This window comes from Thamnophis elegans, chromosome 8 (assembly GCF_009769535.1).
Source record: "Thamnophis elegans isolate rThaEle1 chromosome 8, rThaEle1.pri, whole genome shotgun sequence".
NCBI classification, from domain to species: Eukaryota; Metazoa; Chordata; class Lepidosauria; order Squamata; family Colubridae; genus Thamnophis; species Thamnophis elegans.
The window spans coordinates 68,319,455-68,391,543 of record NC_045548.1 but is presented as its reverse complement, the minus strand read 5'-3'; the positions used below and the strand labels follow the sequence as shown (position 1 = coordinate 68,391,543).

Below are 72,089 nucleotides of genomic sequence, written 5' to 3'. Positions count from 1 at the left end.
AACCTACATGGGAATCAGTGCATTGCAGAGACGTGGTTTATTTCTCTAAGTATCATCTGAGAAAGCAGAGGGATTATGGCCTTAATTGATCATTGTCTTTTACATCTGAAAATGAGGATCCCTGATCCAGAGAAATGGACTTTGCTGGCCTCTACTTGAGATTTCTTCTTCGTATTTTCTGACCACATTGTTCTGACTGAGGCTTCCCGAGAGCATGGAGCAAACTCCTCGGTCCCGACAAAAAACCTCTTTTATTAATTTACTGTGAATTCTGCTCATTCACATCCGCAAAATCTTTCCAGGGAGGATTTACAGTCACAGAGCCTTTTCTGGCTTGGAGAGCTGCCAGGCCGATATCTGCAAAACTTGGCAAGGAGTCTCGGAGAGTCACGATCCAATTAAGCGAACTAATAGTCTCCTGCAAACTCCACTCCCCTTCGTCCTCTTTTATTTCCTCTGGAGGGGCCATTCAGTCATCCACCTGTGGCCTTACTCCCAAGTTGACCCCTGGTCTTTAGCTGTTCCCTTTCGTCTGGCAACTCTGTACATGCCACACTGGGAACAGGCTCCAGCTGTTCGTCTGCCTCACTGATGTCTGACTCTGAAGGCAGCTGATAGCTGGCATACAGGTCTGGCCCCCTCTCTGCCTCGACACAGAGCCCTCATCAGAGCCTTCCCCAGACTCCAGGACTGGCTCATGTTCCTTCCCAACTCTCCTCACTGTCCAAATCCGCTGCCAGCTCCTGCAGGCAGGCCACAACACGCATATTACAGATACAGGTAGTCCTTGACTTATAACAGTTCATTTAGTGACCGTTCAAAGTTACAACAGCCCTGAAAAAACGTGGATTTACGGCCACTTTAGGACCATTGCAGCATCCCCATGGTCACTGTGACCACAGTCAAATACTTGGCAACTAATTCGCGTTTATGACAGTTGCACTGTCCCCACGGTCATGTGATCATGTAAATAAGGACCCGGATTGTTGGGGGCAAGATGCTGACTCTGTAAAACTGTTTAGAGAGAGCTGGAAAGCACTTCGGAACAGTATATAGTCTAAGCGCTATTGCTAGAGTTATATTTCTCAGGTTGTCCCAGTTGGGTATCATCTGGGGCAGCTGTTCTAGGGTTTCTTCCCTCTGTACTCCTTTTGGCAAGGCAGTCAGTTGTACACCACACACTACTTTCTTCAGTGACAATTTCTTCAGAGCCGAGGTGGCGCAGTGGTTAGGGTGCAGTACTGCAGGCCACTGTAGCTGACTGTTATTTGCAGTTCAGCAGTTCTAATCTCATCGGCTCAAGGTTGACTCAGCCTTCCATCCTTCCGAGGTGGGTGAAATGAGGACCCAGACTGTGGGGGCGATATGCTGACTCTGTAAACCGCTTAGAGAGGGCTGAAAGCCCTATGAAGCGGTATATAAGTCTAACTGCTATTGCTATTGCTATTGCTAATTTCCTTAGCCCTCTGCTCTGCAGCCTGCTCAGTTGGCAGCAGTCTTTGGGATCAACAGCTTATCTGGTGAACCAACAGTGGAAGACAAAGAAGCCCTAGGCCCGTGATGGCGAACCCATGGCACAAGGGCCAGAGATGGCATGCAGAGCCCCCTCTGTGGGCATGTGCACTGTCGCCAGCTGCTCTTCCAGGTTCTGCTGCGCGTATGTGCACCAGCCAGCTGCCCTCTTCCAGGTTCCAGCACATGTATGCTGTCCAGAGCATGCATGCCAGACCGGCTGTCCAGCACACATGTGCGCAATGGAACCTGGAAGATCACTTGGCGACGGCGTGCCCTCAGTGCCAAAAAGGTTAGCCATCACTGCCCCTAGGCACACCTGGAGCACCAACTCTGTCAGGATCCTGGGCTTCCATTGGTAGAAGCTGACTGTATATCATTTCTTGTTACTCTTTCAACCAATAGCACATTAGAATTAGGAAAGGAGGTCAGGCCTCCGTCCCTCTATCCTGCACTAGAGTAACTGTTCAGAAACTTGGACAGAATGGGGACAAGTTTGATGGGGAAGCAGAAGCCCATCAAATAAAAAATTGAGTTCAAAAGTGGGCTGGATCTGGTTCACAGAGGCAAAGATTCCAAAGGAAAATTTCCCAATGACTCATAATGTCTATGGAGATTCTCAGTCATCTAAGTCATGGTTGTCCCAAAGGTATTTTTCAATTCAACTGGACTTCTTTTTTTTTCCTGAAGACATTTCACTTCCCTTTAAGCTTTATATATTTTCCAGGTCATAGGCGCCTTTAAGAGGAAGGAATGTAATAAATTTCTTGTCAACACTGAGCTGCAGTCATTCTGAACTCAATGTCTTCATACTTTAATATACTTTCTCTTCTTTCTCTTGTTTTGGTCACTCTTTTCTTATTATTATTATTTTTAATTGATCCTGAAACCCCTTGCATTAGGGTGGAGTCGGGATGACTGAATGGAGTTGAGCATTTACTGGCTGGATACCCTTCTTGATGCCTATACTGAGTTTCAACAGTAGATATGTTCTCGTTGCACCAGTGGTGGATTCAAAAAGTGTTCGAACCTACTCTGTGGGTGTGGCCTCCTTTGTGGGAGTGGCTTGCTGCCCATGTGACCAGATGGGAGTGGCTTGCTGCCCATGGACCGATAGGAAGATGCTGACGAGACTTGTCAGAACCCCTTAAATTACCACACACACAGCACTGGCATGCATAAGAATATGATTGAAAACTTGTTTTTAAAAGGGCATCTTTGGTTTGCGTTAAAACATTTCAACACACGCAATGTGCTGATTGTACCAACAAACGCAGTAGTCATCCTTACCTTTCACAGAGGCACTTGAGTTTTATAAATATGAGCATGATAGTTTAGAATAATCATATCCAAGACCAGTGGTGGGTGTCAAAAAAAGTTTGGAACCTTGTTTGTAGGTGTGGCCTGGCGTTCCGGGTCCACTGGTGGAAACTCTTCTAAACCGGTTCGGTAGATTTGACGAACCGGTTCTACCGAATAGGTGCGAACTGTGTAGGAACCCACCTCTGCTTTGGCACCAGAAAAAAAATCTGGCCATTACGTAGGATCAAACTCACAGCCTCACACCTAGCCATCAAGAAGCGGGAAAAAACAGAGCTCATAGTTCTACCTCCAGACCACCCGGCTATTCTCGTCACCTTCCTCTTCATTATCTCAGAAGGCTTCCATTCATTTAAAACCAACTTTTACTCTAGCCTGTTATATCTAATTAATGCTAGCATTATCTTGAATGTCTGCTGGTGGAAAAGCTATTTAGGAAAATATTTAAAATTACATGCTTCACTTCTAAAATGAGAGTGTGAGAGAGGGGGGGTGAGCTCCTTCCAAGAATGTCAACTAAAAGATGCTACTCTGAAAAGTGAAATTTCTCTTGGAGAAAGAAGAATTTAAAAAAAAGCAGAATTCTAAATGCCTCTCTCATAAGCAAAGATATGTGCAACCTGGCCACCATCTGTAATATTTTGGAAAGGGTGAAGTAATGATTATTTTAAGTTGAAATGGCAAGAAATTTGAAGGCAATTTAACTGACAGATCTGTATCATGAATATTGACACAACCTTTAGTTTAAGGATACAATGGAATATTCGTAGCTCCGGCTTGAACTTGAAGGGGTTACTGCTTTCTAAGCTTGGTTGTTTTCTTGCAGAAGTTTCTGTTGTGGCCCACCAGTGGCCAGCAGAGCTGGCAGCAAATTCAGACAGTGAGGTTGCTGGGGAGGAACATGAGCCAGTTCTGGAGTCTGGGGAAGGCTCTGATCAGGCTCTGTGTCAGACGCAGAGAAGGTGCCAGAGCCATATGCCAGTTATCAGTTGTCTTCAGAGTCAGACATCAGTGAGGCAGATGAACAGCTGTAGCCTGTTCCCAGTGTGCGCATGTACAGAGTTGCCAGACGAAGGGAACAGACGAGGGGAACTTGATGAGTTCCCTCCCCTCTCGACTTGTATGGCCGTATGACTCTTGTGTATTTTAATTATATGTATTGTGTTTGTATCCCCTTTCCCCTTTTGAGTTGTTCGCCGCCCTGAGTCCCTCCCGGAGAAGGGCAGCATACAAATAAATTAAATCTGAATCTGAATCTGAATCTAAAGAACAGGGGTCGACTTGGGGGTAAGGCCACAGGTGGACGATGAATGGCCCTTCCCAGAAGAAATAAAAGAGGAGCGAAAGGGGAGTGGAGTTTGCAGGAGACAATTAGTTCTCTTAATTGGTTTGTGACTCTCCGAGACTTCTTGCCTAGCTTTGCAGATATCGGCCTGGCAGCTCTCCAAGCCAGATAAGGTCTGTGACTGTAAATCCTCCCTTGAAAGACTTTGCTGCATGTGAATGAGCAGAATTGACAGCAAATTAATAAAGGGTTTTTTGTTAGGACAAGGAGTTTGCTTCATGCTCTTGGGAAGCCTTGGTCAAAACAGTTTCATTACCCAAATGAGTAATATCATCAGTAATCGAAGGGAGTGGAGTTTGCTCTCTGTTTATATACAAGTGGCTTGCTCTCTGAGTGTTAGTGTGAGTGTCGTTGATGATTGTTGAACAACCAAGCTCAGAAAGTTTGTTTAAATGTTTAAATGTTTATTAACATTTGTAGGCCGCCCTTTTCCCTGAGGGGACTCAGGGCGGCTCACATAAAATCAGGAAGGGGAATACAGACAATGACGTAGACACTATAGTAAAATTAATAAGCAACATTCATTCATCATTCGGGAGGGGCGGCTATCTTTGTCCCCAGGCCTGACGGGCTAGCCAGTTCTTAAGGGCTGTGCAGAAGGCCTGGATGGTGGTGAGGGTACGAATCTCCACGGGGAGCTCGTTCCAAAGGGTCGGGGCTACTACTGAGAAGGCCCTCCTCCTTCTCAGCACCAAGAAAGCACCAAGAACTCAGTGTAAGATTTCAATTACACAGAAATCAAATATCCCCTTACTTATTCTTCCTAGGGAACAAGGGAGGGTTTCTTATGAGTTCCTTTTCACATCCCTTTTCCTTCTCTGAGCAGAGATAACTTTAGATAACTTTAGCATAAGTTTTACCTTCTGCCTCCCAAGATCCATTATCATGCCATTACAGAGCACATTCTTCCTGATGCCCTTTTTGGAATAAGGTTATAATACCTTGACAGAATTACTAAGAAAATTCTGGTTTCTAAAGACACATAATTGCACTGAATTATATCCTCACTACTTGGAATTTAACATGTTCGGAACAAAGACGCTTCTTTCATGCACTTCTAATAGCAAAAAGAATAATCCTTCAGAGATGGAAAAATACCATAATTCCAGATATAAAGGATTAGATTTCAGAGACGCGTGAGCCGGCAATTTTTGAGAAAATTATGTTTGATTAATCAGAAAGTGGCACATTATCTTTCCCCTTGGATAAAATATCTTGGACGGATTTGATCAACACTGAAAACTTAGATGTCTTTTTGTAAGATGCACAAAATAAGATGAATGTGGGATACTGTTATAATTCGATTTGGAGAGGGAGTTATTTGTTTGTTTTTTCTTTTTATATTGTTGGGTTTTTCTTTCCTTTCTGTTTGTGTATGCTAAAATGTTTTCTTTTATATTGTGTTTGAAAATTAATAACGAGTATCTGCTTAAAAAGGGGACATTTGAGGGCAAGGATGAGTTTAAAAAACTCAAGATGGCAGCCATGCTCTCAGGGCTGAAATCCCGCCCTTTTTGACATTCACCAACAACATAAAAGGGGTGGGGCTTTTGCCCAAAGGTCAGGGACTTTCAGGTAGTCCTCTATAAACGCAATTGAGCCCAAAATTTCTGTTGCTAAGCAAGATTAGTTCAGTGAGTTTTGCTGCATCTCCTGCCACAGTAAAACACTGTAGTTGTTAAGTTAGTGACATAGTTGTTAAGTGAATCTGGATTCCCCATTGATTTTGCTTGTCAGAGCTTCACAAAAGATGATCACATGACCATGGGCCAGTGCAACTGTCTTAAATATGAATTGATTGCCAAGTATCTGAATTTTGATCACATAACCATGGGGATGCTGCAATGGTCATGTGAAAAATGATCATAAATGACTTTTTTTTAGTGCTTGTGTAACTTTGATCATTAAATGAAAGGTTGTAAGTAAGGACTACCTGTATTCTTATCTCCCTCTTTTTGAATTCCTCTTCCTCGGTTCCTCCTGCTAACATCCACTTGTGGAAAACTGGTCCATATTGCAAAATATTGCAAAATAGGGACCAGTTTTCCACAAGTGGATGTTAGCAGGAGGAACCGAGGAAGAGGCAAATACCATTCACTCATCACGAAATCTCCAGAAACGTAAAGCCTACAAACTTGAAATTTGGCACGTATGTTCCTCTTGGCTTCTAGGTGCTCACTAAGAAAGGATTTTTCGAAATGACCATGAGATCATTAGTATTTCTTAGACGGTAATTAACATGCTCTGATGCTAAGGAGATAGACGTTCTACTCCTCCTCCCCACCTGAAAAACTCTGTTCCAACTGCCAGTTGCCTCACATTCCGTTACCTCAGTTCAAACTGACAGACATTCCACTCCTTCACTTAGGAGCGGTCTGGAGCTCCTTACAGTACTAAACGTCGGTACCTCACCAAAATGTCTATGCCTTCCACCTATGGAACTGCTTCCGGACTCAAGGCAGCAGGAGCGATATTCCCTCATGTATTTCAATCACTGGCCACCACTGACCCAATTTCTCCTGCATAGCCCAATCACATGGTTTGTCACGAAGCACAGGATCTAGCAAGTACTAGATATAATTGCATCTCTATGGCCCAACAGTTCATTTTCCTGGAAAAAGAAAGAGGAGATATGAATGTGCATTTAAAAAAAGAATATAGACTGAAGTTTTATCAGGAGTACTTTGTCAACGGGTGATCGTTGCATTCAAGGTATTGGATCAAGAAGTTGTCAGGCTGGTTTTCCTAGAAGACAACCTCTATAAAAGAGAATATTCACATATTTGCAACCTCTATCCTTGACCCCAGATATCTACATACCAGCAGGAAGGGTAGCAGGGCTGGATATGATGCAGATTTGAAATCAAACAAGAAGGGCGTGCCAAGAACCAGGTCAGTGTGTAGAAACACAGTAGCAATGTGCACCAACCATAAAATGTGGTTCAGGCTGATTTGACGATTTGAGAAATTGCTCAGAAGAGTTGGATCAAATCAAAGGCGGCCTAATTTGATTTGTATCTAAAGCAAGGTGCAGCAAGGGAACCTGCCCTGCCCTGATAGAGACTGTGTTCGCTCATCACACCAATGTTTCTTAAACTTATCGAGACTACAGAATACCAGCATTGTCACTGTATTGCTTAGGAATGCTTATTGCTGTACTATTTCCATTTCTTGCATTTGAAGTTATACCTCTCTTAATGGGATGTACAGTATGATGCTATTTTATCAGTGTCTGGAGTTAGATTTGTTCAAAAGAGCTTTTTAAGAGTCAGTCTACTTAATATTTGGACTTGGGGCAAATCCTGAATATTTTCTTTCTTTTCTCTCTCTCTTTTTCTCTCTCATTCTCTCACTTTCTTTCTCTTTCTTTTTCTCTTTTTCTCTTTCTCTTTTTCCTTTCTTCCTTTCTCTCTCTTCTTTCTCCTTCCCCCTCTTTCTCTCTTTTTCTCTCTCTCTCTCTTTCTTTCTCTCTCTCTCTCTCTCTCTCTCTCTCTTTCATTCTTTCTCTCTGCCTCTCTCTCTCTCTTTCTTTTTTCCTTCCTTCTTTTTTTCGCAAATGCAAATTGCAGGACAAAATAATAGAACTTTCAATGCCTGTTTACTTCAAAAGTAATAGTTCTCTGAACTTCCATCCACATTTTCTTTGTCAGTTGGTTTTTCAGAAATTTCAGTGTGACATCTGAAGAAGGATCTCGCTTTTCATTCAATGTTTGTTTGACCCATGGAGATAAGTGGATCCTTCAAATTACTCTTATCTTGGATTTTAGAAAACCTCAAAGTTGTTTGAGGAATATTGGCATTTGGCTTAACATTATTTAAGAAACACTTAACTCTCTTTCATGGAATATAGCAGAATGAGTTAGCTCATACAATACATTAAGCTATAAACCATGACTTAGAAATTGCAATGGTAGGTTTCATACAGCAGTCACCAACTGGTGGTCCATAGACCGCTGGTGGCCCATGAGAAAATTTTGGTGGTCCGCAGAAAAATAATTTGCATTTTTTATATTGCATGAAATCAGGGATCCTCAGACTATGGTCCCTGGGCAGGATACATGCAATGAACGCTTGTGTTGCCGTAGAGAGTCTCCCCCTTAGGGGTCTTTTGTGTGGGTTGGAGGGGAGCAGAAATTCCGACTTGGGGTCTGCTTCAGCCTCCTGGTGTGGGGCTTTGGGCAAAGGCTTGAGGGAAGTGCCATTGGTGGCAAAGAGTCCAGTGGGACTGCATCATGGCCTGGAACTGATTTCCCATCTCAGCCCAATGAGCCTCCAGATGTTGGCATCTGGCCATACTCCTGCAGGTCTTCTCTCTGCTTGGAAAGCCTATGCTCCTAGCCCTCAGTGAGATAGCCTCCTACTTGGTCAGATCCAATTTGAACTGAGCCAGGTGTTTGCCAACTCTTTCTCATGGTGGCTGCTTAGTTCCACCAACTGCTTCCTGTTGGGGCCCTAAGGAGCCCGGGCAGGCAGGCAAGGAGTGGCTGGGAGGGGAGGGGCGAGTAGAGGCCAGCGAGATGCCCCTCGACATGAGTGACATCAAGTTGGCCACGCCCACCCATTCACATTACCATCTAACCACGCCCACCTAGCTGGTCATTAGGCAAATGATATTAGGAGTCCGTAAATTTAAAATTATGAATTTAGGGGTCCTGAAGTTCAAAAAGTTGGTGACCCCTGGCCTAGAACCCACTTAGTAAGCTTTGTGTTCAAGTGGCATGTAGAAAACCCCCAGTAATGAAATAATAGATAGATAGATAGATAGATAGATGATGGATGGATGGATGGATGGATGGATGGATGGATGGATATATAGATATAGATAAATAATAGATAGATAGATAGATAGATAGATAGATAGATGATAGATAGATAGATAGATAGATATAGATAGATAGATAGATAGATAGATAGATATAGATAGATAGATGATAGATTGATGATAGATAGATAGATGGATGATGGATAGATAGATAGACAGACAGACAGAGACAGATAGATAGAGAATGAGTGAGTGAGTAGACAGATGGATGGATGGATGGATGGATGGATGGATGGATGGATAGATAGATGATAGATATATAGATAGATGATAGATAGATAGATAGATGATAGATAGATAGATAGATAGATAGATAGATAGATAGATAGATAGATGGATGGATGGATGGATGGATAGATAGACAGACAGACAGACAGATAGATAGAGAATGAGTGAGTGAGTAGACAGATGGATGGATGGATGGATGGATGGATGGATAGATAGATGATAGATATATAGATAGTTGATAGATAGATATAGTAGATATATATAGATAGATAGATAGATAGATAGATAGATAGTAGATAGATAGATAGATAGATAGATAGATAGATAGATAGATAGATAGATAGACAGACAGACAGACAGACAGACAGATGGATGGATGGATGGATGGATGGATGGATGGATGATAGATAGATAGATAGATAGATGATAGATTATAGATAGATGATAGATAGATAGATAGATAGATAGATAGATAGATAGATGATGATAGATAGATAGATAGATAGATAGATAGATAGATAGATAGATGATAGATAGATAGATAGACAGACAGACAGACAGACAGACAGACAGATAGATAGATAGATAGAGAGTGAGTGAGTGAGTAGACAGATGGATGGATGGATGGATGGATGGATAGATAGATAGATAGATAGATGATAGATATATAGATAGATGATAGATAGATAGATAGATAGACAGACAGACAGACAGATAGATAGAGAGTGAGTGAGTGAGTAGACAGATGGATGGATGGATGGATGGATGATAGATAGATAGATGATAGATATATATAGATAGATGATAGATAGATAGATAGATAGATAGATAGACAGACAGACAGACAGACAGATAGAGTGAGTGAGTGAGTAGACAGATGGATGGATGGATGGATGAGGATGGATGGATGGATGATAGATAGATATATAGATTATAGATAGATGATAGATAGATAGATGAGAGATAGAGATATAGATAGATATAGATAGATAGATGATAGATGATAGATAGATAGATAGATAGATAGATAGACAGACAGACAGACAGACAGACAGACAGAGAGTGAGTGAGTGAGTAGACAGATGGATGGATGGATGGATGGATGGATGGATGGATGGATGGATGGATGATAGATAGATAGATAGATAGATGATAGATAGATAGATAGATAGATAGATAGATAGATAGATAGATGATAGATAGATAGATAGATAGATAGATAGATAGATAGATAGATAGATAGATAGAAGACAGACAGACAGACAGAGATAGAGAGTGAGTGAGTGAGTAGACAGATGGATGGATGGATGGATGAATGAATGAATGAATAAATAATAAATAAATAAAATGAATGAATGAATGAATGAATGCATGCATGAATGAATGAATGAATGAATGAGCAAGCAAGCATCAAGAGGTCATTTGCAGGAAGCTGTCTTTGACCGCATGTTGCAGCAGTCACCTTGATTTTTTTTTGACACACACACACACACCCCTACAGACACACAGAGTCCCTGCAGTTGAGAAACCTGCTGTAACAGCGTTGATAGCCTTAATAATCTCCAGCTACGAGCCTTTCAAGTGAAAAAAATTAGTGACTCCTTGAAACAGAAATGTTTCTTCCCGAAATATCAATTGTCTTTAGCCATGTTACATTATGTATTTCACTGCAGTTCTACCCGATGACCAGCTGTGGCTTATTTTGTACAGCCACCTCCAAGAGGTTGCACACCGGTTGTGGATATCAAGGAGCAGACATTCAATGGATTTGTACATTACATTTATCCTTTGGTTTATATAACAGCTATGAGTCAAGAAGGAAGTTCATTGTCTTTTTAAATTGGCTGGAACCAATGGTGGGAGTGGGAGTTCACCACCTTCATGGCAACAGCCCTGGAAATTAATGCTATGCTACAGAATTATCCAGCATGATTTCGCTTTCATTCAACTTGGCAAATGAAAATTTGAAGCTGGTGTTCTTGTGCAGCTAGTCTTCGACGTACGACCATAAATTGAGCCCAAAATTTCTGCTCCTAAGCAAGACAGTGGTCAGGTGAGTTTGCCCCATTTCACAACCATTCTTGACACAGTTGTAAAATGAATTGCTGCAGTTGTTAAGTTAGCAACGGTTGTTAAGTGAACCTGGCTTCCCCATCGACTTTGTCTGTCAGAAGTTTGCAAAAAGTGGTCACCTGACTCTGGGACACAGCAACTGTCGTAAATATGAGCCAGTTGCCAAGAGGACTCTTCTCGTGAAATATCTCTGGACTCATTTGATTGCATTTCTGTCTGATCTAATATCAGTGGTGGGTTTCAAAAATTGTTCGAACCTACTCTGTGGGTGTGGCCTTCTTTGTGGGAGTGGCTTGCCACCCATTTGACCGGATGGGAGTGGCTTGCCGCCCATGTGACCAGATATGAAGATGCCAACGACACTTGTCAGAAGCACCTTAAATTACCTCACACACAGCACTGGCAGTAGACTTGTTTTTTAAAAGGCATCTTTGGTTTGCGTTAAAACAACTTCAACACGCAATGTTCTGATTGCACCACAAACGCAGTAGTCATCCTTACCTTCACAGAGGCACTGAGTTTTATAAATATGAGCATGATAGTGTAGAATAATCATATCCAAGGACCAGTGGTGGGTTTCAAAAGATTTCGGAACCTCTTCTGTAGGTGTGGCCTGCTTTCCGGGTCCACTGGTGGAACCTCTTCTAACCGGTTCGGTAGATTTGATGAACTGGTTCTACCGAATAGGTGCGAACTGGTAGAAACCCACTCTGGTTTGATCACATAGGACTATAGAGATGCTGCAACGGTCGTAAGTGTGAAAAATAGTCAGAAGTCACTTTTTTCAGTGCTGTTGTAAGGACTACCTGAAATGTATATCTGGGTTTGCTAAATAGTCTCTTTCAAGTTGAAGCCAACTTCTAATAACCACTTGGACAAATCCACATCCAATAACTTCCTTGGCAAAAGAAAATGATGAAGTAAAATTGTTTGAATAAATTGGAGAAGATGAACAGGCTGATCCGGAGGGAGGGGTCAAACACATCATAGGTCATGAGTCCCTCCAGGCCCGCAAGAGATCTTACTCCAGCCCACCTTGAATGTCTGTCTTATCTCCTGCTCATTTCCCTTGACTGTTAGTTGGCCAGATTTTGGTAGAAGGTTCAAACCTGCAATAAACCTTTTTACTCATTTGAACTGCCTAAATCTCCTGATTTCCCAGGCGCTTGTCATAAATTCATATTTTTGGATTATAAGATGCACTAAAATTTTGAAGAGGCAAATTTTAAAAAAAAGTTTTCGCAGTCTACAGACCTCCCCAAAACAACCCATTTTTCATGAAAATGGGCCCATGTTATTATCAAAAAAGGACATAGCTTTTAGGAAGCTTATAGACTGCTCCAGGAGGCGTGGGGAGGGAAAACGAGCAAAAAACAGCCCATTTTCCACTCATTTTGCCCTCCCCAGCCCCAGGAGCACTCTAGAAGCCTCCTAAAGGCTATGCATGGCCATTTTGGTGAAGGCGGGGTTTCAGGAAGCCAAAATGCTGCATTCAGTGTATAAGATGCACCCAGATTTTCACCCTCTTTTTTGAGGGAAAAAGGTGTGTCTTATACTCCGAAAAATATGGTACATAAAATAAACTAAGAAGGACTGAGTATTTTGGGATCCTGGTGTAGTGGGAACTCAGCCTGTGACAGAATCAGACACTGAGTTTGATGTGCTCTTTGAACCAAGAGAATGAGCTGCAACATGGCCAAGGGATGTGAGCCTGCGCCCTTCCGTTGCTCAATCACCGCTTCAACAGCGGCCCTCCTCTCTGACTTCCAAACTCTTGAGGGCATTTCACAGCTTTTTCAGAGAACTGACGGCAGACAGGAAGACATCCAAGCTGCAGATAGCAGTATCTTCCCCAGCCTTCAGCAGTGAACCTCAAATCACCAACACTGACCCAAGAAATCTGAAAGCAACTCTAAATTATCTTTAGAGACAAAAGCTGCTTTGGCAGGGAAAGAAAACTTCAAAGAAACTGAAAGGTAGAATGTCTGTGGAGATTCTCAGTCATCCAGATCCTAAATGTGCTTTTTCGAAAGGCCACTGGACTTTCTGGGGTTTTTTTTTGAAGGCGTTTTGCTTCTCGTACAAGAAACTGCTTCAGTTCAAGATCTTGAACTTTCAACTGGGTGGGGAAAACCGGGAAGCCTTCAGATTTGGGTTTTCCCAGATGTGCCAACATGGCTCTCTTAATAAATTGGAACTTTGAAGAATCCTTTGCCTTGGACTCTGATTTAATTTTGGATGCTATTTTGAACCCTGGCAATGTCCTTGATTCCCTGAGACAGGAATGTTATTTTGACTATATCTACCCACTCCATATCATTCCCCAAGTTCCCAGTTTCCCAGAGCAATAAATGGGATAGGCTTGAAGGCCCAATGCAAAGATGGCTTCCAGGCGTGACATCAGCTTCCGACAAGCACAGTCAATGGAGAAGCCAGGTTTGCTTAACGATGGTACAATCCCCTTAACCAATGCACTGATTCCCTTAACAACCACGGAGGAAAAAAGTTGCAAAATCAGGCACGACTCACTTAACTGCTTTGCTTAGCAACGGAAATTCTGGCCCCAATTGTGGTCATAAGTTGAGGGCTACCTATACAGCAAAGCAGAAAACCTCACCCGGTTGCGCAAGAGTTTTGTTTTTGTTTTTGTATTTCTTTTTCAATATGCACAATGTGCACCAGACAAAAAGACATCCCACCAGCCAGCAGTTCTGAAAGGCAGACGTTTCCAATAGCTGTCTATAATCCTGCAGTCTATTTATTCTGTGACCCCATCGTTCTGTGAAAGCTTCCGTGTTCTTTGCCTTGCTTTTGATCTATTTTCGTACCTGCTTCTCTCCTTTGTAAGGCTTTTAGGCGTATTCCATCGTGTCTCTATGATGGAACAATGTAGGTAAGTCAACAGCTGATCAACTGCAAAGTGGGTGACGCCATAATTTGTCTGTCTGTTATCTATGTCTGTCTGTCTTCTATCATCATTCATCTATCTGTCTGTCTGTCTGTCTGTCTGTCTGTCTTTCTTTCTTTCTTTCTTTCTTTCTTTCTTTCTTTCTTATCTCTATCTACGTAAATCAATAATCTACTATCTATCTATCATCTACCTATCTGTCATCTTTTATCTATCTATCTATCTATCTATCTATCTATCTATCTATCTATCTATCTCTATCTATCTATCTATCTATCTGATCTATCTATCATCTACTATATCTATCTCTATCTATCTATCTATCTATCTATCTATCTATCTATCTATCTATCTATCTATCTATCATTTATCTATGTAAATTGATCTACTATCTATCTATCATTTACATATCTATCATCTTCTATCATCTATCTATCTATCTATCTATCTATCTATCTATCTATCTATCTATCTATCTATCATCTAAATCTATCTATCATCTATTATCTATCATCTTCTTTCTATCTATCTATCTATCTATCTATCTATCTGTCTGTCTGTCTGTCTGTCTGTCTGTCTGTCTTTCTTTCTTTCTTTCTTTCTATCATCTTATCTACGTAAATCAATAATCTACTATCTATCTATCATCTACCTATCTGTCATCTTTTATCTATCTATCTATCTATCTATCTATCTATCTATCTATCTATCTATCTATCTATCTCTATCTATCTATCTATCTGATCTATCTATCATCTACTATATCTATATCTATCTATCTATCTATCTATCTATCTATCTATCTATCATTTTATCTATGTAAATTGATCTACTATCTATCTATCATTACCTATCTATCATCTCTATCATCTATCTATCTATCTATCTATCTATCTATCTATCTATCTATCTATCTATCTATCTATCATCTAAATCTATCTATCATCTATTATCTATCATCTTCTATCTATCTATCTATCTATCTATCTATCTATCTATCTATCTATCTATCTATCTATCTATCTATCTATCTGTCATCTATCTATCTGTTCTGACCCCCTCCTCTGTTCAGTAACGAAAGCCGAGACAAGCATAAAATGGAATGTCCTTTAATAACAAGACCAGACTCTCGGTATCTGGAAGCCAAATAAACAAACAGATAAGGACCTTGGCAGCAAGTCCGACAAACCTTGGCAACAATGCAAACAACTCTGGCCGCAATCCAGCCTGCCAAGTTCGCTTCTCTTTAGTCCAAGCGTTGAATTCTGCAAGAAGGGTGTGGCACAAGCAGTCTCATTTATAGTCTGGAGAGGAGCTTAATGACCATCAGCTGAGCGTAATTACCTCCTGTAATTACATAGTTGTTCTTGACGCTGAGTAGCCCTTCGATGGCGTGCATCCTGGAACAACTCACTGTTGATTTCTGAATCACTCTCCTTGTCTCCTCCCCACTGATCCAAGGGTCAGGCGCCACCTGATGGCCAACCAGTCTCTCTGCGCTCTGCTCGGAGTCGGAACCCTGTCCAGGGTCCTCCACATCCTCCAGGGCTGAGTCATAGGGCCCCTCGCTGTTGGAGTCTGGTGGCAGCTCCAACGGCTCCTGCCGGGCCACAACATCTGTCTGTCTGTCTGTCTGTCTGCCTGTCTGTCTGTCTGTCTGTCTGTCTGTCTGTCTGTCTGTCATCTATCTATTTTTCCCTGCAACATGGAATTTCTGGAAAATTTCAATTTTTTAAAAAAAAGTACCGGTAGTCCTTGACAAACTTTTGTTTAGTGACCATTCAAAGTTACCACAGCACTGAAAAATGATGCTTGACCATTTTTCATGCTTACAACCGCTGCAGCATCTCCATGATCAAAATTCAGATGCTTATATTTATGACGGCCTCAGTATCTCGGGATCATTTCATTGCCTTTTGTGTTTTTCTGACAGGCGAAAATCAATGAGGAAGTCAGATTCACTTTACAACCATGTGACTAATTTAACAACTGTGGTGATTCACTAAACAACTGCAGAAAGAAATGTGATCACATGGTGCAAAATTCACTTAACAACGGTGTCGCTTAGCAACAGAAACATGGGTCTCAATAACGCTCATAAATCAAGGCCTCCCTGTATTCAGCTTAAGACTTAGAAGAATTATTTTTATTTTGGGGGGAGGGGGGTCTGCCTTTCACTTCATAAAAGTAGGAAGTTACACCACTAATTTTTCACCTACTGTGTTTTCCCCAAAATAAGACAGGGTGTTATTTTCTTTTGACCCCCGAAATAAGTGCTTTATTTTCTGGGAGGTCTTATTATTTTTGAGGTGTAGGAGGCAGTGAGCGTGGTCACCGCAGGGCTGCTGCTATATGGCAATATTTTGGGGAAGGGCTTATTTTAACGCATGCACTCAAAAACCCGAATGGGCTTATTATCCAGGGAGATCTTATTTTCAGAGAAACAGGTTACCATATCTGGAAAGAATTCAAAATCTTATTTCAAGACTGCAAATAAAATACAGCCGCTCATCGGAATATATCTAAGCACACACACACACACACACACACACACCACACACAAGATGAATTATCATAATAACAATTTATTAAAATGAATCTGACAGCAATCAAGATATAATTATCTGCGAGTAACACCCCTGAAGTCAATGGCACTTATTTCTGACTGAGTAGGTTCAGACAGTTAAAAACACTGGCTGTCTTCCCACTTCACTCAGCCGGGGCTCACTTGAAAAAGAAGATTCAGCTAAATCAGTCACGTTCCTAGAGATGCAATGAGAAACTTTTTCAAGGAATGGATTCAGAGGTGGGTTCCTACCGGTTCAGCCTGGTTCAGCCGTGTAGGTAGTAACTCAGCCACCCACACAACCGAACCGGTTCTATTGTCGGCAGCGCTATCTTTATCTTCTATTTTAATCTCTATAACAGAAATGTAACCCCCCCTTCTAACATTCTGCACATGAGCAGACCTTTTTATATGTAAATGCGCATGTGTGCGAGTGAAACCAGTGCGTGCGCACAACTTTTTGTGCACTGAACCAGCACTAATGCCAGTAACAACCCACCCCTACTTATGACCGCTGCAGCGGTCATAAGTATGAATCAATTGTCAAACCTCTGAATGATCATGGGAATGCTACAAAGTTTTTCACACTTGTAAGGTTTTATTTAGTTCCCTTGTATGATTTATGTTGATAGCTTATTTAGCAATCTTATATAGTGAAGAGCCGAGGTGGCGCAGTGGTTAGAGTGCAGTACTGCAGGCTGCTTCAGCTGACTGCTAGCTGCAGTTCGGCAGTTCAAATCTCACCGGTCCAAGGTTGACTCAGCCTCCCATCTTTCTGAAGTGGGTAAAATGAGGACCTAGATTGTTGGGGGCAAGAGGCTGACCCTGTAAACCGCTTAGAGGGGGCTGAAAAAGCCTAAGTGCTATTGCTATGACTATCACTAAATCTTTCATCTTACGATTCATGATGAATGTATTTTGTGAGGACTATCATCACGATTTATCAATTATATCTTTTATGTACACTGAGAGCTTATGCACTGCAGACAAATTCCTTGTGTGTGCAATCATACTTGGCCAATAAAGAAAATTGAATCTCTCCTTCAAAGGCTGGGAAATTACCCTGCAAGATAAACTTTAGTACTGCCCAGCTAAGGAATACGCTTGAATGATTGGATTCAAAGGAGGCTGAACTGGTCACCCAATTGCAGGTAGTCCTCGACTTACAACTGCAACTGAGCAAAACATTTCTCTTGATAAGCCAGACAGTTATGTGAGTTTTGGCCCCCATTGTATGATCTTTCTTGCCCTCACTTCTTAAGTGATCACTGAGGTTGTTAAGTCAGTAACATGGTTGTTAAGTGAATCTGGCTTTCCCCATTGACCTTGCTTGTCAGAAGGTCGCAAAAGGCGACTGCATGACCCCCCCTGGACACTGCGATCGCCATAAATATGATTCAGTTGCTAAGCACCCTGAATTTTGATGTGGTGACCAAGAGGATGCTGCAACGGCCGTCAGTGTGAAAAACGGTCATAAGCCACTTTTTTCCAGTGCAATGTTGACGGCCTCTAAAACGAATTGTTTGTAATTGAGTACTATCTGTAATTACATACAATACAATATACAATACAATAGCAGAGTTGGAAAGGGCCTTGGAGGTCTCCTAGTCCAACCCCTCTGCCTAGGCAGGAAACCCTATACCATTTCAGACAAATGGCTATCCAACATCTTCTTAAAGACTTGCAGTATTGGGGCATTCACAACTTCTGGAGGCAAGTTGTTCCACTGATTAATTGGTCTAACTGTCAGGCAATTTCTCCTCAGTTCTAAGTTGCTTCTCTCCTTGATTAGTTTCCATGCATTGCTTCTTGTCCTCAGGTGCTTTGGAGAACAGCTTGACTCCCTCTCTTTGTGGCAGCCCCTGAGATATCAGAACACTGCTATCATGTCTCCCCTAGTCCTTCTTTTCACTAAACTAGACATAACCAGCTCCTGCAACCGTTCTTCATATGTTTAGGTCTCCAGTCCCCTAATCATCTTTGTTGCTCTTCTCTGCACTCTTTCTAGAGTCCTCCACATCTTTTCTACATCTTGGCAAGACCAGAACTGAATGCAGCCAAGTGTGGCCTTACCGAGGCATTATAAAGTGGTATTAACACTTCACGGGATCGTAATTCATGTTCTAACTCAGGGGTGTCAAACGCAGGCCCACAGGCTGGATCTTGCCTGCGGGGTCATCCTGGAAAATGTAAGGGTCTGGCCTGCGTCGCTTCGCTTCGGCCCGTCTACCCAATGCGAAGAGGAAACATGTCAGCATTTTTTGCGGAGTGGCGTCAAGCTGGCCACGTCCACCCAGATGGCCATGGCCACCCAGTTGGCCAGGCCAAGTGACTGGCATCAAGCTGGCCACGCTCCTCAGTCAGCCAGCTCCCCTGCCCCCCCCCCCCCAGTCAACCACAACCCTGATGCGGCCCTCAATTAAATTAAGTTGGACACCCCTGTTCTAGGTTTTCCTAAAGATGCTTTTTCAGGAGGCAATTGGACTTCCCTGTTTTTTTTTTTTCCCCTTTGAAAACGTTTCACTTCTCATCCAAGAAGCTTCTTCAGTTCTGACTGGATGGTGGTGAAATGAAGGATTTATATTCCTTGCAGACAGCTGGTTATTTGCATCCTTTCTAGACAGTCATTGAGGCCACTTGGAGGCTTATCTGTGTCCTCAAGGGTCGCCTGAGTGGTGCCAGTAGCCCTGAAAATTGTTCTTTCTTTCTGGAAATCTGTTCGTACTCCCACCCCTTATACCCATAAGGCTTGTGTAGCAGTCGTACCATAAAGCAATCAAACATGGAATTACCATGGAAGACATAGTAATTAAAAAAACACCAGCCCAATCCAGCTCTGTATATTGTCGAAATGCAGCTACACAGTCTTTACTGATCTAGTCAAGCATGCTATGTGCAAATGCAGCCAACATCATGTATGATTACTCCTGTTCCTACTATTATTATACTACACTGAGCTGGCAATTAGCCTGCATGGATACAAATGAAGGAAGCCAATGTTTAAGAACTGCAATTCTACAACTGCACTTTCACAAGCTTTATTTATCCATGTACTGTATGTGCCTGTGGCAGGAGTGAGGGGGATTGACGGGGGCTCAGGAGAACTAGAGCTGGGGGAATCTGAAATCTTATTGTAAATTCATTTTAAATTTACATTAAGGCGAAAGCAGTGGTGGGATTCAGCCAGTTCGCGCCTATCCGGGAGAACCAGTTGTTAACTTTCTAAGCAGTTCGGAGAACCGGTTGTTGGAAGAAATCTCCTTTTGATTTTTTTTTTCACTTTACAGGGCTAATCTTGTAAGGAAGACAGGAAGGAAACATTCTGGTGTTGTTTCTAAGCCTAATCTTTATTGCCCTGATGTTGAGTTGGATACGCCCATCCAGTCACACGACCACCGAGCCCTACCTACCTAGGTGGTCATTAGGGCGGAGAACCGGTTGTTAAATTATTTGAATCCCACCACTGGGCGAAAGGGACATTAAACAAGATTTTTCACTAACGCATCCGGGCCGATGGCTTATTGTGGCCCACCAGCGGCCAGCAGAGCTGGCAGCAGATTCAAACAGTGAGGAGGTTGGGGGAGGAACATGGAGTAGTCCTGGAGTCTGGGGAAGGCTCAGACAAGGGCTCTGCCTCGAAGGCAGAGAGGGGACCAAGGCCATCTGGTAGTTTCTTTGCTGCCTCCGGAGCCTCCGGAGTCTGACATCAGCGAGGCAGAAGAACAGTGGGAGCCTGTTCCCAGTGTGCGCATGGGCAGAGCTGCCAGAAGGCAACAACAAGTAAGAAAACAGGGGTCGACTTGGGAGTAAGGCTTGGAGATGATTGCTCCTCCCATAAGACATAAAAGAGGAGCCTGCAGGAGGTGAGCTTTTACAGGAAGTAATTAGTTCAATCTTGGTTGGTTCAAGCTTTGAAAAGTTCTGTTTGACTCTGTGCTAAGTTTGGCCTTGCTCTGCATATGGCAATTAGGTTTCTGGCAGCGTTCCCAGAGAGATAAGGTGGGTGTTTATCAGTGGTGGGTTTCAAAAATTTTGGAACCTACTCTGTGGGTGTGGCCTCCTTTGTGGGAGTGGCTTGCCGCCCATGTGACCGGATATGAAATTATGAATTAGTACTTAGGACGGTCCCCAGTAGCTATTCAAAACTCTGGCATTGAAGCATGCAAGTCTTAAAAGCTATCAAGTTACAAGATCCTTGCCAATGGTGGGTTTCAAAAAAGTTTGGAACCTCTTCTGTAGGTGTGGCCTGCTTTCCAGGTCCACTGGTGGAACCTCTTCTAACCGGTTCAGTAGATTTGACGAACCGGTTCTACCGAATAGTGCGAACTGGTAGGAACCCACCTCTAGTGTTATCAACATTCCCTTGAAAGACTGTGGCAACTCGAGCAGACATCTGTCGGAACCTTCACAGACTATTTGTGAAGCCTTGCAGGCTGTGAATGACCATAATTTACAGCCGTAGAAATAACAGAAGGTTTTTGGGACTAAGATTGTGATTTATGCTTTCTCGGGAAGCCTAAGTCAGAACATTGCCAAAGGCAAAGAACTTTGGAATTCAAATTAAAATGAATACAGGTAAGACCTTGAGTTATGACCGGAAGGGAACCTGCCCATCACAGTTGTAACTCATGACAGTTGTAAGAGCAGGTCATATGACCGATTTGATTTTACGACCTTTTTGTGGCGGTTGTTATTCGTATGTCAAGATCACAAAGCAGCGGCCAGCTGTTTAAGCAAATGCTGCGGTCGTTAAATGAACCCCGTGGTTCACTATGGGCCAGTTTTGCTGAAACCAGGAGTAAAAACTGGCAGTTTTGGCAAAACCATCATAAATCATGATCACATGACCGTAGGGCACTTGCACGTAGTTGTAAAGGCAACCTGGTTGCCAAGCACCAGAGACAAGATGGTGTGTGGGTGTCTGTGTGTGCATCTGTGTGAGTCTGTTTGTGACTGACCAATGGAACTATGAATCTGGGTGTTAAGTACCCCCCAAGGAAGATCCATTGGAACTTCAAAGGGTTGCTAAGCAACCGGTCATATGTCAAGGACTAACCACATTTTTTGAGAAAGCAGAACAAGCAAGAGTATAGGTAGGCAGAAATCCGGCCAGAGGTTTCCATGAAGTAGGACGTTGCAACCCTTAACTACAAGGCCTAGCACCCTTTCTCTTACAGGCAGGCGCTCTTGGGAATTATACTTCAGAACTATAAAGCAAAAAAGGATATCATTTTCCCCCCAGACCTACTTGCAAGATGAATTCAAGCCAGATTTGCTGGTCAATGAGTAGAAAGAAGGATGGATAAGTACCTAATGGAGAAGGTACGCTGCGGACTCCCGTTGGTGAATGAATTCTGGCTGGTGGGATCTAGGAGAAGAATCTTCTCTGCCATGGATCCTGCCCTTTGGAATGTCTTGCAGCCCAGTGTAAGGTCTGCTCCCACCCTCTTGAACTTCTGTAAAGAGCTAAAGATTAGCTCTGCCAGCTGGCTTGGGGCACCAAGAAGAGAGTCCCACACTGGAGGTGATTGATGGAAGAACAGAAAATCACACCTCCCCCTGCTCCATCTCTCTTCCCACCTTTAATTATAATTTGTCCGTTTTATTGTTATTAGAAATATTTACTTTTTGGGACTTCCTGGGAGGAGCCTACTGGTGGAGGCAGCAAAAAATCAGCTGCCTCCGAATTCCTGGCTACGTACCTGTTTAGAGGATCTTCCATCTGACGTCTTATCAGGTTTTCTTATCCTTCAGGCAAGAAGGAAAGAAGAAACTGTTTTGCTGGCAAATGCTCTTCGATTTTTGCAGCTTTTGTGCTTGCAGGAAAGGGGGGGCTAGCCCAAGGCAGAACGGCTATCCGTGCTGGAACTTCAAACTGCCTTGTGCAGGACAAAGTAGGTCTCTCCCACTCTGCTCTAAGCTTTGTTTGATTTATTCTTATCACGAGCTGGATCCGTTTACTGTGGACAATAATTGCTTATCAACATTTTAGCTTCTTTTCTTTTTCTCCTCCGAAAAATTATTTACTCAGAGGCTTCTAAAATGGCGCCGAGCAGGCTGGCTTCTCCGGTAATAACGAACACTTTTTGCTAACTCTCACAAAAATTCAAAACAAAAGAGATTGCTTATCATTTGTTTTGGTTTCACAATAGAAGAATTTTACTCCTTCATTAACCTTGCTTATTTGGAAGTAAATGGTGATGAATCTGCTGAATGGTCTTGTTACAATGTTTACTCACTGAAAGTTTTGCCAAGCCTTAAACTTCAAAATAAAAGCCTCTTTACTTAAAGCTGCCAATTCAGGCAATAGAGTTTTATTAACTACAGGCAGATAAATTTTGAAATGGCTTCAAAACCAAATATTAACTTGAAGTCGTCACCCTCTACTTCCAGGGGCACATTCTCAGTGCCTGCCACAAAGCTGCAGCCTCCGCTTCCTACACCCCTGCTGGGGATGTGTTAACGAAAGAATTTTTCCTGAGTAATCTAAGCGAGGCTCTCAATGCACAGACAATTAAAATGGAAGATAAATTTAGAGATAATAGAGAGGAGAGAAAAGAGGAAATGAAAGAAATGAAAGAAGAAATTAAAAGTGAAATAAATGGACTTAAACAGGAGCTGTATGAGAAATTTGATTGCTAAGATTGATAAAATTAGAGACGACATGCTGAGTCTTGTAACTTTATTAACAGAACATATTTCTGGAGTGGAAGATACTCTAGAGGTTCTTAATGATGCCAATGCTAACTTGACATTGAAAACAGAGGTGGTGGAACAAAAAGTGGAAAAAGCTGAAAAAGAAATTATTATGATACAGTACCGACAAATGGAGTTCGCATTAAGAGTAAGGGGGCTGCGTGAGGAGAAACAGGAGAACCTGAAACAGATCCTATCGGAAGCTTTTGACCGCCTGATGGGAAGACCAGGGATCAATCAAGACTGGCGAATTGACAAAGCTTACCGCGTTAACTCCTGGCTGGCAAAGCAGAAGCAGCTTCCTCGAGACATCGTTATATATTTTACTACAAGAGAGTTTAGAAATATGGTACTGCAAGCATCTTATAATACTAAGCTTCAAATTGGCGGTCAAGACCTGGCTGTTTTTGAAAGAGATACCACCTCAAATGTTAAGAGCCAGGAGGGACTACACTTTTTTGGTCGAAGAACTCAGAAATCGTCAGATACAGTATAGATGGGATGCACCATTTGGCATCATATTTACATTTGATAAGCAAAGATACCGCCTCAACTCTGTATGGAAAGCCCGAGATTTTTATTATAATATATTGAAGGCCGGACATCCTGCACCATCTGGACCTAGAGAAAGACCACAAGAAGGACAGGATAGACAGCAAACTACACAACCACCAGACAAGATGGAGCATTTCTCTTCTCTAGAAGTGCAAGGTGCTATGGAACCAAGACCTAGCCGCATGACTACTAGACGTATGGAGAAACAAGCTAAAAAGCAACAGCATCAACAATCATTGGCCATCGATCAAGGATCTACAACAACAAATCTGGAAGCAATGGGAGGAGCTAGACCTAAGGTTAAACAGGCCGTGCAGGAAGCTCTAAAAATGCTTCAACCAACCAAAGATGACAACTAAGATTTTAACATGGAATGTCAACGGACTGAACTCTCCACAGAAAAGGAAGAAAATATTTCATTATCTCAAACAGTTTAAGAACGATGTAATTTGTTTGCAAGAAACTCATATCAAATCAACTGATCAAAAATATTTGATCAACTCAAAACTTGGTCAACATTTTGTAGCTTCTGCTATGGAAAAGAAGAATGGTATAGTTGTATACTTAAGAAAAGACATGAAAGCTGAATTAATAGAAGCAGATCCCTTCGGAAGATATATTGCTTTAGACTTAATCTTAGAAGGGAAAAAGACATTACTTTTGGGAATTTATGCTCCCAATCAACAGCAAGATAGATTCTATAGAAATCTTCATGCTAAATTAGTACAATGGGACTATAGTTCCTGTATACTATTGGGTGACTGGAATGGAGTGATAGACACTAAGAAAGATAAGAAGATTTCCCGCCTAAATACCAAGATGCGAGCAAAGTTACCCAAATCTTTCTTTGACATTATGGATGATTTTGAATTGAGAGATATTTGGCGAGAAAGAAATGCAGAGGAATGTGACTTCACTTTCTTCTCGGACAGGCATCAATCCCTCTCAAGGATTGATTTTATTCTAACCACTAATGATTTGCTTTCTAGGGTCAAGAAAACAAAGATTGCAGCTAGGATCCTTTCGGACCATAACCCAGTTTGGATGGAGTTGGGAAGGGTAGTGCAGGCAAGAAGGTCTTGGAGATTGAATGAAAACTTATTTAGATATGAAAAGTATATTAATGATTGTAAAAAATTATTATCTGAATATTTTGTTTTGAATATGAATAAGGGTACATCTATGGAATTTGTATGGGACGCAAGCAAAGCGTATATGAGAGGAGTTTTGATGAATATAAATAAAACACATAGAAATAAGCAAGGGTTAAAACGAACAGAACTGGAAGAGGAAATTAAGAGAAAGAGCTGGAGTTAACAATGAACCCAGACGATACAAAGGTTAAGGAAGCTATTAACATATTAAAATCTCAATTTGACATGTTGATCTCTGACCAGGTGGCCACTAATCTATTATATGCAAAACACAATACTTTTTGTAATGCAAACAAACCTGGCAGATGGTTAGCTTATCAGATTAGGAAAAAAAGAAAAACTCGAAATATATCTAAACTGATTTATAGAGGGAAGGAGGTGTTTCAACAGGAAGAGATTCAAAAGGCTTTCTGGGAATTTTTTACAGAACTGTATAAAGGGGATAAAATTAATGGTTTAGACATAGACAAATATTTAGACAAAGAGAAAATACCTTCAGTTAGAGAAGAACACAGGCAAAAATTGAATCAACCAATAACCTCGGGGGAAATCCTGCAGGTAATTAAGCAATTAAAGTCAGGGAAAGCACCAGGTACAGATGGCTTGACAGCGGTTTACTATAAAACTTACAGTTAGAAATGGTAGAACCTCTTAGAGAATTATTTAATATGATTCAAACGGAAGGTAAAGTCCCTCCATCTTGGAAGACAGCGTTTATATCTTTGATACCCAAAGAAGATCAAGATACTACTCAACCCAAAAATTATAGACCTATTTCATTACTGAATGTAGATTATAAAATTTTTACTAAAATATTAGCAAACAGGTTAATGTTGGTCATTCAACAATTGATACATACGGACCAAACAGGTTTATACAAGGGAGACAGATGAAAAGTAATGTTAGATTAATTATTAATGCATTAGAATATTTGGGAAAGAACAACCAGATCCCTGCTGCGTTTATATTTTTGGATGCTGAGAAGGCCTTTGATCGAGTTAACTGGCAATTTCTGTTGATGATACTCCAAAAAATGCAGATAGGAGATAATTTTTTACAGTCAATTAAAGCAATATACCAACAGCAAACAGCACAAATCATAGTCAATGGAAGTCTAACAGACTCTTTTCAAATTGGAAAAGGTACAAGACAGGGCTGTCCTTTGTCCCCATTATTGTTTATTATAACTTTGGAAGTATTGTTGAATAAAATACGGGGCTTGGATGGTTTAAAAGGGATCAAGATTAGGCAGCAAGAATATAGAGTCCGCGCTTTTGCAGATGATTTGGTTATAATATTGGAACAACCGCAGGAATCCAGTATGGTTTTAATGAATATGATTAATCAATATGGTCAAGTGTCGGGCTTTAAAATAAACTTAGGAAAAACCAAAATATTAGCTATAAATATGAATATTAAACAAAAGGAAGAATTAGGAGTGATGCTAGGATGTGAGGTAGTTAAAAAAGTCAAATATCTTGGAGTTAACATTTTAACTTCAAATGGGAAATTATATAAGCATAATTATGAACCACTTTGGCATAGCATACAGACAGAGATGAAAAAATGGGAGAAATTGCACCTATCTTTGCTGGGTAGGATAGCGGCAGTGAAAATGAACATTCTACCAAAATTTTTATTTCTCTTCCAAATGTTACCTATACTAAAAAAAGATGCGAACCTTTTAGAATGGCAGAAGGGTATTAACAAATTTGTGTGGGCAGGAAAGAAGCCGAGGGTAAAGATGAAAATAATGCAAGATGCACGTGAGAGAGGAGGATTGAAACTACCTAATTTAAAACTATATTATGATGCAGTGGCATTATCTGTAATTAGTGATTGGATTCACTTAACCAATGATAGAATATTGAACATAGAGGGACACGATCTGCTATTTGGTTGGCATGCTTACCTGTTATTCAACAAAAAATTGGATAAGAACTTTAAAAGTCATATTTTAAGAAATGCTTTATTGCGGGTCTGGAAGAAATACCAATATAAATTAAATGACAAGATACCCATGTGGGCAATTCCTAGACACGCAATTGAAAATATGAATACAGCACAAAAACAGGACAGAATTACTTACAGACAGCTTCTTACCTCGGAAAGGGGGGTATTACAATTAAAATCTTTAGAGGTATTAAAAGAGGACAAGGTAGTTCAAACATGGTTCCAGTATGGGCAATTACAGGCTAGGTGGAAAATAGATCAAAAAATTGGTTTTATTCAAGTTGAGGATAATCTGTTTAAACAAATAAGAGATCAAAGCTTAATGCATATAAAGAGGATATATAATGTATTAATACAGATGGATTCAGAAACAGAATTAGTTAAAGATTGTATGATAAAATGGGCTCAAAATATTGAGGAACCAATAATGTTGGATACATGGGAAAGAATCTGGGTAAGAAATGTGAAATTTACACAAGCTCAAAATCTGAGAGAAAATTTTTACAAGATGTTCTATAGATGGCATTTAGATCCTAAAAAGTTGGCTTTTATGTATCCGAATGTACAGCCTAAATGTTGGAGGTGTGGTTCTCTCGATGCTACATATTATCATATATGGTGGACTTGCCAAAAGGTTAAGGCATTTTGGATAAAAATATGGTGGGTCATGCAAAATGTTTTTAAAAGAAGGATAAAGTTTAGTCCTCAGTTATTTTTACTAGGTATATGTACTGACTTTACAGTGGTAGAGACCAATTTGACTTTGCACCTGATAACTGCAGCAAGACTGTTGGTGGCGCAATATTGGAAGAAGGAAGACTTGCCTACAATCCAAGAATGGACATTGAAAGTAACAAACTTAGCGGAAATGGCTAAAATATCGGCATATCTCAAAGATCATTCAAATGAGAGATATAAACGAGACTGGAAAAAATGGATTGACTATATACAAAATAAATACGGGACTAAGAAATTCCAGTTAGCCTATGCTTAAGATCAGAAATGATTTAAACTGTTAAAAGTTAGTTCAGTAAGAAGAAGCTAAGGTCAATCTAGAATGTCATTAATTTCTTTATTTCTTTTTTCTCAATAGATTTTAGACTGTGTTAGTTAAAAATCCATACCGGGTACGGGTTCTGGGAAGTCGGGGGGGGGAAGGAGGAGGGGGGGGGTGGGGGGGTGGAGGGAGGGAGGGGTACACACAACAAAAAAAAATTGTACTTCAATGTTTTAATGATTGACAAATGACATATTTGTGTTTTTTTTTTTCAAAGAAAAAATAAAAAGTTCTGAAGCGAGAAATATTTACTTTTTTAGTCATTTAATGTTGCAAGCTGCCCAGAGTCATCTTGTGGCAGGATGGGTGACAAACCAATAAGAAAGAAAGAAAGAAAGAAAGAAAGAAAGAAAGAAAGAAAGAAAGAAAGAGGGAGGAAGGGAGGGAGGGAGGGAGGGGGAGGGGAGGGAGAAAGAGAAAGAAATAAAGAAATAAAGGAGGAAGGGAGGGAGGAAGGGAGGAAGAGAAAGAATGAATGAAAGAAAGAAAAGGAGAGAAAGAAAGGAGGGAGGGGAGAGAGGAAAGAGGAAAGAAAAAAAGGAAAGAGGAAGGAAGGAAGGAAAAAAGAAAGAAAGAGGGAGGGAGGGAGGGAGGAAGAGAAAGAATGAATGAAAGAAAAAGAGAGAAAGAAAGGAGGGAGGGGAGGGAGGAAGGAAGGAGGAAAGAAAGAAAAAAGGAAAGAGAGGAAGAAGAAAGAAGGAAGGAAGGAAAGAAAGAAAGAGGAAGGGAGGGAGGGAGGAAGAGAAAGAATGAATGAAATAAAAAGAGAGAAAGAAAGGAGGGAGTGGAGGGAGGAAGGAAGGAGGAAAGAAAGAAAGAAAAAAGGAAAGAGAGGAAGGAAGAAAAGAAATAAGGAAGGAAGGAAGGAAGGAAGGACAGACAGACAGACAGACAGACACTGCTGGCCATATTCACCTAACGTGCATAATCAAGTCACATTAAAGATTGGGTCTGCTACCTTCATTAGGATTTTTTTTGGGGTTTAGCAATCACAAATGTTATAATTCAACAAATTCTACAAACCTGGAAATAGGGCTATTTTACTCTCATTTTATTAAGGTGCTTCATCACTGGAGGTTTTTAAAAAGAGATTGGACAACCATTTGTCTGAAATAGATCTCCTTCTTCAGCAGGGGGTTGGACTAGAAGGCCTCCAAGGTCCCTTCCCACCCTGCTTTTTTTTATTATTCAACCACTCGCTCTCCTTGGCGCTGAGATGACCTGGTTTCCCATCTGTGGAGGACTTGTCCTCACCATACAACCACCTTGGAACTAACTTGCCATTGAGGAGGATGCAAACGTCAGATCCTGGTGATCTGGAACAAAAATCCATTGAAGAATGCATCAAAGGCTCTTAGAGAAACACTTGATGTCTGTCCTTCACTAGGAATTACATGTGCAGGAAGTTCAGATCAAATGGGTTTTTTTATCGCAGCTGTACATCTCACCCCTGCACAGGAATGTGAGCGTGCCGGAAAATTACCAAGCTTACTTCAGAAGTTGCATTTCTATGCCAACAGATCCTGGAATTTATGCTGAGTGTAACTCTGAACTGAATGCAGCCTTTTCCAGGCCCAGTTTTGCAATTATGAGTAACACACAGATTATGTGCAATTTGTGAAGCTTTTTTGTGTTCTGTTTGGGAAGGAGCTGTGAACATTGGCATGGAAGTGATAGATTTAACAGATTAACAGAGTTGGAAGGGACCTTGTAGGTCATCTAGTCCAGTGGTTCCCAAACTTGGCAACTTTAAGACTTGTGGACTTCAACTCCCAGAATTCTCCAGAGCTGGCTGGAGAATTCTGGGAGTCCACAAGTCTTAAAGTTGCCAAGTTTGGGAACCACTGATCTAGTCCAACCCCCACCTAATCAGAGAACCTTACACACAGGAGTGGGCTTCAAAAATATCCACAATGGGTTCTCTGCCCGGTTGATGGGTGGGCATGACCATGGTAGACCATGGTATTCGGCTTCTTCCACCACAGCGGGTGAGAGGGGCATTTTCACCTTCACCAGGCTCTGGAGGCTTTCCTCGAGCCTCTGGGAGGGCAAAAGCTGTTTCTTCTAGGTGCTGGAGGCCCTCAAGAGGCCAGAATGGGCCTCTTGAAAGTTCCAGAAGGCCAGAAATGAGCCGATTTCTGGCCTTCCGGAACTTCCGGGTGGCCCGTTTTCCCCCCTCCCCAAGCTTCCGTGAGGGCCCTGTACTTACCTCATGTCCAAAACAGGCCGCGTGGAGACTCCTGGGAATGGCGGGGTGGGGCCAGCCAGAGGTGGGATTTGGAGGTTCTCCATTTCTGACAAATGGCAGTCCAATCTCTTCAGGGAGCCGAGGTGGTGCAGTGGTTAGGGTGGCGCAGTGGTTAGGGTGCAGTACTGAAGGCCACTAGGGCTGACTGTTATCTGCAGTTCGGCTGTTCAAATCTCACCGGCTCAAGGTTGACTCAGCCTTCCATCCTTCCGAGGTGGGTGAAATGAGGACCCAGACTGTGGGGGCGATATGCTGACTCTGTAAACCACTTAGAGAGGGCTGAAAGCCCCATGAAGCGGTATATAAGTCTAACTGCTATTGCTATTCTTGAAAGCCTGCAGTGATAGACCAAAGATAGAACAATTATTATTGTTGGAAAGGATCTTGGAGGTCTTCTAACCAACCCCCTGTTCAAGCGGGAGGCCTCACCCCAAAGGTGTTTTTTTTTAATTATTTTATTTTAAAGGCAACTGGATTTTCTTTGTTTTCCTGGAAGATGCTTTGCTTCTCATCCAAGAAACTTCTTCAAGGAAAACAAAACATCTTCCAGGAAAACAAAGTCCAATTGCATTTTTTTTAAAGCACTTTTGGAACAATCGTAACCTGGTTGAGGGTCTCCACAGAAACTTCATGGATCTGTTGGAAGAAATGTCCATCTGGGTTCAGTTCCAGGGGAAAATGACCCTGGATTCATGGAAGCTGCTTGGAAAAAAGGTTTATTGATGATGGACAGGATCACATGGTTTGAGGTTCTGGAGGAAAAAGGGAAGAGATGCTGAGAGTGCCCTGGTTTTATGTCCTCTCTGGGCTTTGAATTTAAGCTTGTGTTCTGATTGGTTGTCAGACTCCCATGGGGCCATGCAGGGGCAACTTTGTATGTTGTGTTTTGAGTCCCAGGCTTGGTTGAGCCTTTCTGGGTGATGATGTAATGAAAGGGCTTTGGGATTCCTATTATGGCTCTGCCTGAAGGAGGTAGATCTTTGTTATGTAGAATAGACTGACCCAGGCATTAATGGGCCATTGCCAAAAAGCGGGGGGGGGGGGGGGCGGCCTGAATTTCTGCCTCCCTTTTAGGGGGAAATATTCTGCCCTTTTAATATTTCTTAAAATATCTCATTTTTCTAGGAGATGGGTGAGTGCTAACTTCCTGCAGACCTTAAGTTTAAATCCAAAATTATTGGCCAATGGAAATCTGAGCATGCTTCTTTCTAGAAGCCTCACTGAAAGACTGCTCCGTTCAAGTGATCTGTTTGATCCGACTCGGCTTCCTGCTATTCTGTAACCTTTCATTCAAATTTTGATCACACAACCATGGGAAAGTTGGTCGTAAGTGCAAAGACCGGTTGTAAGTCACTGCTTTCAGTGCTGTTTTTAACTTCGGTCCCTAAACAAAATGGTTGTAAGTTGAAACTTTTACTTAAAATTACCCTTTACTTAATGGTGGGATCCTGCCAGTTTAACAACTGGTTCGGTGATTGCACACTTCGTCCACGTACATGTCTGATGCGCGCTGCACACACATGCACAGTTTTAAGAAAATTTACTTTCCGCGTTACTTCTGGGGAGTAACACAGCGGAGGCATGGCAATCCGCCCTGTTGCGCGAACCAGCTCTGCTGGGCGAATCAGCTGAGAAGATATAGGTCAGTAAAGCACAGAGGTTGACAGGTGGGCCCGCCTGATTGTCAGATTGAACCGGTTCTCTCCCAGTTGATCGTTGGAGCTACCGTTCGTCCAAACCAGTATGAATCAGTAAAATTCCAACCCTGCTTTTACTCATTTCGGCAGTGCAGGAAGAAGATGGTCATGGGGAAATCTTTTCCATGACACATATTCCCCTCCTAACCCCAGGGGAAAAGCACATGGCTAAAGATGTGGGGAAGACCATTGTGATGTGTTGTGTGAACACAGTTGAACTGGTACAGGATTTTTTTTTTGTGTGTGGTTCTAGGACAAGCACAATCTCAGGAGGACCCAGTGACACTGCCCCCCCCCCCGGAGTCAAGGCAAGGAGTGAGTAAGCCAGTGGTTCTCAACTTTCCCAATGTCGCGACCCTTTAATGCAGTTCCTCATGTTGTGGTGACCCCCCCAACCATAAAATTGGTGTCTCGGTTCCTAAGATCATTGAAAATATGTGTTTTCCGATGGTCTTAGGTGACCTCTGTGAAAGGGTGCTTAGACCCCCAAAGGGGTCCCGACCCACAGGTTGAGAACCACTAGTGTAAGCCAACCTTCCTATGACATTTCTCATAAGGTATTGGAAAAGGTATTATCACCAAGGTTGAGATCATGGAAGCCGGGTAGTCTTTCTGCATTGCATGGGGAAAATACATCTTCCTTCCCCTTGTCCTTACCACTTTCTATAAGAGGGACGATTGAGAGCATCCTGTCCTGTTGCACTACTGTCTGGTTTGGAAGCATTACTGCTTCAGACTGGAAGGCAGTGCAGAGAGTGGTGAGGACAGCAGAAAAGACTATTGGCAGTTCACTCCCTTCCATCCTGGACATAGCACATAAGTGAAGCTTGAGCAGGGTCCACAGGATTGTCTGGGATGCTACACATTCTCTTCACGACCTGTTTTTCTCGTTACCTCCTGGGAGGAGTCTCTGTATTATCCAACATCCAGATTCAGGCAGAGTTTTGTTCCCTATAGCATCAACCTTGTGAACTCTCAACTTTCCTCTTTCTGCTATGTATTCAAGGTGGACAGTAATAAACATTTATATGTATCTAGCAATAGCAGTAGCAATAGCACTTAAACTTACGTACCGCTTCATAGTGCTGTAGAGAAATGTCTGAACGATTCACAAATGTCAGCCTATTGCCCCCAACAATCTGGGTCCTCATTTTACCAACCTCGGAAGGATGGATGCCTGAGTCAGAGGTAGCCAGCAGTACTGCATTCTAACTGCATTCTAACCACTGCACCACCGTGACTCATTTATATGTGTGGGTGTAGATCAGTGGTGGGTTCCTGCCAGTTCTAACCTCTTCTGTAGAAGAGGTTCCACAAATCTATAGTGCCGCTTAGAACCGGTTCCAGCTCCCTCCTCCCGCCCGACGCCACATCATCAAGATGAAGAGTGAGAGGAGGAATTCTGGGAGTTGAAGTCCACAAGTCTTAAAGCTGTCAAGTTTGAACACCCCTGGTGTTTTTTTTCCTAAAGGTTTAGGGGTGCAAGGGTCTTGTAACTTGACAGCTTTAAGACTTGCGTGCTTCAATTGCGAGAGTTACTGAGCCAACATTTTGGTTGCTAAGCAAGAGCGTTGCTAAATGAGTTTCACCACATTTTACAAGTTGGCTACGCCCACCCAGTCACATGGCCAGGAAGCCACTCCTACCCAGTCACATGGCCAGCAAGCCACTCCCACAAGGCAGGCCATACCTACAGAAGAGGTTCTAAAAATTTTTGAAACCCACCACTGGTGTAGATTTATACGTATGTCTGTATATAGCATCTCTAGATGTGGGTGTAAGGCATATGTACACTTTTGAGAGAGCAGGCAACACAATTTAACTTTTAATGTGTACCGGTGTGCGCACAGTAAAAAAAAAAAAAAGACAATAAAGGTTATCTTATCTTGCAAAGACTTGAAAGTCTTGAACACATTTGAGGGGATATCACACCCATGTTCTTACTGCATGTAGTTCTGAATTTATGACCAGGGTTGGGACCAGGATATCTGTGGCTACGCAAAATGTTTAGTTTAGTTTAGTTTAGTTTAGTTTAGTTTAATAAGATTTGTATGCCGCCCACTCCCTTGGGATTCTGGTTAGTGAGTTGTCTCAAAGCTGTTTTGTCAGGAGGCAATTGGACTTTCCCTCCCTCCCTCCCTCCCTCCCTCCCTCCCTCCCTCCCTCCCTCCCTCTCTCTCTCTCTCCTCAATATCCATCACAAGCAGAGGTGGGTTCCTACTGGTTCAGACCAGTTCGGCCAAGTAGGTAGTGATTCAGCCTGAACTGGTTCTATCATCATCGCCGCCATCTTGATTTTCAGTTCTGCGCATGCACAGAACAATCTTCATTGCAAAAAACGTGTTTTCCCCCTTTTCTAACGTTGTGCGTTGTGCGCAGACCTTTTTAGATGCAACTGTTAATTTGCAAATTTGTGAAAATTTAGGTGAAGCCATTTTTATGCGCCGAACCGTAATGCCGGCAGCACCCCACCACTGATCCCAAGGTTGCTGCTCTGGGGTTGACACCTGAGGACTCAGTGCTATGTATAGCTCCATGATCTCCCGTGCATGTTATCAAGCTGACACACACACAAATAAAGAAATGACAAATGGCACACATTTTTATTTCCTAAGAATGCCCTTGGGAGAAACAAAGATGTCTGGATTTGCAGCATGACAGCCTCCTAATTCCTTTTTTTGGAAAAGTATTATTTTTAAAAGCTCTTTTTAAAGAAAATCTAAAGGGACAGAATCCGGGCAGGCAAGGGAGATACCACAAGCACCAGTTTGGGGGTGGGGGAGAGGGATCCTCAGTTTTTTTTAACACCAGTCCAATTCTGGGAGTCTCCCAAAACGTGGTTTGAATGATACGAAGTCGAGTTCAAAGACTGACATAGTTTTTCCCACCTTCTTTTCCTTTAAAAAAAAAAAAAAATCTCCTAGACAGCAACCTCTTGCATCTTTAAGAACCAAACAAATCTGCGGATGCCTAAGGATTCCACGGAGTGTGTAAACATCCCCTTCCTTTCTTTTCCACACCAGCCACGTTTCCCTATTCTACACATTTAGAATCGCAAAGTGAATCTTCTAAAACAGATGGCAGCGGCCGCCCCTATATGAGCCTACAGCACTGGCGTCTCTGTTTAAAAAAAAAACCAAAACCTTAAAAGAGCAACCAGCAGAGTGGTGAGGTGGCCAAGAGGGGGAGCTCTCGCCTCCCAATCAGGAGGTTGGTAAGTTCGATCCTAGGTAGAGGGAGATATTTCTCTCTTTGGGCACAACTCTGGGCACCTGAGGGCAGGATAAGAAGCAATGGGTGGAAACTAATCAAAGAGAAGCAACCTAGAACTAAGGAGAAATTTCCTGACAGTGAGAACAATTAATCAGTGGAACAACTTGGCTCCAGAAGTTGTAAATGTTCCAACACTGGAAGCTTTTTAAGAAGATGTTGGATAGCCATTTGTCTGAAGTGGTGTAGGGTTTCCTGCCTAGGCAGGGGATGGACTAGAAGACCTCCAAGGTCCCTTCCAACTCTGTTATTCTATTCTATTGTATTCTGTTCTATTCTATTCTATCCTAGTCTATCCCATCCCATCCTATCCTATCCTAGTCTATCCCAGCCCAGCCCATTCCATTCTAGCCTATCCTAGTCTATCCCATCCCATCCTAACCTAGTCTATTCTACCCTATCCTATCCTATCCTATCCTAGTCTATCCCTGCCCAGTCTATTCCATTCCATTTTATTTTATTCTATGCTAAGATTATATCTGCTGAATAAAACTCCGCATTGGCAATAGGAAGGGCATCCGGCCAGCAAACACTTGGCTCCATTCAGTTGCCCAGACTCCACCCCGCAAGGGATTATGGGGTCATTAAAAGATGATGATGAAAAGAGCAACCAGCAAACCAATCAATGGTATTTGAGGTGTGTCTAATATTTTTTTAAAAATGAATTCCAAACCACTTAGTAAGTCAATTGAGGAGACAAAGTGGCCTTCGTGTTGAGGTTCAGTTGCTAAGCCATGTTGACTCTTCGTGACGCCATGGACCATAACACACCAGGCCCTCACTGTCTCCTGGAGTTTGTTTGTCAATGACACCATCTAACCATCTCCTCCTCTGCCGTCCCCTTCTCCTTTTGTCTTCCATCTTTCCCAACATCAGTCTCTTTTCCAAGGAGTCCTCTCTTCTCATTTGGTGGCCAAAATATTTGAGCTTCAGCTTCAGTATAGGTCATTCCAAAGAAGAATCAGGGTTGATTCCATCTAGGATTGACTGATTGGACTCTCAAGAGTTTCTCCAGCACCAAAAGTTGCCTTATTCCCAGGTATGTTTATGTATAACACACCTATGTTATTTTGTATAAACAACTCAAGGTGGTGAACCTATCCAATACGCCTTTCCTTCTCCTAGTTCCGCACAACAACCCTGTGAGATGAGTTGGGCCAAGAGAGAATGACTGGCTCAAAGTCACTCAGCCCGTTTTCATGCCTAAGGTGAGACTAGAACTCGCAGACGCCTGGTGATGGGCCCAAACTCACCCAGTCCATTGCCTAAGTGAGACTACAACTCACAGTCTCCTGGTGATTAACCCAAACTCACCCAGACAATTTTCATGCCTGGGGAGGGGTGGGGAAACTAGAACTCAAAGCCTCCTGGTCATTGGCCCAAACTCACCCAGTTCATTTTCATGATTAAGGCGGGACTAGAACTCACAGTGTCCTGGTGATTGGCCCAGTCACCCAGACAATTCTCATGCCTGGGGTGGGGACTAGAACTCACAGCCTCCTGGTGATTGGCTCAAAGTCACCCAGTTCATTTCCATGCTTAAGGCGGAACTAGAACTCACAGCCTCCTGGTGATTGGTCCAAAGTCACCCAGCCAGTTTTAATGCCTAACTGGGGGGTTGGGGGGGGGGAGAGAGATGAGTAAAACTCACTATCTCCTGGTCTCTCTCCTGGTGCCTTAACCACTAGAGCCAGATTAGTCGTTTTTTTCCTATAGATTCAGCCCAAATAGGGAGAAGATCTGTTTCTCCCCACCTTAGCAGTAGTTTCTACAAGCTAAGAGAGCAGAATTGCTTTCTGCAGACCAGCCACCAGCCCTAACCGCCCAACTCCGCCGCCGAAACTAGGCTTGGCAATCAGCACGGGAAGGAAGCAAACCTCTTCCTCCGATCTCCCCACTTGCAATCGGCAGAACTCCCCTGCCGCCCACGGCACACAACTGGCTAGATTTCCCACCCAACAGCAACATAATACAGTTACGATTTCCAACTGATGGATGGAAGAAAGGAAAGGAGGGAAAGAGATGATGGTAAGGGAGAGAGGATAGAAAGTAGGAAAGAAGGGAAATGATGGAGGAGGGAGGGAGGGAGATAATGGGAAGGGAGGGAGGACGAAAGGTAAGAAGGAAGGAAAAGGATGGAGGAAGGAGGGAAGGAAGGAGAGGGAGGAAGATAATGGGAGGGGAGGGAGGACGGAAGAGAGGTAGGAAGAAAAGGATGGGGAAAGGAGGAAAGGAAGGAAGGAGACAGGGAGGGAGATGATGATAAGCGAGGGAGGACGGAAGGTAAGTAGGTAGGAAGGAAGGAAGGTAATTGTGGAAGGAAGGAGGGAGGAAGCGAGGGAGGGAGAAAAAGAACGGGGGGAGTGGGACCCGATCCGCAGCCAGAAGAGATCGCCCGATCACTCCTTATAAAAGCCTGGCGAGAAGCGATCTGGTTCTCCCCCCCCCCCAAAAAAAAAAAAAAAGAAAAAAGAGACGAGGTGGAGGCCCAGGAGTCTAACATAAAGAAAAGTTGGCCGTTCCCGCCCCAGTTGGAGAGCAACCGGCTCGGCCACAACGCCCCTCCCCTAAAAGGAGGGTGTGTTTGTGTGTGAGTGTGTATGTATGGGGTGGGAGGGCGGGGGGGGGAAACGGATTTAACTCCTCCTCTCCCGCCCCCGAAGGAAAGCTCCCTCCGCTGGCTGCGAGCGGCGCTGCGTCGAGAGCGGGGCACGCGGCGGCGGCGGCGGCGGAGGGAAGCGCCTGGCGCCGCCGGGCTCTGCCGTTGGAGCGCGTGGCCCCGCCGCGGACCGGGGGAGAGGAGAAGCCGAGCGGGGCTGCCTGGAAACGCCGGGGGACGCTCCCACGGCCGCGGAGGGGCGGTGGGTGCCTCCCGCCGGCGGGCCACCCCCCCCTCAAACCCCCTCCCATCCCCACCCCCCAACCGCAGCCGGGGCTCTCTCGCTTGTTGCTCAGGCCGGCGGCCAAAGGAACCCAGGACCATGAAGGAGGCGAGCGGCAACTCGGGGCTGGCCGCGATCGGCGGCTGAAGGAAGAGCCCGACGGGGGACGGCAAGTGGAACAAGCAGCCTTGGGGGCTTTACGTCCCTCCTGGTCCCTCCCCGGAGTCCGAGCCTCTCTCCTCCCGGCCGCCGCAACCCTGCCGCCTGGTAAGTTTCCAGCGCCGTCCTGCCTCCACCATCGATCAGCCGCTCAGGACGGAGGAGGAGGAGGAGGAAGAAGAGGAGGAGGAAGAGGAGGAGGAAAGGCGGGGGCAGGTATGGGGAGTGGATCAGGTGACGGCAGCAACCCGGCACACCTGGGCTGTTCGACGGTTTGTTTGTTCTGAGGAGGCGGCCAGCCAGCCAGGTGAGTGGGACTCACCTGGGCTTGCAGGAGCCCTTCCCTCCTCCTCCTCCCTTCCTTACTTGGATCCCAGGTGCTGAAGAAAGAAACTGATGGAGAAACGGGGGGAGGGGCGCGGAGGGAGGGAGGGAGTCGCCGTTATAGAAAGTTTCCGAGCGGCAAGGAGTCAATGAAAGGCCGGGGAATCGAGCAAACGTTTGGAGAGGAGAGTGGTGGATTTGCAGGCATATAATGTCCTTTGCACCCCCCTCCCTCCCTCTTTCCAAAGAAGGCAAATAGAATAAAGCTGGAAGGGACTTTGGAGGTCTTCTAGTCCAGCCCCCTGTTCTGACCGGAGACCCTCTACCGTTTCAGACAAGCGGCTGTCCAGTTCTCTTCTTAAAAGCCACCAGTGATGGAGCCTCCGAGGTTTTTTTGAAGGCAAGCCAAGCCATTTCCACTGGCTCATTGTCCTGACTGTTCGGAAGCTTTGGTTGAGCTTTGGACAACCTTTTGATTCTTTCAAATAGTTGCTTTTAAAAAAAGCCCCCTTCGGATGTGCCTCTTCCTTTTTGCTTTTGGGCTCAAAACAAGGCATTGGTTTATGGATGGGTTTGTTTATTTTTACATGATCCTGTGTATTGTTTTTATAAACTATGGAAGGCGGTGAAGGTAGCCAGCTTTCCTTCCGCTTCATATTTTCTCCACAACAACCCTCTGAGGTGGGCTGGGCTGAGAGAGAGAGAGAGAGAGAGAGAGGGAGGGAGGGAGGGAGGGAGGGATGGGTCCAAAGGCAGCCAGTTAGGTTTTTGTGCGAGTAAAGCAAGATTAGAACTCGGGATCTCCTGTTTTCTAGCCTGTTGCCTTTTGGGGATCAAGCTTCCATGAGTTTCTATTTGAACTCAGTAGTTTTTATTTGCAATGTTTCTTTGGCCTTTTGCAAGAGTTCCTGGGATTTTGGGTGGCCTTCGACTTTATTCTTGGCCTCGGTCCCAGACTAACGTTGACTGGCCTCTAATAAAAGGCCTGCCCTACTGCACAGGGTTGTGGGTGACATGTGGCAATCTAGAGGCACATGTGGAGTGATTTTGCTCTGGTCTGGCAGAACAAAAAATGCAAATTTTTTACATTATTATTGTGGTTTTCTCACCTCCGTATTATTTTTATACTGTATTGACCTGTTTCTGCCTCCTCTATAAACAACTGTTTGGCAGTTGGGAGAAACAGGGATTCTAGGATGGCTTCTCTTAAATGTTCTTGCTGAAGAAGAAAATGTTCTTTCTTGCCTTTCGTTTTAATGGTACCTACTTGTACGGCGTGGGAACCTCGTTTGCAGTCTTCTGACCTCTGCTGCCCTGTAGGATTTACTCCCCAAAAGGCATGCAGCTATAAACTCACTCTGCCTTGATCCTCTTCTTTGTGGAAAGCTGGTCTTCTCTACTTTTCGGCCAGATTTCTAAAAAAGTATTTCTAGTAGGACTGCCAGATTCTGTAACTGCTTTTGTTTCCTATGTTATCCATCGGGTAAACTCACAAGATATTTTCCCCCTCACCATGTTACATGTATACATCCATCTAGACTGCGTTGTTTCTTTGTGTCATATAATATACGTGGGTATAATCATATTTGTTTTATTTCATTTATTTCTCATGTTTATGTAGTGTATGTTGGAGGTGGCTGGCCCTTTGAGAGCTGTATGCAAGGACATTTCATTTTAGCGTATGACTGTTGCTGTACGTTTAAAGTGACAAGTTATTCTGAGTTTTAAGTCTATTCTAAGATGGTGATTTATGTTTGTTTGGAAATGTTTATTTCACTTGTATGCCGCCCTATTCCCGAGGGACTCAGGGCGGCTAACAAACCAAAATTGGGGGGTGGGGGAATACAAACAACAAACGAGACAAAAAGACAAGTTAAAAAGATAAACAACAGTCACAACAAATTCGAGTGGGGCTGGGAACTCATCAGCCCCAGGCCTGCCGAAATAGCCAGGTCTTAATAGCTTTGTGGAAAGCCTGAAGGGTGGTGAGGGTCCGGATCTCCACAGGGAGATCGTTCCAAAGGGCCGGGGCAGCCACAGAGAAGGCCCTCCCCCGAGTGGTCGACAGTCGACACTGGCTAGCGGATGGTATTCGGAGGAGGCCCAATCTGTGGGATCTAATTGGTCGTAGGGAGGTAATTGGCAGGAGGCAGGTCTCTTTAAAGCTTCACTATCCTCCCACTACTTGATATCCAAGTCCTGTAGTATTCACTGTAACTTTTCTCCTCGGCTGAAGGATAGGCTACCTTAAGTGACATTGTTTGTAGGAGATAGATAGGTAACTAGACAGAATTCTTTATTGACCAAGTGTGATTAGACACACAAGGAATTTGTCTTTGGTGCATTTCCTCACAATGTACATTCATCTTGATACATTCGTCAAGAATCATAAGGTACAACACTCAATGATATTCATAGGGTACAAATAAGCAGTCAAATCATATTAGGAAACAATCAATATAAATCATAGAGATACAAGAAAACAAAGTTACAGTCATAAGTGGGAGGAGATGGGTGATAGGAACGATGAGAAGATTAGTAGTAGTGCAGACTTAGTAAATAGTTCGACAGTGTTGAGCAGTGGTGGGATCCAGCCAGTTCGCACCACTTCGGGAGAACCGGTTGTTAACTTTCTGAGCAGTTTGGTGAACTGGTTGTTGGAAGAAATCATTAGGGCAGAGAACCGGTTGTTAAATTATTTGAACCCCACCACTGGTGTTGAGGGAATTATTTGTTTAGCAGGAAAAAGCTGTCCTTGTTGTTCTGGTATGCAGTGCCCTATAACATCTTGAGGGTATAAATTGAAAAAAATTATGTCCAGGATGTGAGGGGCCTGTAGATATTTTCATGGTCCCCTTTTTGACTGGTGCAGTGTGCAGGTCCTCAATGGAAGGCAGGTTGGTAGCCATTGGTTTTTTTTTCCTTTAGTTCTAATTATCTACATATCTACATATATGTAGAGGCGGCCTTCTGTTCCTGCTCTGTGGGACTTGCTGAGCTGCTCAAAGATTCTCTTAACGTATTCTGGGGAGGTGGGTGGGGGCTTTTGCACCTGCTTGTCTCGGAGGAAGTGAGGACAGATCACACCTCCGCTCCGTCCTCTGTGATCCTCCCGTAAAAAAGTTCAGGCTGCTTTCACCCATCGCTACAAAGGCTTTAAACTATGCCTCCACCCGCCCCCCCCACCCCACCTCGAGGCAAAGCGAAACTATTGAGAAAGGTGGAGAAGAGGTTTCCTACTTCCTGCTAGGTTTCAGCAAGCAATTTTGACTTTCATTCAGCTCCTGGTGCGCAAAGTGAGTCTCTGTGGGCTTTGCCCTACCGCCTCCTTCTATCTTCCTCTTTGTTTGCCTGTTGCAGCTTCATTGTCATCAACAGGTGGGAAAGTCTGCTGCTGTGTCCGTTTCCCTCCCTCCCTTTCCCAGCGTGCCACGTGCAACTTACCCTAAAGACTTTTTTGCTATTTGGCTGACAAATACTCCTCCTCCCCCACCCCGCCACTGCCTGTGTCTCTCGAGGCGGTGTGCACCTTTCTCTCCCAATGCTCCTCCTCTCTGTGGCCGTCATCTCCACTGGCTGAGCTACTGTATCTACCTTTATGCCCTATCCAGCCAGGGAACAAGGAATTCATGACATTTAGGGTTTTCTCTATTACTAAATGGGGCACAGTGGCTAAAGTGCTGAGCTTATCGATCAGAAAGTTCGGCTGTTCGAATCCCTAGCGCCGCATAACGGAGCGAGCTCCTGTTAACTTGTCCCAGTTTCTGCCAACCTAGCAGTTTGAAAGGATGCAAAAAATGCAAGTATAACAATAGAGACCACCTTTGGTGGGAAGGCAGCAGCGTTCCGTGTGCCTTCGGCATTGAGTCATGCCGGCCACATGACCACGGAGACGTCTTTGGACAGCGCTGGCTCTTTGGCTTTGAAACAGAGATGAGCATTGCCCCCTAGGGTCAGGAACGACTAGCACATACCTGCGAGGGAAACCTTTACCTTTACCTTACTGCTATAAAGAAAGCAGAGAGTGGCTCCCGCTGGAGGGGATCAATGGGAAGGATGGCAGCTGGTTGGAAGAGAATGGTTGAGCCTGTTTTTCCTTGCCAGGGTCCTGAGAAAAGTGCATCCGATTAAGGTAGCACTCCTGTTGAGAGAAGTCATTCCCCCACTGGCTGCCCGCAAATATCAATTTTGCAAGGAAGTTCTTGATGGAGACATCAGCAGGATGAAACATTTTCCTCGCTGGCTGCTGGATAATGTTCAGAACTAATAGACGGGCAAATAGGAAACCAGGCATCTAACCACCTCAAGCTTTGTAGCTTCGGATAGCAATAACACTTAGGCTTATATGCCACTTTATAGTGCTTTACAGCCCTCTCTAAACCAGCGGTCACCAACTGGTGGTCCTTGGATCACAAGAAAATTTTGGTAGTCCACAGAAAAGTTATTTGCATTTTTTCTATTGCACTAAATCAGGGGTCTTCAAACTACAGTCCCTGGGCCAGATACATGCAATGAAAATTTATATTGCTGCAGAGAGTCTCCCCCTTTGGGGTCTTTTTGTGCGGGATGGAGGGGGGCAGAAATTCCGACTAGGGGTCTGCTTCAACCTCCTGGTGGGGGGCTTTAGATGAAGGCAGGAGGGAAGTGCTGCTGGTGGTGAAGAGTCGGATGGCCTCGTTCCAGTGGGACTGCATCATGGCCTGGAACTGGCTGACCATCTCATCCCGCTGAGCCTCCAGGTGCCGGTACCTGGTCTTGAACTCCCGCAGGTCTTCCCTCTGCTTGGAAAAGCTATGCTCGTAGTCCTCAGTGAGGTGCTTCTGCTGAGCCTCCTTCTCGGTCAGACCCAATTTGAACTGAGCCAGCTGTTTTACCGACTCTTTCACATGGTGAATGCTTAGCTCCAGCAACTGCTTCCTGTTGGGGCTCTAAGTAGCCCGGACGGGCGGACGAGGAGTGGCGAGTAGAGGCTGGTGTGGTATCCCTTGACGTGAGTGACATTGAGTTGACCATGCTTACCCAATCACATGACCACCTTGGCATGCCTACCCAGCCGGTCATTAGGCAGATAATGTTAGTGGTCCGCGGGATTTAAAATTATGAATTTAGTGGTCCCTGAGGTCCAAAAGGTTGGGGACCCCTGCTCTAAACGGTTTACAGCAGGGGTGTCACTGAAAGCCTATGGGCTGCATCTGGCTCATAGCGTACTTAAGTCTGGCCCGCGGGCCAGCCTGGAAATAACAAAGGACCGGCCCAGGGTGCCTCTGCTAATGAAAATGGGGTGTGGGGGAGGGGGGCACAAGCGCCCCCCCCCCATGCTGTATTTTGGCTGGCAGGATGCTGCAGGAGGCATCTGTCCTGTCTCCCCTCCAACCTGCCCACGGAGGAGAACTGCAATGCTGATCTGGCCCTCGAAGATACACAATTTGATACCCCTGGCTTACAGAGTCTGCCTATTGCCTCCAACAATCTGGGTCCTCATTTTACTGACCTCAGAAGGAGGGAAGGCTGAATCAACCCAATTGCTGGCAGCCGGCAGGCTGCAGAAGTAGCCTGCAGTACTCCACTCCAACCACTGGGCCACCAGGGCTCATAGATGGGTTCCTGATGGGCGCACTGATGATGTTACCTATTTTGGGTAATGAAACATCTGCAAAAGAAAAACCCAACTAAATTCAGAGAGCACCTGGAGCTACAAATATTCTCCTTTATCAGATGGGTTCCTGTTTTAACCATCAGCGATTACTGAATCCTATGTAGCAAAACTAGTAAAGGTTTCCGAGTTGTTCCCATTCAGAAGGAAGTGTCCCTTTTTAAGATGTCCCACGAAGTTTTGATTTGAACAAAGGCAGCTCCTTGCCTCCTAACGTTGCGTATGGGAATATCTGCCACCTAATGAATTTGTAGTTCAGGAGAGTCCTGGGGGAATAACTTCTCTCATAATTTCTTATGCAGCATTAAGGAGACAGAGCCATCATCCAAAAATACCCTTGGCCCAACTCTTTACCTTGGCTGAGAATCCTCTAGATGGCTTTAAACCAATGTTTATTGGCCTCATTTCCAGCATGAATATATTACAGGTAGTCCTCGACTTACGACCACAGTTGAGCCCAAAATTTCTCTTTGTAAGCGAGGCATTTGTTAAGTGAGTTTTTGCCTGATTTTACGACCTTCCTTGTCACGCTCGTTAAGTGAATCGCTGCAGTCAAGTTCGTAAAGCGGTTGTTAATTGAATCTATCTTCCCCACTGACTTGTCAGAAGGTTGCAAAAGGGGATCACATGACCTCGGGACACTGCAACTGTCATAAATACAAGCCAGTTGCCAAGCGTTCAGATTTTGATTACCATATTTTTCAGAGTATAAGACGCACCAAGATTTTGAAAAGGCAATTTTAAAAAAAAGTTTTTGCACTCTGCAGACTTCCCCAAAATGGCCCCTTTTTTGCACACACACAAAAAGGCTATGCACAAAAATGCATAGCCTTTAGGAGGCTTGTAGCGTGCTCTTGGCAGCTGGGGGGTGTGTGGGGTGAAAACGAGCAAAAAACGGTCCATTTTTCGCAAAAACAGGCCTGTTTTTTGTTTAAAAGAAAGGCTATGAATAACCTTTAGGAGGCTTGTAGAGTGCTCCTGGGGGCTGGGGGGGTTTGAGCAAAAATGGCTTATTTCTCACTCATTTCTGCCCTCCCAAGCCCCCAGGAGCACTCCGGAAGCCTCCTAAAGGCTATTCATGGCCATTTTTGCAAAGGGGGCGTGGTTTCGGGAGGCCAAAAATACTATATTCAGTGTATAAGATGCACCCAGATTTTCAGCCTCTTTTTTGAGGGAAAAAGGTGCGTCTTATACTCCGAAAATTACGGTATGTGACCATGAAGATGCTGCAAAGGTCGTGAGAGAAAACAGCCATAGGTTGCTTTTTTTTCAGTGCTGTTGTAACTCTGGACAGTCACTAAACGAACTGTTGTAAGTCAAGGACTACCTGTACAGGGTTTCCCACTTGAACAGGGGGTTGGATTAGAAGACCTCCAAGGGTCCTTCCAACTCTGTTATTCTGTACTGGTCTCGCTTGTAGAGAGGTGAATTAAAATTACGGAGAAGAGAGCCATCTCTCCTTGCGGATCTACAAGCACATCTGGAATTTTGAGGGTATATTTATGGGCGGAATGGGTGCCACGTCAAGAGAGGGAGTCCCCATTCACTTTATCCACGTTATCATCACATGACCAATTAACCCCACCCCCCCAAAAAAAATCAAATAAGCATAGAAGTCTGGAGGGGGCTAACCAAGACCCCTGTGGATGAATTCCGGGTACTCCTCAACTTATGATCGCAATTGAGCCCAAAATGTCTGTTGTTAAGTGAGACATTTCTTAAGTGAGTTTTGCCCCATTTTTACGGCCTTTCTAGCCTTCTGTCGTTAAGCTAGTCACTCGGCTGTTAAGCGAATCTGGCTTCCCCGTTGACTTTGCTTGTCGGAAGGTCTCAAAAGACCCCGGGACAAACGGTCATAAATATGAACCGTTTGCCAAGCGGCTGAATTTTGATCATGTGACCGGGGACGCTACAAAGGTTACCACTGTAAAAAAATAAATAAAAGGTCATAAGTACTTTTTTTCAGTGCCGCCGTAACTTTGAACGCCCACTAAATGAACTGTTGTAAGTCGAGGACTACCTGTATATACCTTGAGCACCCCCTCCAAAGGCTTCACGTTTAAGAGGACTCCTTCTTAAGCAGGTATAGAATTTCTTCCTTTTTTTTTTTTCTCCCTCCAATGATCAACTCCACCCTGTGGGCAGAAAACTGCAGAGTCCCACGCCAGTATGATAAAAATCCAAGCAAGCATTCCCATCCCCAAGTGCCTTTCACAAAAGTCTGGATCGCGATCAGATGAATTCCGAGATCCCTGACCAGGATGGTGGAAGCAGCTCTCCCGTCCCTATCAGAAAATGCCTGTGTGCTTTTGTGTGTAAGAAATGCTGCTTTCTGTGTTGTTGGTTTTTCCAGGTTTTTGCAGTGGCTTCAGAAGCTGCTCTTAGCTGCTGGTGTTTGCCTGCCTTCTTGCCTGCCTGTCCATGCATTTCACGTCACTTGTGAAGACAGCCAGGAACAGATTTTTTAAAGCAGCTATGCAAGAGTGAATGGAGGAAAGGTTGGGGGGTGGGGGTGGAATCCAGATGCTATAATTATTGGCGGTGGGTGATGCTTTTGTACAGCTTCTGCATACTCTCTAAATCAGGGGTCAGCAAACGGCAGTTCTGGAGCCGCATGTGGCTCTTTCTTCCCTCTGCTGCGGCTCCGTCACCGTTCGGCCCCACAATTTTGAGAGGAGCTTCCGGTGGAGGGGGAGAGAGAAGCACAGTGCGCCAGGAGAAGACACTATGGCAAGGGGAGGGTTTTCCAGTTGTTTCCACAATTGATAGGGCTTTTGATTATGACACAGGAGTGCTAGGAGGAGACTCTATGGTGGGGGAAACTGAACTTCCGATCCAGAATTGAACAGGGGGCTTCCGGTTAGGACCCTTGTGGCTCCCAGTGTTTTCTTTTCTGTGGGAAACGGGTCCAAATGGTTCTTTGAGTGTTTAGGTTTGCCGACCCCTGCTCTAAATCATCTCTTCCAAGAGATTCGGACAACCTAGTTCAGTGATGGCTAGCCTTTTTGTCATCGCGTGTCGAAGGCACACGCATGACCCCCCCATACCCCCAATGTATGCGCTTGCACCCTTCTGCCCTTCCACGCATGCATGCATGACCCCCCTGCTTTTGTGTATGACCCCGCCCACTCCCCCTGTGCATGTACACGTGGAAACCCCCCCCACATGTGCCCTGCCCATCCGTGCAAGTGCATGTATTCCCGTGCATGCATGTGTCCCCCCCCATGTATGTGCAGCAGAGACCTGAAGGTCATCTGGCTGGCGGGAGATGTATGTGCATGCGCGTCAGAGGTAAACTGGGGCAACAGCTCGCGTACCATCAAAGAGGGCGCTGAGCCATAGATTCACAGGCCTAGTAATTTAGATTAACAGCAGTCGTGCCTTCATAACTTTTTATTCTGCGTTACAGGTAGTCCTTGTCTTACAACAGTTTGTTTTGCAACCATTCAAAGTCACTATGGCCCTGAAAAAGGTGACCTATGATCATTTTTCACACGCAGGCTGCAGCATCTCTATGGTTATGTGATCAATATTCAGATGCTTGGCCACTGACTCATATTTATGACCATCGCAGTGTCACAGGGTTACGTGATCGCCTTTTTTCGACCTTCTGGCAAACAGAGTCAATGGGGGAAGGCAGATTCACTTAACAACCGTGTTGCTAACTTAACCACTGCAGCGATTCACTTAATAACCATGGCAAGAAAGGTCATAGAATGGGGCAAAACTCACTTCAGAACTGTCCTGCTTGGCAGCAGATATTTGGGTCTCGATTGTGGTAGTAAGTTGAGGATGTAATGCCTGAGCAGGGCTGTCCTGCACTCCAGGGTGAGAGGGTCGTAAGCAGGGTTGGGCTGCTGGGGGTTTGCAGGGGTTCAGGAGAACCTCTAGCTAAGATTCTGTGCAGTTTGGAGAACCCACAAATCCCACTCCTGGCTGGTCTCGCCCACCCTGCCCCTCCCCTCCCAGGAGTCCCCACGCAGCCCGTTTTAGATGCAGATAAGTCCAGGGTATACATGGAGGCTCAGGGAGGGCGAAAAATGGGCCTACCGGAAGTTTGGGAAGGCTGGAAACAGGGCCTTCGGAGTCTGGAGAGATATTTTTTGCCCTCCCGGAGGCTCAAAAAAAGCCTCCAGAGCCCGGGTGGGCAAAAATGCCCTCCCCGGCCATGATGCACTAGGCGAACTAGGCCACGCCCACCCAGCAACTGGGCAGAGAACCCCTTGCTAACAATTTTGAAGCCCACTCTTGGTTGTAAGGATGCAGGAAGGGACTTTTTGGCTGGTGGGTGTTTTCCCCAATTTAAAGTTTTCTCCCTTTCCTCAGCCAGCAACTTTGAATGAAAAAAGAGAACCCGTTAAAGAAAATGAGATACTTCATCAATTCAATACTGCCCCCTCCAGCTGCTTTTTATTAAGAAGGTGTGTGTTATATAGCGTCATCCTCACTGGTCCCTTTTTAAGGTACTTTGGAGTTGCATGCCGGGGGTGGGGGGCATATATCTGCAGTGGGGCTCAAGCAAGATGACAGTGGCTTTAAGGAGAGAGAGGGGGGAGAGAGGGAGGGAAAGGGAGAGAGAAAGAGAGAGAGAGAGAGCAGAACATTGGTTCAGTGCTGTCACTGAGGATGTGGCTTAACTCTATGAATTTGCCTTTAAAAAAAATGAAGGGAAGGCTAGTCCCAAATATAGCTGAAAGACATTATTTGGCATTGCTTTACTCTGTGTTACAAGGGATGTGGTGGCTCAGTGGCTAAGACGCTGAGCTTGTCGATCTGAAAGGTTGGCAGTTCGGTGGTTCGAATCCCTAGCGCCGCATAACGGAGTGAGCTCCCGTTACTTGTCCCAGCTTCTGCCAACCTAGCAGTCCGAAAGCACGTAAAAAATGCAAGTAGAAAAATAGGAAGCTAACAGCGTTCCGTGCGCCTTCAGCATTTAGTCATGCCGGCTACATGACCACGGAGATGTCTTCGGACAGTGCTGGCTCTTCGGCTTTGAAATGGAGATGACCACTGCCCCCTAGAGTTGGGAATGACTAACACATATCTGCGAGGGGAACCTTTACCTTTACTCTGCGTTACACCTTCAACAAAGAAGCAGGAGGAATCTTGCTGACTGTAGAATTACCCCAAAAATCTAAATGTTCAGAGAGCCTCAAGTCTATAAGAGGTCCTATATACTTATATATGAGGGCCCAGATGTTTTGGGGAAAATAGGCTGACTCTGTGAACTGCTTAGAGACAGCTATAAAGCACTGATTTATAAGTCTAAGTGACATTGCTATAAGCAAAGGGTGTCAAACTCAAGGCCCACGAGCCAAATCCGGCCCATGGGGTACTTAGATCTGGCCCACAAAGGACCAGCCCATGGTGCCTCTGTCAGCAAAAATGGAGCTTGGCCCTCCCATGCTCTGTTTTCACTGGCAGAGGCTTGCAGGAGGCTGTCGCAGCTGAAAATTGAGCTTGGGAACCCATTTTCGTTGGCAGAGTGCTTGGGCTCCCACAGATGCCCCCTGACATGAGTGACTGATGGATTCAGAAACCAGACATCACAGGGTTCATCCAAAATGCCCTCTCTGCCCTTGCAGAGTTTATTCTTTTATACCGTTTTTAAAAGCAAAGCAAAGGACATATAAGCAAGAGCATAACGATTGGCGTATCCTCCTTGACAATCTTTTAAGAACATCCCAGCCAGGGTAGATTCTCACATATCTAGATACTTCCTGGTACTGCCTGGTGTTGCTAATTAGGTGAAATCATAGACATCTGAGGTAACCAGCTGCTGAGATCATGGCAGTTTGCTGTGCAGGCCTTTACGTAACCTTTCCTCTATCTCTACAAGTGACGTCGTTTGGCGGCTCCTCAGGGGAGGGCCTTCTCTGTAGCTGCTCCGGCCCTATGGAACGATCTACCCCCAGAGATCCGGACCCTCCCCACTCTCGTGGCCTTCAAAAAGTCTATTAAGACCTGACTTTTCCGGCAGGCCTGGGGCTGTTGACCTCTTGAATGAGGTCCAGCCCCATTACGGTTGAGTGTGTGTTGTGTTTTAACTTGCTTGTCTTCTACTTTTTAAACTTTTACTACTTCTTAAATTGTCTTTTATGTAAGCCGCCCGGAGTCCTTCGGGATTGGGCGGCATATAAATTTTATTAAACTAAACTAAACTAAACGTCGAGCTGGCCATTCCCCCCTGGCTCTCTGGAGGTCAAACACAACCCCGATGTGGCCCTCCGTGAAATCAAGTGTGACACCCCTGCTATAAGCTATATCAAAAAGCTAGGTTGAAATAAAACCAGCAGGAAGGAAGTCGTAAGCCATTGATGGAACCCTGCCAAAAAAGATGGCCAGGAGATTGACTTAGGGAGATCTACTTGATTTATTCCTCATTCGTTTATACCTGTACTAATACCTCTTTGGTTCTCTTTCAGCAGGCATGGGGAATCAGGTAGAGAAACTGACCCATTTAAACTACAGAGAGGTTCCCACGGCCGACCCAGCCGGCATGGACCGAGATGAGGGTCCCCGAATTGGAGTTTCTTACATATTTTCCAACGATGATGATGATGTCGAGCCTCAGCAGGACCCAGCGGAGCTCGGTGGGGAACACCCCGTGTCACAACCGTATGACCCGCAACTTCACGAAGTGGAATGCTCCATTTATTACCGGGACGAGTGCATTTATCAGAAAAGTTTTTCTGGAGACCACACCTCATCTGGTGAGGTAGGGGGTGGGGGTGGAGGAGGAGGAGGGGGCCATTTCACCACCTACACGCCAGAAAACCTACTGAACAAGTGCAAAGCTGGCGACCTGATAGAATTTGTGTGCCAGGCCCAGTACCCTCACTGGGCGGTGTACGTAGGAGACTTCCAAGTCGTCCACCTTCACAGACTTGAAGTGGTGAACAGTTTTCTCACCGACGCCAGCCAGGGCCGACGGGGCCGCATCGCGAACCACTTGTACCGCTACAAACCGCTAAACCCCGCCACCGTGGTACGAAACGCCCTGGATCAGGTGGGCCGCAAAGACCAGGATCTCAGCTGGAGGAACTCCGAATGTTTTGCCGCCTGGTGCCGTTACGGCAAGCGCGAGTTCAAAATCGGGGGCGAACTGCGCATAGGGAAGCAACCTTACCGGTTGCAGATCCAGCTGGGAGACAAACGCAGTCACACGCTGGAGTTTCAGAGCCTGGAAGATCTCATTATGGAAAAACGAAGGAACGATCAGATCGGGAAAGTAGCCGTCATCCAAGAATTGTCCAGCCATCTCCAGGCATCCGAGGCCGACAACGAAGACGGTGGTGCTAACGGCAAGCCAGGTGCCTGGACTGCTGCTGAGTAGCAGTCCTTGCACAGTCTTGGCTGCTTAACCTTGGCGACGGATTAAAACTGAATCCTGCGAAATTGAGCTGTTATAAACCCCTTGGGCTCTTCCATTGCAGGTTGACTCCAATCCCATGTGAAGGAAAGGGGCAAAGCTGATTAAAGCATCGGTCCTCCAGCACTTAACTCCTTTGGTGCTTGCTTCAAACCAGCAAGTTTGTACGGTTGAGGGTTAAATCTCAGGAAGATCTGCCTCACTCGCTCTTTTTATGCATTGTCTCTCTCTCTCTCCCTTCCCAAATTGCACCCCTGTTCCTCCTACTTTGAGCTTCTCGCTTGTTTTAAATTGAGACGAGGTCCAGCATCTGTGATGGGATTCAATGTTATAGCAAGGTCATTCCCTCCCCCCCCCCCATCCCTCTTTTTTATCCTTTGGCGTTTCTGGAATCTCTCCCCCTTTCCTTTTGCTTGTTACGGTCTTCCATTCTTCCCGTCCCCAGATATCTCTGTGAGGTTTAAATGGCTAAATTATTGTGCATTTGGGGGGGGGGGGTCACAAGGTTGGCCTGCTTGTGGTAAAGGATTTGGCAACGTTGCAAAGCAGAAGTAGCATTTCTTGGCTGTGGCCGAAGGGCCTTTTCTGGATGGTGTGGAGGGATGTAAACTGTTTGCACAGAAGTGGGATTGCGGAGTGGAATTACCCTGGAATAAGGGCTGCCATTTTTCATTTAGGAGCCAACTACCAAGAAACTTTTTTTCCCCTTTAATTACGGTGAAGTTGAGTTAAGCCATGGGCAGCCAGGTTTTTTAAAAGTTATTTTAGTGGGGAGGCAGGGTTCCCACTAAGAACCCTCTTAGCACCAGTGGTTACAGCAGGATTAATTTTGCTACAAATCCAAGTACTGTTCGGGCATATTGTATATTGTTGGAAAAGGTGGCACAAGAGACGAGCAATGTTTTTGAAAAATGAATTTTATTCCTAGGCAGTGAAGCTGGTGGTTTTATTTTTGCTCTTAAATGCCTGAGGACTAGGCTGTTAGTGCATTTGGAGGGGGAAAAAAAACCTTTTTCTTCCAGTCTGTTTTATCTTATTTCTTTATGTATAAAATCATTGATTTCAGAAGCCCGGCATCTTCTGTACATTTTTTTCAGTATTTTTTTTTTTTTGTTTCATTCTATGAGTACGTCAGCAAAACACATCCTCCCCATTAACAATAGGGAAAAAAGGAAAGGGATGGTACATGTTGTTCATTTTCAGGTTAGGAAATTTCTGCCTTCAGCCCCTCAAGCTGATCTCCATTGATGCTTTCTTTTTTCTTGGTGGACTTTTGCTCCTCTAGGGATATTGTTAAGGCAAGAAAGAGAAAGCAGCCGTTCCCCTTGTAGAAATGGGGGAGATTCAAAGATTTGCCTTGTTGGCAAGCCACAATTATAAAAAAGAGAACTGGTAAAAAGTTCTGCTTGGGCATTATTGCTGCTAACATGAAACTGCAGCTGTGTAGTTGCCAATCCTATAAAACAAAACTGATCCGCATGCATTAACTGGGAGCGGGTGCTTCAGGAGTTGCTCTGTAGCTAGGAATTTATTATCTTCATTCCGATCAGCAAATAGAAGAAGCAAGAGTTGTGTGTTTTGATCAATAGACTGTTAACTTCCTTGCTAATGGCTGATTTTTCATAAAAGCCTCTGATTTGTTTTGAGTAGTAAAGTTGCACATTTGGAAGCAAAGGTGTTTGGTGTAACTAAGCAGCATTTTAAAACATGCCTAACAATTATTAACCACCACTTAAAGCAGACAATATTCTCTGCTACCTCTTCACTGCAAAACCATATAAGGCTGTGATGGTGAACCTATGGCAGGCGTGCTGGAAGTGGCGTGCAGAGCCATCTCTCTTGGCATGCCAGCCATCGCCCGTCGCTCTTCTGGGTTCTGGTGCACATGTGCGCACCAGCCAATTGGTTTTCCATGTGCGTGGGAGTGCCATAAACTGGAAGAGCAGCTCCCCGGTGCGCATGTGTGCACTGGGAAGCTGAGCTTCCGGTTACCAGCATGCACATGCCTGCTGCCCAGCTGGTCTTCACATGTGCATGCGTGCCAGAAAACAGAAGACCAAGTGGCATGTGCGCCAGGGAGTTGCTCTTCTGGTTTTCAGCACTTCCCTATGTGCGTGCTGGAGAGGTGCTTTTCCGGTTTCTGGCACTCCCCTGCGCCCGCACATACTCCCGTTTTGGCACTCAGTGCCGAAAAGGTTTGCCATCACTGATATAAGGGATGTTTTTTAACCGCATGCATCTGATTGCCATCTTTGGCATAGGGTTGAGTTGATGTTTGGTGGTTGGTTATTCAACTAGATAAAGCAACACTTGGATGTGGGTTGATAAGTGAAGGACAGACAATGATACAAAGTCTTGCTCCTTTTTCACTCTGCACTTTGTTTGTTCCAGCGGTGGCTTAGACGGAGCCACAAATCACTTTAGACAAATCACTGATCATCTGAAATGAGCTTAGGCTCATGGTCCTTGCTCTTATAAGGATACACTCTCTGTTGTCCATTTTTGTAGCATTCAGCCAGAAGTCAGTAATGACGAAAGACTGTTTTGCTACCAAAAAGTCCTACCCTTCACACACACACACACACCCAAAAAATCCTTCCTGTGTTTTGAAAAATGCCTAGCAGGGAAAATTGTACAATAATGTGATTCCTTCTATCTATTGCTGCTTAGTTTACCTTCACTTTAGCTTCCTATATACTGGGACACCCAAACCAGGTTCATCCGTCCCCCCCCCACTCAATTCCTCACCTTAAAGTGGGGCAATCCAGGGAATTTGCTACAGTACTGTATTCTGCTGAGGGTATAACCTGCCATTGTCAGCCCATAAATTTCTTGCATACCAAACAAAGACCAACTTAACTTCAAGGACTTTGGTTTATTCTGCTAATGCACCGTGCGGTTGTTTGCATTAAGGAAGAGGGAAGCAAGTGATGCAGAAAGTGAGATAATCCAGCGCTAATTTGGTTTCCCTCCCCCCTTTTGCTTCTAAGAGTTCAGAAGTTGCGATAAGCGGAGTTGATAAAAGGTCTCAAAGAGATATCTGTTGTGTTGGAAACCGTGTCTTTTTTTAGGAACGTGATGTTATTCTGAGGTATGTGCTCTGCATACCGCAATTGTCAAGCTCATATGCAATATTGTATGTTTTAAAGCACAAAATCTGAACGTACTGAACTTGGCTATTGACAAGCAGAACAGGTCCTTAAGCAGTACTGGTGAGGGCATCTGGAGCCACTTCTGATGGATGTTCATCAAAGCTTCTACAGCTGTCACCATAATAGGAAAATTTGCAGTGGAAAAAAAAATCTGCATCTATTTCCCAGGAATGCACCACAAGCAGGACTTCATTTCCATTTTAAGACTGATCAGCATGGAGAACTCATTAAAAACCAGTAAATGTTTACTGCTATTAAAAGAGGCCAAGATGATGTTCTTCCTGTTAAATCCAGCAACTGTATCCTAGCTTCAGAGTTGATATTTAGTTATTAATGATTCTGAATTTTGTAGAGAACAAAACTTATTTCGCTATGTAATAGTGGTTGTAAAATGATATTTTCTTACAAGTATTTTTGAAAGGAATTCCATCATGAAAATATTTACATTTTTGAAAGTTGTATTATTTTCACAGAGAAATATATCCTCCAAATCAATTTTTGTTTATTTTTGTCATTGGTAATCGAAAAGTATTTTCTAGATCATAAATAAAGTGTACAAGAAACGATAGGTGTCAAACATTGCAAATCTATCTCTTTGGTAGTAAATTGTAAAGTGACTGAAAATATTTTTCTCTGCCTAGAATATTAGAGATAGTTAAAGGGGAAAGAACTAATTTACCATTTTTCTTCCTAAAGACAAGATCTTCTTTATCTGAATATTTTTTCACTGCTGGACAGCTGGTCAAATTCAGATCAAATTTATTTCTTGAAGTATAGTGACACAAATCATTCAAAAATTCTGAGATGTTTTGTTTATTATTATTATTATTATCATTATTAAGTAGTTCCCATAGTTATGTTGATGTGGTCAGACATTATTGAAGAACATCAGAACATTATCTTATCTTTATAAAAGCTTTCTGTTTGCCATCTTGGTCACAAAATTAAGTGAAGGTCAAAAGATGTAATTCCACCCTCAATTTGTTGAAAAAGGAGCACTTTTTTTAAAAAAAAAAAATCCATGTAGGTGATTACAACAGCATTTTTCCTACCATCAAACTGATTTGTGTTTATGAGGAAAAATACCTTGTTTAAAAATAAAACTTCACAAATAGTGACATCCTCATCCAGATTGGACACAGACAGGAGTAGGATTCTCCCAGTTTGGGTGAACTGGTAGCGCTGACGATCAACTGGGAGTGAACTGGTTTCCATCCATTCTTCTTTGTCTGGCCTTCAGAAAATAACTTGACCCCTTCCTCTCTGTGGCAGCCCCCACAGAGGGGGCTGCTATATTGGGACACTGCTATCATGTTTCCCCTGGTCCTTTGTGGTTGCCTTGCTCAAGATTATGTGAGAATAGATGTGAGGTTAAAGGATGGGCTGTCTCCTAATAACTTGCAAGGTGAGTTTAAGCAAGCCATTTTCCATTCAGCCTCTACCTTGACCTGTGACTCAAGAATTATTGTAATGTCCTATTTTATATGGTTGCAAAATCTATGATGTAACTGTTATAGCAATAGCAGTTAGACTTATATACCGCTTCATAGGGCTTTCAGCCCTCTCTAAGCGGTTTACAGAGTCAGCATATCGCCCCCACAGTCTGGGTCCTCATTTCACCCACCTCGGAAGGATGGAAGGCTGAGTCAACCTTGAGCCGGTGAGATTTGAACCACCGAACTGCAGATATCAGTCAGTTGAAGTAGCCTGCAGTGCTGCATTTAACCATTATGCCACCTCGGCTCTCTTTGAACATATTGTGCATTCTGTAATGAAAACAAGGAATCTTGTATATAAGCATTCTGCTGATAGCAAGTTTGATACTGTCAATCAAAGCTTTATTATAGGCACCCACCAGCATAATTACTATGCTTATTATATCCCGGTTTTACATGAGGCTTTCTAGATTTGTCCGCTCCATTGTTCCTGAGGGTTGGACCAAGACTGCAGCATCCAGCTATTTCTAATTTTCCAAAGAATAAGAATAAAGAAATAAGCTCTTCAAATGTCTGTGGAGATTCTCCGTCATCCAGGTCATGGTGGTCCCAAAGGTGCTTTTTTCAAGAGGCAACTGGACTTCTTTGGTTTTCTTTGAAGACGTTTTGCCGAGGTGGCGCAGTGGTTAAATGCAGCACTGCAGGCTACTTCAGCTGACTGCAGTTCGGCTGTTCAAATCTCACCAGCTCAGGGTTGACTCATCCTTCCGAGGTGGGTAAAACCCGGATTGTTGTTGGGGGCAATATGCTGACTCTGTAAACCGCTTAGAGAGGGCTGAAAGCCCTATGAAGCGGTATATAAGTCTAACTGCTATTGCTATTGCTATTGTTTCTCATCCAAGAAGCTTCTTCAGCTCTGAAGAGAAGCTGAAGCTGAAGAAGCTTCTTGGATGAGAAGCAAAACATCTTCAAAGAAAAACAAGAAGGTCCAGTTGCCTCTTGAAAAAGCACCTTTGGGACAAGCTCTTCAGATTTGTTGAAGTCTTAATTGGCACAGCTAATATTGAAAATTCTTCAGCAACAATTGGAAACCCTCAAAATCACTATCCATATCTAGGTGTTGTTCAAATAAGCTGTGGTTTTTTTTTAAAGTTTGAGTTTGAGTTTGAGTTTCATTTTATTTATATGCCGCCCTATACCCAGTGGGACTCAGGGTGGCGCACAAACCCAAGGAGGGGAAGGGAAACACAAAAACTACACAAAAAATACAGGGCATGTAAAACAACCAACAGTCACACAATTCGAGAGGGGAAGGGAACTCATCGACCCCAGGCCTGCCAACACAGCCAGGTTTTAACGGCTTTTCGGAAGGCCTGGAGAGAGGTGAGGGTCTGAATCTCTGCGGGGAGCTCGTTCCAAAGGGCCGGAGCCACCACAGAGAAGGCCCTCCCCCGGGTAGTGGCCAGATGACATTGGCTAGTAGACGGAACCCGGAGGAGGCCTAATCTGTGTGATCTAATGGGTCTTTGGGAGGTAATTGGCGGCAGGCGGTCTCTCAAAAATGCAATTATTTTTGCAGTTCTTAATTTTAAAAAAGTACTTATTTCTCATCATCTCAAAAAGCCATGCAGCCAAGGTTCGGAAAAACCGAAGTCTAGCAAAATGGGAACACATTTTGTTGAAAAAGATTGCAATATATGGGTTGGTTCGGGCTTTTGACTTTAAATTATCAAACTGACATTGACCTACCTTGTCTCTCCTTTTCACACGGCTTTGGGTAGCATTTAAAAAAGATGACTCACCGATGGTTTGAAATTTACATTTTCATGTAGGCCAAAGGTAAAGTCAACTTTTTAGAACAATTTTAAAAGGGTCGCGTTTCAGCAATTGATTTCCTTTCTTAAAAGGAATAGCAGGCTTAAATGAATAAGTGGTAAAGCTATTGGCGGAGAGAATATCTCTACATGCCACTTAATAATAACAGAATAACAGAATTGGAAGGCACCTTGGAGATCTTCGTTTTAATTTTTTTTTAATTTTAGATACAAATAATACAAACATAGTACATACTGTATACATATAAATACAAAAAAAGGGGAAAAATACAAATATTACAAAGCACCCCCACCCCGGAGACCAATTTTTTTCTTAAATTTTCTTCTTCTATAACAACTAAAAGATATACAATATATTCCAATTGTGCTGTTAGTCCCTCCAAAACAACATATATTCTTGAGCTTTGCCTTCCACCAACACTGTTTTTATAAAATCCCCCCATATTTCATTATAATTGTTTGCTGTAATCATCCCTTTTTAAAATTTAATTTCTGTTGTTAATTTATCATTTGTTGCCATACTCCAAATTTGATTATACCACTCATTTCTTTGAATGTCCCAATTTCGTCCCCAATATTTAGCCATCACTAGTCTAGCTACCAGTATCAAATTTACAACCTATTCCTTTTTTGTTCCATTTATATCCTGTTTTTCCACCAGCAAGAGTAATGCAATTCTCAATGACATATCTAAATTTACATTCAAAAGTGCACTAATTTCTCTAAACATCATGTCCCATATTGTTGTGCACCGTCATGACACTACCACATGTTTGAACCTCCTCCTTGCACCTCCAACAAATATTTGTATATTTACCATCTATTTGATTTAATTTATTGTGGATGTTAGGTACCACCTCCATCACCTTAGAGATCTTCTAGTCCAACTCTGCTCAAGCAGGGAGATCCTATACCATTTCAGAAAAGTGGAACATAGAATAATAAAGTTGGAAGGGACCTCAAAGGTCTTCTAGTCCAACCCCCTGCTGGAGCAGGAGATCCTACGCCATTTCAGACAAATGTTTGTCCAGTCTCTTTGAAAGTATCCAGTGATGGAGCACCCACAACTTCTTAAGGCAAGCTATTCAATTGGTTGATTGCTTTCAAATGGCTTTTAAGTCTCTTCTTAAAAACCTTCAGTGATGGAGCACTCACAACTTCTGGAGGCAAGCTGTTCCACTGATTAATTGTTTTCACTGTCTGGAAGTTTCCCCTAGATTGGAATCCCTCCTGGATAAGTTTCCATCCAACTGTTATCATATCACCCCTAGTCCTTCCCTTTCTTAGACTAGACATAACCCAGTTCTTCCAACCGTTCTTCATATATTTTTAGCCTCCGGTCCCCTAGTCATACTCTTTAAGCATCCTCATTTAAAACTGGTCATGCTTTACATTTCGTTCCAAGATAGTGTACTTTATTAAGTGTGCAAAGAGTGCTTGGATTTTTAGAATAGAGGGGCAGCTGGACAATAGGTAGTAAAGTTTACAAGATAGCCAGATGAGTGTTCTTAGGTGAAAGGAATACCTTCACGGAGAAGGCAAGCACGGGAGATTGAGGGGATAGGTTGATAAATGTTGAATTTTTCAATATTGAATTTATATTTTCATGCTCTTTGTATTAATCATAAAACCTTTCCCTTATACTCACTGTATGTATGTATGTATGTATGTATGTATGTATGTATGTATGTATATGTATATATGTATATAAAATACATACCTATTTCCCTGGCTCAGCTGATAAAGGAGGAGAACCTGTGGCTTAGTGACTAACACCACTGCCTAAGATGTAATACAGCACAGGTTCAAATCCCAGTAAGGGTATGGCTAGCTGATGAGAGCTAAATAGCTTGAAATAGATCTATACTAGTCTCCCTTTATTTATTTATCAGCACAAATTGCAACATATATGTATATATATATGTATATATATAAAAGACGAGGTCCAGACATCACATTAAACTGATTATGGGTTTATTTGATGCCTAGTATATTGTCTAAACCCAGTCATTGTGGTCAATAAACCACATTCTATGATGCAGCCATGCTGACTATGACTAACAACAAGTAAATCCTGGTTTGTTGACTAGTCAGTCTAATTCTTTGCAGGAATAAATTTACCCCTTGATTTGCTCTTAGTGTAGATTATCCCCAAGACAACATACATGTTCTGAATAAATCTTTCAAAATACTAGTTTTCTGAATCCAAAAGGATTTACACTGGTAACCTGACCTTGAGCAGGGAAACTGTCTTTCAGTTACACAAATTACTCTTATTGTGGTTTCTCTCTCCTCCCCCCCTCTATTTTTTCCATCCTATGTGAACAAAGGAAAAAAATAGTATGTGAGATCTTTGCTGTTCTCAAATCGGCCGTAGGACCAAGCTGATATCCTTTCTTTGCAGAAGGTTACAAACACACAATTTATAGTCCTCTATTTATGACTATAACTGAGCCTGGAATAATGGTTGTCATTGTGGTCATAAGTCAAGAGGTCACGTGACTGGAGCCGATTTTTTTTTTGACAATTTTTGCAGCAGTTTTTAAATGAACACTCCAGCGCTTGAGCGATAAATAAATAAAAGATATTTATTTATTTATTTATTTGAAAATTTTATTAATTTCATATATACATTCATAAGTATATAATCTCATAACTGTTATTAATAATATGTATTTATAACAATTTTTCCCCTACAGTTGACAATATACTTGAAATTGCTTTCTTACCATCCCATAACTCCATCTTATCTTACAACATTCCTACTTCTTTTTCCTTCCTTCCCTCCTTTCTTCTCTCCTACTCTCCTTCCTTCCCTCCTTCCTTCCCTCCCTCCTTCCCCCTTCCCTCCCCCCTTTCTTCTCTCCTTCTCTCCTTCCCTCCTCCTTCCCTGCTTCCTTCCCTCCTTTCTTCCATCCTCCTCTCCTTCCTTTCCCCCTTCCTTTCCTCCTTCCTTCCCCCCTTCTCTCCTACATTCCCTCCTTTTTTCTCTCCTATAAATAAATAAAGATATTTATTTATCTTTTCCCCAGTGGATTCCCCCCCCTTTTTTTTTTGCTGGAAACTGGTAGAAAACACTGTAAAGATGGTATTAAAAGCTACGATTGAAGAATGCAAACAGCACGAAACTAAGCCCAATTACCAAGCAGCCAAAATGCGATCACATGACTGCAGAGCAGGGTGTAGTTTCCAAAAAAAGGTCCTAAATAACTCTGGAGAAGTCTGTTGTAACTTCAAATGGTCATTCAGTGATTGGTTGTAGGTTGGGGACTACTTGCAAACACATCCCTGAGATGGTCACTCAACCCAGAAGCAACATTGCCAGGGTGAGCTGGCAAAGTGCCATTTTACAGCATATGTACACGTGTCTGTGTTTGTGTATAAAAAAAAGATGTATATCAGAAATCTTGTAACTCTATGAACATGTAGGAAGTTAACCCCACCACCCTCCTGCTAGAAGAATGAAATATCCTAGGAAATATGGAAAAGGCAGATTATTATATTTCCTTGGATCAGAAATGGTGAAAGATGTTTTCAGGCAGGAAGCAGACTCACTCTTAATAGCCCCCACCTTTGTCAAAAAGCCAGGGCCAGTCTATTCTACATAACAAAGATCCCCTTTCAGCTCCAGGGTGATGAGATTAGGGCATGATAGCACCGTATTAGCCCTTTACCCAGCTCACCACAGGGCACCTGGGAAAAAGCAATGCTCAACCAAATTTGGACTCAAAGCACAGCCTATAGAGTTGCCCCTGCATTGCCCCATGGGAGTCTGACAACCAATCAGAATACAAGGCAAAGATCAAAGGCCAGAGAGGGCATAAAACCAGGGACTTTCAGCAACTCGGTCTCTTTTTCGTCTTCACCCAACATCTGGAAGCATGTGATCCCCTTTTGCTGTTCAGGAACTCGAGCCTTGCGATCCTGTCCACCATTAAACCACCTTTCCAAGCAGCCTCCATGTTTCCGGTGTCTTTTTCCCCACTTGGAACTGAACCCAGAAGGACATTTCTTCCAACAAACATGATCAAGGGAGGTGGTGCTTTCTACCAAAGTTAGCTTGGTAAGTTTGGCAAAGTGAAGGGTCAGTGACTTAAACTAGGGGTCTCCAATCTTGACCCAGTTTGCACTTATGGACGTCAGCTCCCAGAATTCCTCAGTCAGCTGACTGAGGAATTCTGGGAATTGAAGTCCACAAGTCACAAAATGGCTGAAGTTGGAGACCCTTGAACTAGACAAGCTCAACAGAAATCCTTCAACTGTCGTCTATATTAGGAAGTTGAAAAAGCATCTTGGAAGAGGACAAAGACTTTGGCTTTGCCCTAAACAACCATGTTGTCACCAGGAGCCTAATCCAAGATTTTACCGTTAGCTGTAAAATACTTCCAGCCATGCTCGAATGAAATAAATTGTTGTGCTTTGTCTTTTGAATGTTCAAACCAGCACATCATGCCCTCTTTCTCATAAGAGTTTTCCCAAGAGTGATAGAAAATTGTTTGTCGGTCGCTTTGTCACCTGTGCTCTCAGACAATTAACGATTTCTAACAGCAAGAGCCTTGGAACAAATATTTCTGAAAGCACACATTCAGACAGAGCAAATTAATATGTACCTTGCAACCAGCTGTCCTGTTCTTCCATTGTTCTTCTTACAAAAAAAAAAAGCTTCTTCCGACGTGTTAAAAACAAGAAAAAGGTTAAGGAAACAACTGGTCCATTGCTGGGAGAAAGTGGCAAGAAGGTGACAAGCAACAGAGAGAAAGGAGAACTATTTCACTCATGTTTTGCATCTGTCTTTACACAAAGGGATAAAACAGTCCAACCTATCAAAAACAGCACCACAAAAATCAGATTAGGAAAGCAAATTGAAATAGGGAAGAAAATGGTAAGTGAGCACCTGTCTACCCTAGATGAGTTCAAATCACCAGGACTGGATGGATTACACTGCAGCGTGACCCGTCAAAACCGCGCTCGACTAAACTGCGCCCGATTAAACCGCGTCGCTGACGTCATCAACAGGGCGACAACAGCCAGCGCGGAGAAAGAAGGGGGCTTTAAATAGCGCTTTGAAAGCAAGCCGATTCAACTTAAGGTAAGGGTTAGGTGTGGCCTGCTTTGTGGGAGTGGCTTGCCAGCCATGTGACTGGATGGGCATGGCCAACTTGTAAAATGTGGTGGAACTCACATAACAACGCTCTTGCTTAGCAACCAAAATGTTGGCTCAGAAACTCTGGCATTTGAAGCACGCAAGTCTTAAAGCTGTCAAGTTACAAGACCCTTGCACCCCTAACCCTTTAGGGGAAAAAACCCCCAGGGGTGTTCAAACTTGACAGCTTTAAGACTTGTGGACTTCAATTCCCAGAATTCCTCCTCTCGCTCTTCATCTTGATGATGTGCAGACGGGCGGGGGGAGGGAGCTGGAACCGGTTCTAAACGGCACTATAGATTTGTAGAACCACTTCTATAGAAGAGGTTAGAACTGGCAGGAACCCACCCCTGCTCCAAATCCCACCCCTGGCTGGCCCCTCCCTCCCCTCCCTGGAGTCTCCACGTGGCCCGTTTTGGATGCAAGGCAGTGGTGAAATTCATTTTTTTTACTACCGGTTCTGTAGGCATGGCTTGATGGGTGTGGTGTGGCTTGGTGGGCGTGGCTTGGTGGGCATGGCAGGGGAAAGATACTGCAAAATCTCCATTCCCACCCCACTCTGGGGCCACTCAGAGGTGGTATTTACCGGTTCTCAGAACTACTCAAAATTTCTGCTACTGAATCAGAATCTGCTGAATTTCAGCCTGTTCAGGAGTGGGATTCATCCAGTTCACACCTATTCGGGAGAACCAGTTGTTAACTTGCTAAGCAGTCCAGAGAACCGGTTCTTGGAAGAAATCTCCTTTTGTTTTTTACACTTTACAGGGCTAATCCTGTAAGGAAGGCAGAAAAGAAACATTCTGGTGTTTTTTCTAGCCTAATCTTTACTGCCCTGCTTACAGAAACTGCCTCTCTGGTTAACCCTTATTACATTGTCGCAGCTAAGATGAAGCGCCCATCGACCTGAGTGACGTTGAGTTGGCCATGCCCACCCAGTCACATGACCACTGAGCCTTGTCTACCCTGCTGGTCATTAGGGCAGAGAACCGGTTGTTAAATTATTTGAATCCCACCACTGCCCCTGTTGCAAGGGAAGTGCAGTGCCCATGCGGAGTCTCGGGAAGGAGGAAAAACGGGCCTCCTGGAAGTTCCACCTGTTTCCAGCCTCCGGAGCCTGGGAGAAGCAGTTTTCATTGTCCCAGAGGCTCAAGGAAAGCCTCTGGAGCCTGGGGAAGGCGAAAATGCCCTCCCCAACACCAACAACACCGCTGTGGTGCAGGAGGCCGACTACGCCACACCCATCCAGTTGCTGCAATTTTTGAAGCCCACCCCTAGAGCGTGGCACGACAAAACCACGCTCCACTAAAGCGCGCCCAATTAAACCGCGTCATCAGCAGGGCAACAACAGCGACCACGGAGAAAAAAGGGCGCTTTAAATAGCGCTTTAAAAGCAAGCCGATTCAAGTTAAGGTAAGGGTTAGGGTTAGGGTTAGGGTTAGGGTTAGGGTTAGGTTAAGGGTTAGGGTTAGGGTTAGGTTTAGGGTTAGGTTAAGGGTTAGGGTTAGGTTTAGGGTTAGGTTAAGGGTTAGGATTAGGTTTAGCATTAGGTTAAGGGTTAGCTTTAGGGTTAGGTTTAGGGTTAGGTTTAGGGTTAGGTTTAGGATTAGGTTTAGGGGGTTAGGTTTAGGTTTAGGGGTTAATTTTAGCTTTAGCATTTACAGCGTGCTTTTTTCTCCGCGCTGTTGTCGCGCTGTGATGACGTCAGCTATGTGGTTTCGTCGAGCGCACTTTAGTCGAACGCGGTTTTGTGGTGGAACCCCCCTAGAGGACTACCTGTATATTGTGGCTGTTACCAGGGAATCCTGAGTGTTTAGCCACACTTCCTGGGAGATGACTTGCTACCTAAATATTGATCCCGGATTAAGTAATGACTAAATAAAGGTAATTCTGAATTTAGGAGTCATAGAGGGGTCTGAACATCTAAACGTACTGTGTAAAGAATCCCTCTTTGGCACTTATGAAACAAATCATATCCTCTTCCATACCGTTTCAAATCATCCATCAGTCATCCTTGCATTGTAGGTCACAAACCATCCGTTCTTTCCAAGGGGGAAAAACGTTAAGTTTCCTGATTGTGTCACTTCCTTCAAAATGAAGGGTATGGCTTCATTATTAAAAAATAAAAGATTTATGATGTTTTTCTATGTGTCTGATCTCTGAGGCTTTCTTCGCTTATGGAAGGAGCCGTCTCTGTGTCTAGGATGGTGTGTTATCGCAACAGCTTAAGAGACGCAGTCTGCAATACTGAAAGCGGAGAGGGCCAATATATGTTTTTAAAACAGTTCCAGGCTTATCTTACGGCGCAATTTGACCGATCCCAGTTCAAAGTTTACAGACAAATAACTGTACTTCGTATAATAAAAGGAAACAACAATGAAAGTAAATGGGAACTACTCAATACAAAGTCAGCCTTGGCATTATTTCAGATTAAAACAACAGCTATGGATGAAGATTACCGCGAATTTTATTGCACAAAGCATATTATCAAGAAGATATTTGCATTAGGGCCTCTTAAAGATAAAGGTTCCCCTCGCATACATGTGCTCGTCGTTCCTGACTCTAGGGGGCGGTGCTCATCTCTGTTTCAAAGCCGAAGAGCCAGCGCTGTCTGAAGACGTATCCGTGGTCATGTGGCCGGCATGACTAAACGCCGAAGGCGCATGGAACGCTGTTACCTTCCCACCCAAGATGGCTCCTATTTTTTCTACTTGCATTTTTATATGCTTTCGAACTGCTAGGTTGGCAGAAGCTGGGACAAGTAACGGGAGCTCACTCCATTACGCGGCACTAGGGATTCGAACCGCCAAACTGCCAACCTTTCTGATCGACAAGCTCAGCCTCTTAGCCACTGAACCACCACGTCCCTTCTTCTTGTAAGGGCCTCTTATAAGAGTACAAAAGAAAAGTAGTGAAATTTTTCTTTAAAAATGGGAGTGGGTTTTTTTTTAAATCATAAAATTTCCAGTACCCTTCTTCACCACACCATGGAGTGGTGCAGCAGAGGAAGCTCCTGGGACAGAAGAAATGTTTCTTTTTATCTCTGCAGCAAAAGCAGAAACGAATTAGTAGAAAGCCCCAAAAACAAACTTGCAGTAGTTTTTAGAGCCGAGGTGGCGCAGTGGTTAGGGTGCAGTACTGCAGGCAACTTTAGCTGGCTGTGATCTGCAGTTCAGCGGTTCAAATCTCACCAGGCTCAAGGTCGACTCAGCCTTCCATCCTTCCGAGGTGGGTGAAATGAGGACCCAGACTGTGGGGGCAAGTTGCTGACTCAATTTGCTAAAAAAATTTGTAAACCCCTTAGAGAGGGCTGAAAGCCCTATGAAGCAGTATATAAGTCTAATTAATAAATAAATAAAAGCCAGCGCCCAAGATCTCAACAGATGGAGTGTGTGTGTGTGGGGGGGGGGGGGGGGAATACAATCATTCCTATCTCTTTATCCTTAAAAAAAAATTGTTTCCTTACCTGCGCGTCAGGACTTTAGCATTCCATTCTTCCCAGTCAAGTGTTATCCCCATAGCAACTGCTTTGCAATGACGACTTTAGAAGTCCTGTAAACAAAGTGTGTGTGTGTCTCCTCTGCCCCCCCCTCCTACCCCCCATGTGCAGCTTAAACCACCAAAGAGACATATTGGAAGCTTACCGCAGCAAAAGCTGCCTTGTAAACAACAACAGAACGGTTAGCAGCCTGCACATTGCTGTTTTAGCTGAGGCTTGCCCTCAGCTTTCAAGCAAAGTAGCTATTTCTACAATGTGGCCTGTTGCTTAAGGGAATGGAGAATTCTCAGCCAGCCAGGTATGGAGTAAAGCTGCTTATTTCATCCGTGCCTGGCACAGGAAGGATTTGTCTGGAATTTTCTTTCCACTAGTCCTGCAATTTTTTTCCTGTTAGCCATGCGAGATCCATTTTCCAAAACACCCGAAGGCCAAACAAGGAATAATGGATGGAAGCTAAACAAGGAGAGATTCAACCTGGAAATAAGAGGAAATTTTCTGATAGGGAGAACAATCACACCAATGGAACAGAAGTTGCCCTCAGAGGTTGTGGGAGCTTCATCCCTGGAGGATTTCAGGAAGAGATTGGACTGCCATCTGTCAGAAATGGCGTAGGTGGCACACGGAGTCCTCTCTGTTGGCAAAGGAGCCATCGCCCAGCTCAGCTCCACCCCGCATGCGCATGTGCCTCCCGCTGACCAGCTGATTTTGGGTCTCTGTTGTGCATATGGGACACATGTGCGCATGCGCAGGGGGGCAATGGGAGTTGCGCATGCATGCAGAGGGCTGGGGTAGCACAGGGAAGCGCCCCCCGCGACCCATTTCTGGTCCCAGGAGGCTTCAGCGAGGCCTGCAAGGCCCAAAAAGGGGTGCGCGGGGAAGTCGTGCATGCATGCACGGGGTGGCACACAAGGGGGTTTCCCACACACATTCGGGGGCAGGGGGACGCACGCGCATGCACGGGGTGCATGAGATGCGGGAGGTGTCGCACATTCATTACATTATGGGTGTGGGCACACGCACTGTCACGCGTGCACACGCTTTCGGCATGCGAGGAGAAAAAGGTTAGCCATCACTGGTGTAGGGTCTCCTGCTTGGGCGGGGGGTTGGACTAGGTGACCTACAAGGTCCCTTCCAGCTCTGTTCATCTGTAAATCCAGACTAGATGCAGAACGAGAAGTCCCAGATGTGTCTTTATTACAAAATACAGAATAGCAGAGTTGGAAGGGACCTTAGAGGTCTTCTAGTGTAACTCCCTGCTCAGGCAGGAAGCCCTATAGTCAGTGGTGGGATTCAAATAATTTAACAACCGATTCTCTGCCCTTATGACTATCTGGGTAGGTGGGGCTCAGTGGTCATGTGATTGGGTGGGCTTGGCCAACTTAAGATCACTTGGGTCGATGGGCGCTTCGCCTTAGCAGTTACAATGTAATAAGGGTTAACCGAAGAGGCAGTTTCTTTAAGCAGTTCAATAAAGATGAGGCTAGAAACAACACCAGAATGTTTCCTTCCTGCCTTCCTTACAGGATTAGCCCTGTAAAGTGGGAAAAAACAAAAGGAGATTTCTTCCAACAATTGATTCTCTGAACTACCTAGAAAGTTACCAACCAGTTCTCCCGAATAGGTGCAAACTGGCTGAATCCCACCACTGCCTATAGTACACCATTTCAGACAAATGGCTGTCGAATTTCTTCTTCAAAACCTCCAGTGATGGAGCACCCATAAATTCTACAGCAGTGGTTCTCAATCTTCCCAATGCCGCAACCCTTTAATACAGTTCCTCGTGTTGTGGTGACCCGCAACCATAAAATTGGTGTCTTGGTTCCTAAGACCATTGAAAATATCTGTTTTCCGATGGTCTTAGGTGACCCCTGTGAAAGGGTCGTTCGACCCCCGAAGAGGTCCTGACCCACAGGTTGAGAACCACTGTTCTAGAGGAAAACCATTCCATTGAGAATTGTTCTCACTCAGGAAATTTCTCCTTAGTTCTAAGTTGGATCTCTCTTTGATAGGTTTCTACCCATTATTTTTAGCCCTGCCCTCGGGTGATTTGGACAATAGATTGACCTCATCTTCTCTGCGACAGCCCTCAAATATTGGAAAACTGCTATCATGTCACTCCTAATTTTTCTCTTCGCCAGACTAGACATACCCAATTCCTACAACGATTCTTCGTAGGTTTTAGCCTCCAGGCAGCCCTTAATCATCTTTGTTGTTTTTATCCGCACTCTCTCTGAAGCTCTTCAGTTTTGAAGAGGAGCTGAAGAAGCTTCTTGGATGAGAAGCGAAACATCTTCAAAGAAAAGCAAGAAGGTCCACTTGCCTCTTGAAAAAGCACCTTTGGGATTGCCAGTAAAAGGTGCCATTGCTCATTTATAATTTACTTATTTGATTTTTATTCTTCCTTTATTTACTTATTTAGATAGATAGATAGATAGATAGATAGATAGATAGATATAGAGATAGATAGATAGATAGATAGATAGATAGATAGATAGATGATAGATAGATAGATAGATAGATAGATAGATAGATAGATAGATAGATAGATAGATAGATAGATAGAGAGAGAGATAGACAGAGAGAGAGATACGTAGATAGGTAGATGATAGATAGATAGATAGATAGATAGATAGATAGATAGATAGATAGATAGATAGAGATAGAGATAGAGATAGATATAGAGATAGATAGATGGATAGATAGATAGATAGATAGATAGATATAGAGATAGATAGATAGATAGATAGATAGATAGATAGATAGATAGATAGATAGATGATAGATAGATAGAGATATAGATAGATAGAGAGAGAGAGAGAGAGAGAGAGATAGACAGAGAGAGAGATACGTAGATAGGTAGATGATAGATAGATAGATAGATAGATAGATAGATAGATAGATAGATAGATAGATAGAGATAGATAGATAGATAGATAGATAGATAGATAGATAGATAGATAGATAGATAGATTGATTCAAGGCAGCAAACATACATGACACTCCTTTCTCCTCATATTTTCCCCACAATAAGCCTGTGAGGTGAGTTGGGCTGAAGGAGAGTGATTGGTTCAAAATCACCCAGCCAGCTTCCGTGCCTCAGGCAGGACTAGAACTCACAGTCTCCTGGTTTCTGGCCCGATATATTAACCATTAGACCAAACTGGCTTCCTTCAAAATCAAGTTTTTAAACTTAGCATTACCATTGAGAAGGATGTGCTAAGATCTTAACCGCATAAAATATCTTCTTAAAGGGAAGCCTTACATGATAGCTTTAAACTAATGATCTTGTCAAGAGAAATGTATAGTTTTTGAAAAAAAATCAAAATCCTTTGATGGGAAAGGGGGAAAAAAATTAACCTGGCTTGTTTTTCCCTCCAGTAATCATAATTTTAAAAAAAAAATGGAAGTAGATAAATGTTTCTAGTTGGCCTCCCTTCCCCCAACACCCATATTATACTTACTTTCTGCTACTAATTTAAAAAAAGAGAACAGTATGAAGACTGGTGAACCAAACACTTTTAGCATGTCTTGTAACTGAGCCTCATCCCTCACTGTCTTCTAGATAGAGTGCAGAACAGGAAAAGACAATAACTATTTATGTCCTGCACTGTCCCCTTGAAATTAATGGATCTCTACTCAGCATTTTTTCTTTCTTTCAAAACTCTAATTTGTTTTTATGGCTAGCAAAAAGATTCCAATCCTCTTGAGATAAATTAAAAAGAGATGACGTGTTGGATCCGATGTTCTTATTCCTTAAACCATCAGCTTTTACTTATTTATTTATTTTTACACCTTTATTATTTTTAGAAATCACTCCAGGCAGTGAACGTAAAACTGGTACTCCTCCCTTCTATTTTCCCCACAATAATAACCCTGTAAGGTGGATTGGGCCAAGAGAGAATGATTGACCCCTAGTCATCTAAGGTGGGACATGAACTCTCAGTCTTTCAGTCGGCTGGTGATTGGACCTAAAGTCGCCCAGCTGACTTCCATGCCTAAGGCAGGACTGGAACTCACAGCCTCCTGGTGGGTGGCCCAAAGTCACCCAGCCAGCTTTCATGCCTCAGATGGGACTAGAACTCACCATCTCCTCCTGATGGCTGGGCCATAGCCACATTCATGCCTAAGGTCAGACTAGAATTCACTCTCCTAGTCAGGGATGGCATTCAGCTAGTTCAGACCGGTTTGGGCGAACCGGATGCTAATTTTACATCAGGTTTGCTGAACCAGTAGTTACAAGTAGTTACAAAGGCTGGCCATGCCCACCCACCCCTCCCAGGAGTCTCCACACGGCCTGTTTTGGATGCCAGATGAGTGCAAGGCCTGCATGAAGGTTCTGGGAGGGCAAAAAATAGAGATCTGAAAACAGGCCTGTTTCGGGCTTCTGGAAGGCCCCCGGAACCTGGGGAAGGCCGTTTTCGACCTTCCAGAGGCTTGAAGAAAGCCTCCAGAGCAATGGTGGGTTTCAAAATTTTTTAGAACCCCTTCTGTAGGTGTGGCCTGCTTTGTGGGAGTGGCTTGCCAGCCATGTGACCAGGTGGGCGTAGCTTGCCGGCCATGTGACCGGGTAGGAGTGGCTTGTCAGCCATGTGACTGGGTGGGCAGGGCAAACTTGTAAAATGTGGTGAAACTCATTTAACAATGCTCTTGCTTAGCAACCGAAATGTTGACTCAGAAACTGGCATTTGAGGCACGCAAGTCTTACAGCTGTCAAGTTACAAGACCCTTGCATCCCTAACCCTTTAGGGAAAAAAAAAACCAGGGGTGTTCAAAATTGACAGCTTTAAGACTTGTGAACTTCAACTCCCAGAATTCCTCCTCCAGTCATGTTGGCTCAGGAATCCTGGCATTGAAGCATGCAAGTCTTAAAGCTGTCGAGTTACAAGACCCTTGCACCCCTAACCCTTTAGGGGAAAAAAACCCCAGGGGTGTTCAAAATTGACAGCTTTAAGACTTGTGGACTTCAACTCCCAGAATTCCTCCTCTCCCTCTTCATCTTGATGATGTGCGGATGGGCGGGGGGAGGGAGTTGGAACCGGTTCTAAACGGCACTGTAGATTTGCGGAACCTCTTCTATAGAAGAGGTTAGAACTGGCAGGAACCCACCCCTGCTCCAGAGCCTGTGGAGGGCAACACACACCCCACCATGGCCACGCTCATGTGCAGGAGGCCGAGTAGGCCACTCCCACCATGGCCATGCTCACCCAGCAACCAGATAGAGAACCGTTTGCTA

The 72,089-nt window shown here is 43.9% G+C and overlaps 1 protein-coding gene across 9 annotated transcripts; it reads left to right on the top strand.

Annotated features, from left to right (window-relative positions):
- Window positions 1-38,065: 38,065 nt before the first annotated feature.
- Window positions 38,066-55,441, top strand: LRATD2 (LRAT domain containing 2). 9 transcript variants are annotated; one of them, XM_032222711.1, is made up of 3 exons: window positions 38,066-38,553; window positions 48,749-48,843; window positions 50,851-55,441. In XM_032222711.1, the coding sequence occupies exon 3, from the start codon at window positions 50,853-50,855 to the stop codon at window positions 51,756-51,758; it is 906 nt and encodes a 301-aa protein (XP_032078602.1). In that variant the 5' UTR covers window positions 38,066-38,553; window positions 48,749-48,843; window positions 50,851-50,852; the 3' UTR covers window positions 51,759-55,441. The 9 variants fall into 9 exon arrangements, with proteins under 9 accessions (XP_032078602.1, XP_032078598.1, XP_032078604.1 ...); XM_032222707.1 differs by having other exon boundaries at window positions 50,848-55,441; XM_032222709.1 differs by lacking the exon at window positions 38,066-38,553 and adding an exon at window positions 38,601-38,752 and having other exon boundaries at window positions 50,848-55,441.
- Window positions 55,442-72,089: the final 16,648 nt, after the last annotated feature.

Coding starts and splice junctions, on each gene's coding strand:
- LRATD2 (XM_032222713.1), top strand. CDS start 50,853: ATGGGGAATCAGGTAGAGAAACTGACCCATTTAAACTACAGAGAGGTT.